The sequence below is a fragment of the Peromyscus eremicus genome, chromosome 17 (genome assembly GCF_949786415.1).
Source record: "Peromyscus eremicus chromosome 17, PerEre_H2_v1, whole genome shotgun sequence".
Lineage (NCBI taxonomy): Eukaryota > Metazoa > Chordata > Mammalia > Rodentia > Cricetidae > Peromyscus > Peromyscus eremicus.
The window spans coordinates 16,932,871-17,004,402 of NC_081433.1; the positions used below are offsets into that span (position 1 = coordinate 16,932,871).

General features: G+C 45.7%; 2 protein-coding genes and 1 non-coding gene across 5 annotated transcripts in view; all 3 read right to left on the reverse strand.

Moving 5' to 3' along the window:
- Nucleotides 1–5,644: 5,644 nt before the first annotated feature.
- Ido2 (indoleamine 2,3-dioxygenase 2) lies at nt 5,645–48,062 on the reverse strand. Of its 2 annotated transcripts, XM_059244831.1 has the most exons (11): nt 47,796–48,062; nt 34,325–34,420; nt 28,325–28,444; nt 25,363–25,481; nt 24,794–24,796; nt 24,499–24,510; nt 22,326–22,425; nt 21,107–21,224; nt 13,366–13,417; nt 7,478–7,626; nt 5,645–6,281 (listed from the first exon to the last, which is right to left on the reverse strand). In XM_059244831.1, exons 1-11 carry the CDS (start codon nt 47,892–47,894, stop codon nt 5,932–5,934), a joined length of 1,218 nt encoding a protein of 405 aa, XP_059100814.1. In that variant the 5' UTR covers nt 47,895–48,062; the 3' UTR covers nt 5,645–5,931. The 2 variants fall into 2 exon arrangements, with proteins under 2 accessions (XP_059100814.1, XP_059100813.1); XM_059244830.1 differs by lacking the exons at nt 24,499–24,510; nt 24,794–24,796 and adding an exon at nt 23,733–23,747.
- On the reverse strand, nt 39,232–39,352 carry LOC131894798 (U6atac minor spliceosomal RNA). The gene has a single exon (XR_009375027.1). It is a non-coding gene; the product is annotated as a U6atac minor spliceosomal RNA (small nuclear RNA).
- A 14,958-nt stretch (nt 48,063–63,020) lies between the features above and the next one.
- Nucleotides 63,021–71,532, reverse strand: part of Ido1 (indoleamine 2,3-dioxygenase 1) — a 14,059-nt gene continuing 5,547 nt past the window's right edge. For both annotated transcript variants that reach the window (XM_059245075.1, XM_059245076.1), the window contains exons 4-10: nt 71,143–71,261; nt 68,983–68,997; nt 67,539–67,638; nt 66,463–66,580; nt 65,328–65,379; nt 64,785–64,933; nt 63,021–63,613 (exon numbers count right to left, since the gene is read on the reverse strand). In XM_059245075.1, the coding sequence (XP_059101058.1) occupies nt 63,258–63,613; nt 64,785–64,933; nt 65,328–65,379; nt 66,463–66,580; nt 67,539–67,638; nt 68,983–68,997; nt 71,143–71,261 (909 nt within the window). In that variant the 3' untranslated portion in view covers nt 63,021–63,257. The remainder of the gene's footprint in view (nt 63,614–64,784; nt 64,934–65,327; nt 65,380–66,462; nt 66,581–67,538; nt 67,639–68,982; nt 68,998–71,142; nt 71,262–71,532) is intronic.

The window sequence follows — 71,532 nt, forward strand, 5'->3', positions numbered from 1 at the left end:
TTACAGGCCTCATCTCTCCACCCTGCCGTTCTGGGGAAGCACACACGCACGCATACACACACACACACACACACACACACACACACACACACACACAGAACCATGCCCAGCATTTTTATGAGTGCTTGAGACTTGAACCCTGCCATTCTGGGATTATACACACACACACACACACACACACACACACACACACACACACACAACCATGCCCAGCATTTTTATGAGTGCTTGAGACTTGAACCCAGGTCCTCATGCTTGCAGAGCAAGGTCTCTTAGCCACTGAGCCACCTCTTTCTGGTTTTGTGATCTTCATCAACACAAAACAACAGGAAAAGTGCCAGAGGGAATAAGATGGAAGACGTTCTCTGAGCAAGGCTGTGTGGTTCAGTGGCAGAACACTCCCCGGCACGTGCAAGTCCCCTGCTCTGAATTGCACTTCTCAGACTTCCTAGGACGTCATGTAGAGCAGGAGACACAGACACAGCCGGTCTCTGGCTCAGCATCCTTCTCCACACAGCTCTGCTCTGTGGCATGCATGCAGGGGCTGCCTCATGGCCCACATGGGCATCTTCCATCATTGGCTAAGCTCCATCTTTCCCCTTAAAAGGAGCATCTCCCGCCACACTCCCTGGATCAATACCAATTTCACAGTCGGGAACAAACCCAGGAGGTAGATGCTAAACTCCAGGAGCCGTCTCGAGACCATTCTTCTAAGAATTCCGATCTTCCACACTTTATAGCACAATCTAGAAGCTGGCGGATACGGGGTAACATGGGCTCTTCAGACGATTAGGGTGTCTACGCCAGTTTGTTGGGTCTGTCTTGGTTTGAGCAACGGAAGTTTCAGTTTGTCAGTATGCTAATGCGCTAAGTTTTTGCAGCAAAGGATTAAAGAAAGAGTCTAGGGTCCCAAACTGAGGGCTAAAAGTGACCAGTGGATCTGGCATACATTATCCACCTGCATGGTCCTTGTCACCCAGGCAGTGATGTTGGCACCAGTGGCCTGTGGTTCCGAGCAGTAGCCCATGCATCGTTCTCTGAGGGAGGTGACTAAAGCTTGCCACCTCTGCATGGTGGCCCGGTATGGCCAGCCTTTCACACTTAGCGTGGACTCACTGCTGGACTGTGTGGAGACACAATGAATTTTATCATTCACACTGTGAAGGCTGTAATTACATTTTTATACTCTTCCTTGTTTAGTTGCTTACATAACTAAAATGCCAGCAAGCATGTACATATGTATTTTATTTGTGTCTTTGATTAGTCACACTATGAATCACTACTGTCAATGTTAATTGACAGATGAAATTAAAATAAAAGTATTTGTGTATTAGAAATAATGTTAACAGATGATAAAACAACATGTATTGCATAGTAATTAATTTTAGAATAAATAGAATAGTAAATAGTTTTAGAATATTTTGGCTGGAAAGGTTGTGTGCCCCATTGGCTTGAAAATGTTGGTAGTTCTAAGGGAAAGTCTCTGGCCCAAGACTCCCAGCACAACCAAAAGCCATTCCCATCTCTAACGTTGGCTAGGCTTGGGGTCAGAGTGCAAAGGGATGTTGGCATGTAAATTCTACACACACGCCACAGTTACCAGGCAGTGTGGCCCAGTGAGAGGACTGCAGCCCAGGGGGCCATTGACGTACTCAGGCTCATGCAGGAGCTTTCCCACAGAGCACAGTAACATCGCCCACAGGTACCTATCCGAAAGAGAGAACAAAGCCATTTGAACAATTAAAGGAATGTATGCGATGGGGTTGGTGTGCTAGTTCTGCACAGAGGCACACGGCCCCAAAGATTTGTGAGTTTATAGAACAAATGACTTTGAAAAAAAAAATTCATTTATTTTTTGATGCTGATTACACTCAAGAAATCAGTTTTTAATGTTCGTAGGAAGCAGATGCTAAACTGCAGCCGCTAACTGGCGATTGTGTCTCTGAAAGCAGTAAAAGCCGACTTCTTTATTAAGTTTACTGTTAAATGAGCAAAGGAAGACAAGCATCTCCCCCATCAGCCAAGCAAAGACAACATCTGTGCGGGAGAAAGGCAGGATGGCAGTCGGGGTGGGTTCATGGTTCTGGAAGCAACGATTGGCTGGCAAGTACCGAACATTTTATCCAAGATCTAAAAATGAAATCAGATCTGGACTATAATCCCAAAATGTCCCTTTTCCCTTCCTTCTTCCTGTCTCCTTCCTTCCCTCTCCCCCTTCCTTCCTCCTCTGTGTTCTGAGGATGCTGTGAAGGATGAACCCTCATCTGTGGAGACAGGGCTAGGCCTCGAAGGTCAAAACTGTGAGCACAGGCCCTCTTAGCCCATCACCAATGCAGGGCACAGGAAGACACTGCTCTTTAGGAGGTCATGTCCATACACAGCTGGAGTTAGTCTTGGTTCTTGTCTCTCTTCCCTTCACCTTTTTCTTTCTGGAGGGGCTTCACTTTAACACTTATTTGGAAACAATAAAGGACAATTTTCTTTCCTTTTTTTTTTTTTTTTTAGTTTTCTGAAACAGGGTTTCCCTGTGTAGCCTTGACTGTCTTGGAACTCACTCTGTAGGCCAGGCTGGCCTTGAACTCACAGAGATCCACCCGCCTCTGCCTCCCGAGTGTTGGGATTAAAGGTGTGTGCCACCATCGCCCGGCATGAATGAATGACAGTTTTCAAATGAGCCAGAGAAGACTCGGTCCATGGGATTTGGACTTGTTGCCCTGGCTTAGCACTTTGAAAGCTGAGAGAACTGTGTCCCTCGTAAAGGCCAACCCAGAGCTAGCTCAGGAGTCAAGGCAGACTTTTTGCTTTAACGCTTTTGTTGTCTGGTTATTAAAATCTCATTGAGTCTTTGCAACTCTTCTTAAAAATAACCAAAGCTAACTCCAGCTGTGCATGGACACAACCTTGTAAGGAACCAGTGCCTTCCTGTCTCCTGCATTGGTCACAGGGTCAACTTGGGCTGAGAGGGCCTTGTGCACACAGTTTTGACCTTCGAGGCCTAGTCCTGTCTCCACAGATGAGGGTTCATCCTTCACAGCCTCCTCAGAACATGAAGTTTATGCATTGGTTAAGAGACTCTGTGCTCAGGGCTGGGAGGCAGCTCAACACTTGCCTAGCATGCTCAACGCCCTAGTGTTGACCTCACAACTGTAAGGATTTAAAAATAATAATAAATAAAAGCGGGGGTGGGTGTGGGGGTGGAGAGAGAACTCCACAATTAAGAGCACTTGCTGCTCTCGCAGAGGACCCAGTCTGGTGCCCAACACCCTCATCAGGTGGTTCACAACTACCTGGAACTCCAGTTCCAGGGGATCTAATGGCGTCTCCTGGCCTCTGTGGTCACCTGCACTAACATGGCTCACATACAGACAAGCAGGCACACAGACACACAGACACACAGACACACACACACACACACACACACACGATGTGTCTACCAGTATGAATGGCACAAGCTGGAGAGAATCCAAGCTTTTCAGCCATATCAAACCACACCCTTGCCATTTTCTACCTCCAACACACCCAAGTGAGGAACACACCTGAGAAACACATCTGAGCCCCCACTTCACAACACACCTTGTCCCAGACTCTATTCCTTCCTTTATATCCACCCTCAGGCTTGATATCTTCATTTCATAATAAGCAAGAAACCGTGGATCCATTTCTTTAAGGGACTGATTGAAAACCACATTGTTTCAAAAATGAGAACCACAGAATTGGAAGCCAGGTCTTATCTTGAAGGCCCCAGTGGGGGTATGGAGCTAACTATTCTCTACCCCAGATACTTCCTGGACCCACAGCACACACGGTTCACCCCAGAGAAAATTCAAGATGAATAAGTACATCTGCACCCTTATGGTGGGCGCTGCAAACGAGATTTCAGCAGGAGACAAGGATGTCGGGTGGAGAGGAACAACTCTTTTGAGACATCATAAGCTCAGCCTTTGGGACTGAGGCTCTGGATGGAACTAGAGACGAGGGCACTATTAAACCCTACGCCGGAAAGAGGAACAGCAACAGCAGTGACAGAGGAGCCTGACATTGAGTCTCTGAGAAGTCCTTAGCCTAGCCATGTCTACCTCCCGACACTGAGTCTCTGAGAAGTCCTTAGCCTAGCCGTGTCTACCTCCCAACACTGAGTCTCTGAGAAGTCCTTAGCCGGATGGATCCCAGAGGATATGAGACAGGAAGAGCCCCAATGCCTTGATGTAGGACCTGGCTTGAGCTCTCTTTTGGAGCTAGCCTTTTCTCTCCCCCAGGTACTGGAAAGTAGAGACTCTAAGCCAGTCTCATGTGTCCTGTGGTCACAGGAACTGTGGAACAGCAGGACTATGGGGGACTGAAAGGCTTTTTAGAGAGGATGAACTGGGTTGCTAAGTCCACCTGACCCAGATCCACACAGGGGACAAACATTTGGAAGAGGCTGGGCAATGATCAAATGGTCCTTACCAATGCTCTTCTCCTAGGCAGGACCACGGAACAAAAATCTGATGCAGGTGTGTGTGCACATACACATTGGAAAAGTGGGAAACCCTAATTAATGGAATTGACTTTAAACTGGTAAGATCTGAGTTTTCTGCAACCAGGTAGAACAAGACTTTGAGCTAGAAACTTCGAAAATAAACGCTACATTTATTTTTATCCGAAACATGTGGACTTACTATTTATTCCTATGGGGCTCACTTACTTTCAAAGGGTCAATTAAAACATTTTTCAAATACACATTCCAGTGTCACTAGGAAAAAGAAAAACATTGTCCTAAAAATAGAGCAGAGAGTTAAAATAGAATTGGCCATGAATACGCCAAGTAGGGAAGACACAGCGGTTCCAGATCAGTAGCTGAGGTCCCCAGGCTGGTGACTTCTGGTTTCTTTGCTCAGCACCACATATCTCCACTGGAGCGTTTAACCCCAGTGATGAATTCAGCATGGGCAGGGAGGAGGAGGCTGCCTCAGGTCCCAGAAGGTCCCTCCCAAGTCTCTGTACAGAAGTACCATAGGGACTTAGAGAATTAAGTAAATCTACAGCCAGCTGTGGTGGCTCCTGCTTCCCGGCGCTGGGGAAGCTGAGATGGGGGGATTGCCTTGAGTCAAAGGCAACCTGAGCTAAGACATAGTAAGACCCTGACTCAAACCAAAAACCAAAAATAAACCAAGAGGAAGAGGAGGAGGAGGCAACCATCATCATCACTATCGGCGGCGGCAGCAGCAGCAGGACTCAGTGGCTCGTTCCTGTACATCCCAGCTACTCAAACACTAAGGCTAGCCTGGGCTAAACAGTTCAGCATCAGCCCAAGCAACTCCTAAGACTTTCCTTCAAAATCAGAAACACAGAGCGCTGGGACCGCAGCTGCCTGGTATGTGTGCAACCTTAGATGTCATCTCCAGAGGGCAAAAGCAAAGAGATGAACGGAGCCCGTAACAGTTGGCACATATGTATACCCTCAGAAGGCTGAGGCAGGGGGATCACAGGTTCTAGTTGGATGCTGATCTGGGGTACATAGTTCGATCCTGTTTCGAGGGAGGAAAGAAAAGGGGAGCAAACAAGGGAGGACCAGAAAGGAGACAGTGGAGGGGGATGAGAGAGGGAGGGGACCAGGAGGGGAGGAGGAAAGAGGTCCAGGGGAGGAAAAGATGAAGTGATATGCTCAAAGGCAACTTGATTCTTTTTCAATTGAGCTTGGATATCTAGGACTTGCCCACCAAATGGAGACATGGTTTCAGCTCTCTGCTGTGAGTGAGGCAGGGGGATTGGGCAGCGCAGAAAGGTTTCTAGCAAACGAAGTGGCTGGGGCTGGGGTGTGAATGGGAGCCACAGTTTATGAACAAAGATCATGGTGTTCTCGGAGCAAAAATACGCTTGGGTTCAGGCAGAGCTCTGGTCCTGGCTCTGACTCCCACGGGGCCTAAGCATAAGGATGCAGGATGTGAACTGCTAAGCACAAGGATCCAGGATGGCCTCCACGGTCTTCTCCCTGACGCTCTTCAGGAAGCTCAGCACTGCGGTGCCCCCAGTGCCCCTGTCCTCCGAGGCATGAGGTGAGAGTTGGCTCGGCATCCTGCTCCTGGCCTTGGCAGCAGCGGAGATGATGTATCGTGCCACCACGTTGATGTGGTAACTGCGCAGCTCAGCCAGCGCCTCCACACACTGGTTATAGGCCATCAGGCAGCACCCAGCACCAGAGGTCAGTACGTAGTCCCTCAGTGAAGGAGCTGAATGGAGGTCCTCCAGGAAGGCCTTATGGGAAGGAGGCATGTAGTCTCTCATTCTGTGCAGAAAGCCTACTAAAAAGAAACAGCCCAGAGTAACACCTTTGCTCAAGGCCGACGTTCAGGACCCTTTGTCTGCTGCTCCAGACATGCCAGGACCAGAAATGTTGGATAGGGTTCTCACTCAGCCTAGTCGGGCTTTTGTTATAGTTGCCAAATGCTCAGATGTACATTTCTGGATGTTGACAGGAGATGCAGACGAGAAGAAGAAGCAAGCATCTCTCAGATAATAAAGTTGGACAGGAATCTTACTTGCCAGGGCATATGTATCCCAAGCCCAACATGAATAACATGACGTTTCCCCGCTAAGGGCTATAAGGCATGTCTACAAGCATATACACAGACCTTACACTGACTGGTGAAACACCCTGGTGAATTCTGTTTGCTAGATGCTTCTTACAGGGGGTGGAGGGTGGGGGGTGGAACCAGGGTAACTGAAGTTACCAAGTACATAGAGAAGATACTGGGAAACAGGTATTTTAGCAAAGACCCTCTCAGGGTCAAAGCCAAAATACCGAAAGCTCCAGTGTTTACCAGAAAAATCATTACACCTTTAACTAATGTGGGGGTTTTTATTTGTATGTTTTTGTTTTTTGTTGTTATTTTGTTTTTGTTTTGTTTATAGAGAGTCAATAACTAACATCAAATGCTGAAATCCAGGAACAGCCCTGCTGGTAACAGAGAACCAGCTTGTGCAGAATTTTAATCCTTTTTGGTTCTGATCCAAGTTAAAGTTTGGTAGCATGATATACCTTTTTTTTTTTTTTGTACCTGTTAAGGGCATAGCTCTATGCTGGCAGGCAAAGCAATAACTATTTTCAAAGGCTTCAAAGTGATGGGTTCCCTCTTCTGGTCCACATGGATTCAGCGGGAGGCTGGACCATTTCATGGGAAGGGCTCCATTACCGGCTGCTTCAGACTGGGCCACACAAGGTTAGGCCTTTGAATTTACAGATTAGGGACCCAAGCCCACAGGACAGTGAACAGCCCAGGTCACAGCTACGTTTTAAAACTTGGAAACAAACCCAAGATCCTGATGAGGTCTGATGCCCTGATATTGACTAACATGCACACAGTTGTCTGGGGGTTTAGGCAGGTATAAACTTCAGGACATTTTCATTTACACCTGGTTTTATAAGCCGGTACAAATGCCTCCCTATTCTGCCTAATTCTCCCCTTGAGAGGACAGATGAGATGGGAAGGTTGCTTACCACTTCCCTTGCAATGCCGAATGCCCAGGAACTCGTCGAAGGCCTGAAGCACAGAGCTCTGGGCTGCGCTTCCTCCCGAGTACCTCAGAGGCTCTGTGGCCACACCCTCATAGACCAGCCCCACGGGCATGGCTGGGTTGTCCTTCCACCTAGGCAGGAGTCAAAAAAAAAAAAAAAAAAAAAAGAGAGAGAGAGTGGAGAAGGCTGTTCCAGGGAACAGCGTCTTCTCTGCCGTGAGCCCCGAGCCAGCGGGGACATGGGCATGGCATGAACGGAGAGTGAATCTTGCCAGAGTATCCACGGAGGTGTTAGCTCGACTCCAGCTTCACACCGTGCCGTGGTATTGGAACCCTTCTCAGCCCCATTTAAAGGATTCTTCCGGAGAGGTGAGGACGGGAATCTTCCTCACGGGTCCTACTGCAGTGATTTAAACAGCTCCGTCATATTCGTGCATCTGTGACATCAGCGCCACCAACAGAACAATTAAGAGTCTCTGAACGAGTCCCCACTTCCTCTGCTAGTCTCAAACTCTTTAGCCACCCCACCAACACGCTTCCCAGTTACACACAAGCACACACAGACACCCAACTGTTATCCCCTGAAACACTGAAATGTTCCTAGCGTTACACTGGCGGATTGGCTTTTATTTCTCCGTGAGAACTGTTATCAAATGGTTTGGGTTTGTCACAGCAGGCATTGATAACAAGCATAGCTAACAAGAGCAGCAGTGAAACCAAGCTTGTGGGCACCAAAACCTACAGACGGCTGCAAGGACAAAGCCTGGGGCCCTGCCCACACGCCTCTCTTTTCCCCTCTCCTCTCCATGTCCGTCTCTTTGCACCTCTCTCTCTTATATTCACCCCCCATGACTTTTCCTAGTCTTGACTGTTACCTGAAGCACAGCAAAGCAGAGCATATCACGCTGGCACCTGTGGTACCTACCCTTTACAAACGCATGCACACTCACTTTCTCACCCTGGCCACGCGGCAGTAGATGAGGCTAGGCAAGTTTTACCTTCTTTCCTAAAGTGACAAAGACCTGAGCTCAGTTCCCAGACTGGACACACCGGGATAATAGGACCTGACACACTCAACTTGCATTCCGAAGTGACATGTCTGTAGTCCTTTTCCTAAGAACTTTATCACGTTCTACCTCCACCAAGAAGCGTGTTTTCCTCTTTTGCCAACGAACAAAAGCATCCCCTGGGTGACAGGGTAAGTAGCAGGTTTATACCGATGTCTCTGCTCCTTGTCATTCTAAGTCATTGTGTTCAAAGAAGGGACATGTGGACCCCAGATATTCAACAACCACAGGCTGACTCCCCTGCCTGCATGCTGAACCTCTTGAAACTCTGCTCTGGGGTTGCAAATGCAGCAAGGAACCAGGTCGACCCATTTGGTGGCTGTTTGGGGTCAACTGCCCCAGGAATTTCCATGGTTATCAACTGGAGCAGTCACATTCAGGAAGGAGGTACAGCACAGGAAGCGGAAGAGGGGATACACAAGAAGGTGGGGGCCCACAGGCTGTGGGACGAGGTCTCTATTCTGGGAAGACACAAAATTGAAGCTCAACTCTGCTGAGTTAGTTGTCTGGCCTGGCTTATCACATTTAACTTCTCAGAGCCTTGGTTTCCTCATCTGAGTAGTATGAGTATGAACTGAAGTCCCTGGGTAGGGGAGGCATGCCTGGGTTAAAGATTCTACAAGGCTAATCGACTGACTGGTCATGGAGAGTTGGAATGTTGATGATCCAGAGCCAAATGTCACTGGGCCATCTTTAACTCCCTCCTGTCTGACCCAATATCTCTGCGACTCTTTGGAATGTATTGACTTAACAGACAAGTTTCTACCACCCCACAGCTGAAAGCGCCATCACATGCCATCTACATGTGACCGTGCATAGAGCTGTCCTTGTTTACCATAACTTGCCTATCTGAGGTCCCCATCAGTGTACCCACAAAATCCCTCGGTTGGTAACTTTCTTTTGTCCTTGAACTCCAAAAACTCGTCCATTCATTCCCACACTGGACCATGTTATTTGGGGACAACTTGAATCTGTGTTTCTAGGCACTCATGTTTGGCCAAAGAATAAACTAACGCTTATTCCTTTGAAGCAAGAGCTGTGTTTTGCACTGACATTCATATTTATCTTATTGGTCACTGTAAGAACTAACTCAAGTACTATTTGCCTGGAACAGATTAAACATCCAGTAAGTACCAGCCATTTAGTGTTCTAGCAACCCGGAGAGTGAGAATGCCCGCCGCCGCTCTCATCTCTCAGCTACAGTGGACAAGCCTTTCTGAGCCTCCATGTCCCTAGTTTATAGGGAAACCTGCTTCCCGAACCTGTTCTGGGAGTTGAATGGGCTTCAGAGGGGTCCGTGAACAAACAGCCCAAAGAATATCAGAGTTCGGGGCTAGTGAAACGGGAGAGCAACACTTTATGAGGAAGTTAACCCCCAGTGCAGGAGTTTCCCTTCAAGTATGTCACAGCCAGAAGACGGGCCAAGCGCTTGAAAAAGCCCAGCTAGCCCGAGAGAACGATCAGACGTGGCGGAGGCAGGGAACACCCCAGGATGTGTCCGTTCAGCACACACTGGCGTGGCTGTGCCGAAGCCAGCCATGCTGACCGTGACAATCCCTGCGGGTGGATGACAGAGAACCCGGTCTCCCTTCTACGTACTCCACAGCTACGTGAGACTCGCCATCTCACCAAGTAGGTGAGCATCTCTCACAGGCACTCACAGGCTGGGCCGCTGTTTGTGAAGGGATGGGGCCGTTTTCATTTCCGGTCTCTACGGTAAGGTTATTTTTAGCCCTTCTGGTGTTATTTCTAGCAATCCCCAGGAAAGGGGAAGTTGGAGGAGACAAGAAAAATGAAGTGACATTCCCCCCCCCACACACACACACACACGGAGGAGTGCCTGGCCTTCCGGGGAACTGTGATGGGCTGGGAACTCATTTCCACATGAAATCCTCTCCTTAAAAAAGTGTGTTTGAAGAAGCAAATGAGAAACATGGACCAAAAGCAAGATGGATGCCGAGTGGGGAAACTGATGTTTTAAAGACAAGACTAACGGAAGTTCTCAAGAATGCAGATGTTTTGAAACTACAGCTACACTTAGGATTTGGTCCGGCCACTTAGCCACACAGGAAACAGCCTCAGGGACAGGAGCTGAGGACAGGCTCTATGTAGATACCAGATTAAAAAGTGTCACTACCCAGAACTTATTTTGACGAAAACCACGCTCCCTTCTGGTTCCTGTCATGCCTGTGACAAAAGAGGAAGTAGACTTTATTCCTTTGAAAGACCCTGGTGGGTAGAATTCTAAAATTAGCCCCCCAAGATTACCAACTGAATTCCTAGGACGCTTAATACGATGAGATGTTCCCGTCACTGTGATGTATTACATGGTGAGGCGGAAGGGCTGTTCAGATGTAATGAAGGTTGCTGATCAGTTTAGCCTTCGTGTGGGAATTTCCCTGACTCATCCAACTACACTGAACCCAACCACATGAGCCCTTTTAAGGGAAGCTGCCCCTGGCTGGTGGCCAAGGGAGAAGTCAGGACAACGTGTAGTTCTAGAAAAATTCCAAGTGCCGCCACTGTGTCAGAAGACAGAATTGGTAGGGTGAAGGGACAACATAGGAGGCCTCTAGCAGCCCAGATATCATCTCTACACACACACACACACACACACACACACACACACACACACACACACACCAAAGCAAAACCTTGATCTGCTCACACTAACTGAGTTGGGAAGCGAGGTTTCCTCACATTCTCAGCTAAAGCCACCTTGGCCTAGGCATGTGGGTGTACGTAGACCCATAACCCCAGAGCAAAGGAGGCTGAGCAAAGAAAACACAAGTTCAAGACCTGCTTGGGCTACATAGTGAGATTGTGTCTCAACAATCCCATAATGAGAGTCCAACCCTCCAACTCCCTTGACTTCGGCCCCTAGAGACCCTAACAGAAAGCCATCTGGGGGCCAGAGAGATGGCTCAGAGGTTAAGAACACTGACTGCTCTTCCAAAGGTCCTGAGTTCAATTCCCAGCAACCACATGGTGGCTCACAACCATCTGTAATGAGATCAGGTGCCCTCTTCTGGCCTGCAAGGATACATGCTGTATACATAATAAATAAATAAATCTTTAAAAAGAAAAAGAAAAAGAAAGCCGTCTGGGCTTGCCTGGGCTTTGGGCCCACAGAACTGAGGGAACAGACAGGTATTTAAAGCTGCTGAACACATGGTGGTCGTGTATACCACTACAGAGAGCTGACAGGGGCTTCAAAGCAGGAAAAAGCCCGGGGAGGCCTGACTCACTGACCGGATCTGGCATATGCTTGCTGTAGGGTCTCATTAAAAAAAAAGAGGCCTATGTTACTTCTTAGATCCAAACTGTCGGCATGGGGAAACACTTGAAAGACTCAGCCTATCAGAATGTGAAGCTGTTCTGGTGTGGTTAGAGGTTTGGTCCTCGGACCTTTGATCTTATCGCTTTGGATGTATCATGGTGGAGAGAACATGGAAGAGCAAGGCTGATGACCTGGGTGCTGGGGTCTCCCAAGCCCTTCAAGGGCATAATTTTCCTCCAGGAGTGTCTAACTCCTATGCTTCCCTAACTTCTCATTAGCACCATAGGCTGGCAGCCAAGCCTTCAATACACGGCCTTCGGGGCTGGTTAGAATCCACACTGTATGCCCCTGTAGCTCATTGGCCTCTGTATTTCTCTCAAATTACTCTCTGGAAATCTTCTTGTTTCTAATCTTTACAATTCACCACCCCCCCTCCCCCCCCCCGCCGCCACTGCCGCCTTAAAGTGTCCCACAGCTCTCTAAATTAAAGGAAGTGCATTATATATGCATCCATTTCGTTTGTCTCCCAAAGGGACATGGCAATAATAGATTCAGCATTTGGTCTGTCTCCTGCAGAGTCCAGGCACAGCTTAGAGTCTTCCTCTCAACAGCATCCCATGCCCCTCCAAATCAACAAGACACAAACATTCCAAAGTGACTCAACTCTGGTAGATGGTGAATTGGATGACAATCTGATTAAGGTATGTCAAAGGTAGGAATAACTGGGAGAAGAAATGTGCTCAATATGAGTGTGTGTGTGTGTGTGTGTGTGTGTGTGTGTGTGTGTGTGTGTGTGTAGGGAGAGAGAGAGAAAGAGAGAGGAGGAGAGAGAGAGAAGAGAGGAAGGGGAGGGAGATAGAAAGAGAGAGACAGACAGACAGAGAGGTAGGGCATCATATAGCCATGAGACAAAACAAAGGTACCCAGAATCAGTGAAGAGAGGCCTAGCAAGGGCCTTGGACTATTCCTACTACCACACAGCAAAACAACCAAACTGTATCCCCACAACTCTGAAGGCCAGGGACTCTAAGAGCAGGGCAGCTATGGTTCAGTCAGGTGAAGACCTGGACCCTGGCTTCCAGATGGGTCCCTGGATGCTATGCCCTCATAAGGTCAAAGGGCAAAGGGGAAAAATGTGACTATTACTTTTTGGCCTTCCTCTCCCCTACCCTTTCACTCTCCTCTCTCTTCTCCTCCTCCTCTTCTTCTTCCCCTCCACACTTCTTTCCCTACTCCTATCTTTTATTTTTTGTCCCTGACATTAAGTTGGGCTTCTAAGAGGATCCATGGCTCCAGTCCGGTGGCTAATGACAATCCCTTTGCACGTAAGGACCCAGGCTTGGAGTCCTTTTCCTTCCGATGGTGCCTGGGTTCCATCCTCCTAGAGTGGACCCAGGCGGTGACCGCCAGCTTCGGTCACTTGCTATATTCCTTACTTTAGGAAGCTTCTGTCTGTCTGTCCTCACATCAATTTGGGAAACTGTACAGAGCTCTCAGGCAGGAAACCAACTGGACTGTACTTACCCAGAGAGGAAGAGCCGGATGACTGTGTAAAATATGTCTGGGTCTACATAATCTGAAAAACAATCAAATGTGAACTTTACCACAGGCAAAATGCAATTGGCCACAGGTGCCTGGACCCTTCTGCTTTCCTGGGGCTCCCCCACCCCTATCTGATCTATGCAGAGTCCAGAATGGAAGCAACAAGCATAGATGGAATGTTCCCTTGCAGAGGGGCATGGGCCCTCCCAGGGCTGTTAACCCATTCCTAATGCCGGCCTCCTCTGTTTTCAGTAGTTCAGTTTTCTGCGCTTCACCACCACCGCTAAGAGATTAAGACTATCCTTTTAAAAAGTAATACTTTAAATAAGCATGATGTGTTAGAGAATATGGTAAGCTAAGAAAGGAAAAGCAGATGACCAATGTCCAGAAGTTCCTGTGTCAGCTGAGGGCTTCCCAGGGGTTGTCACCGCAGGTCAACAAGGCTATTAGCCCCAAGCGGCATTGGCCAGCACGGGCAGCCATGCTTGGGGAGGATGGATTCTGTTCTGTATGGCCTCCTACCTAAGAAAGCGTGCCATCATGGCTATATAAATTCCAAACATCTTTGATCAGCTTTGAAAGGTTGGTCTCACTACATTACTGAAGGTCCTCTGCCTTCTGGAAACTAGTCCACGTTTATCTTACATTTCTTTGTTTCGGAGAGAAACAAAGAAACATCTTTTGATAAAGTCTAACTAATGACACACTCTTCCGATCACTTTCCCTTTTCTCTTATCACACATGGAGTCTAGTTCTTTGTCCCTTCTCCCTGTCCGTTTTCTCTGTATCCTGCAAGACCTGGGATGGTACAGCCTCCACGTTTTGAGACACTCCTCTGTGTGACCATACTCTCTCGTCTCAAGTGTGACTATGTCCCATGTGCTAGATTGTTGTCTGGGGCCTCTCCTGGGTACTGGTGTTCTCTCTCATCCATATGGTTAAGTATATATACAGCTCCTTGCAGAAGAAGTAATAGTGTGTACTGAATTACTCTTTTATACAACTTAATGTATTAAAGGTAAAGCCAAGTGATCATTGTGATAGATACAACAGGATTTACATGAAAATGTAAAATATATTCAGTGGATATTTTAAAAGTGATTCATGAAAGGATCAATACTTCCCTTTGGTACTGTATTAGCACTCCTAGCCAGAAGAAAGAAAGAAAAGTTGTAAGAATTAATGATGAATAGATGGAAAGGAGAAGACATTCCATGATGAAACCAAATGTAAGCAATATCTGTCTTCACATCCAGCTCTACAAAAGGCACTAGACAGAAAACTCCAGCCTAAAGAGGTTAACCACACCAAGAAAACACACAGAGTAAGTAATCCCAGACCAGCAAATCAAAAGAGGGGAAACACGTGCACACACACACACACACACACACACACACACACACACACACACGCACATGCACACACGCGCACATGCACACACACCATCACCACCACAACCACCACAACAAAATAACAGGAATCAAACACCACTTATTGATTACTCTCAAGAACAAAGGTCTCGATTCCCCAATAAAAAGACACTGATTGATGGAATGGACTCAAAAGCAGGATCCATCCTTCTGCTGCATCCAAGAAACACACCTTAACATCAAGGATAGACATCACCTAAAGGTAAAGGGATAGAAAAAGATATTCTAACCAAATGACCTAAGGAGAAAGCTGCTGTGGCCATTTTAATATCTGACAAACTAAACTTTAAATCAAAACTAATCAGAAGAGATAGGGAATAACATTACTCAAAGGAAAGAAATCCACCATAAGGATATTGCAATTCTCAACATCTGTGTACCAAACACAAGGACACCCAAGTTCATAAAAGAAACACTACTCAGCATTAAATCACATATTGATTGACCTCAAGATCCACTCTTGGACATATACCCAAAACACACTTCATCCTACCACAAGGACACTTCCTTAACTATGCTTATTGTTGCTCTATTCATAATAGCCAGAAATTGAAAAGAACCCAGATGTCCTTCAACAGATGAATGAATAAAGAAAATGTGATGCATTTGTGCAATGGACTATTACTCAGTTGTTTAAGAAAAACTGAAATTATGAAATTCACAGGTAAATAGATGGAACTAGAAAACAATCATTCTGAGTGAGATAACCCAGACCCAGAAAGATAAATATAGTATGCATTCACTTATAGGTGGATATTAGATGATAAGTCAGTGGTAACCAAGCTACAGTCAGTAGAACTGCAGATTAGGTATAGAGCAGGGGACTAAATAGAATAGATAATTAAAGATGGGGAGGGGAGGAGACTAGAACAAGAAAATCAAGTGAGGATGGGGAGGGAAAAGGAGCGTGAGGGAGGGAATACAGGGAGAGATAGTTAAAATTAAGGGCCATTTGAGGAGTCATTTAGAAGCCTAATAGAATAGAAGCTTCCTAAAATATATACATACATGAAAGTGATCTCAATAAAATCACCGAACAATGGGGGACACAGAGCCCTGAGCGGACACCTCTTGTCATCAAATAAAGTCTCTGGTATAGTGATTGGGTTGAGCACCTGCTAAGAATCTAAGACGAAAAGGGCTTCAGTCTGACTGGGCTGTAAAACCTTCCTGGAGCCACTGTGTGGTCCATGAATCCGAGCCCGTGACACAGGTGAGGGAGGAGGTTTGGAAGGATGCTACGGAGGCCAGGCAAGAGACATGATGGCGTCAATCAAAGGAACCGATGTAAAGAGTATTCAAGAAAGCAACTCCAGTTAAGTGTGGTGGTGAAGTGTTGTTGCCTCTAGCCACTGAAAAGCAATGCAGGGGTTCTTGCTAAAGTTAAAGAGAGAGAGAGAGAGAGAGAGAGAGAGAGAGAGAGAGAGAGAGAGAGAGAACCAGAAAGTAGCCAAAGAGCCATGAAGGAATCCAGGAACCACCAGGAAAAAACAAAACCAAACAGGAAGGTAGTTCTGTGGGGAACACACTTGCCAATCCCAACAGGCTTTGACTCTGGGTGATGCAGCCAGAGGAAGGGCTTGGGCTTAGTTTAGGGGTAAATTTCACCCCCATGCCCTCTGGCATTAACTTGGCATCTGCCAGCACTGACGCCTCCACCTTCAGTGTGAAGCAGCCCCAGCTTGCTTGCCCAGCTTGCCCAGCTTGCCACACGCAACAAAACGAAAGTGAACTTGATATAGAACAAAGCAAAATTAAAATAATCTGTCCCTGGAAAGTTGGAGTTGTATGATACAGATGTTCAGTCCAAATGTAATTGCTTGATTGGTCCTTGGACCTCAGTTTCCAAGTTGACTTGATGTAGTTTAGCATCTCCAGGAACCAGGAAGAATGAAGTACACACATTCTCTTCCTCCTTCTTAAGGACTGGCTTACGGGTGATATTTTATGAATAATCAGCATGGCGTGGTTAAAAAAAAAATCAAACACACAAGATAACATGACAACCATTAAGAATGAGTGGAAAAATAGAAATAAGAATCAAGAAATAGTGATGAAGTCGATACAAGCAGCCAGGGGGAGAAGACAGAGCAACCATAGCTCAGGCCTCAAACACTGGAGCCAGAAGACCACGTATAGACATGCTCTGCCTGCAAAGATTTGGTTGCTATGAAAATATTATTCTAGTCCTGGAGAGGAAGGAGGCAGTTTTCAGGCAACAGAGCTTGGCATCTTCTAATCTATCAGCAGATACGTCTTAAAGAAATCCTAAAGGGAGCTCCTGGTTACCTTCAGCTGTCACCTTGACATAGCCCTGAGGTATCTGAAAGAGTCTGAGCTGGGATATTTCCCCCAACAGATTGGCCTGTGGGCCCATGGCAGGGGCACGGTGGGTTATTTCTTAATTGCTAATTAATGAGAGAGGGGCTTCATCCATGGGCAGGTAGAAGAAAGGTAGCGGACAGTAAACATAAGAACAAGGTAGTAAGGTGTGTTTTTTGTAGTTTCTGTTGACTTCCCTCAGTACTGGCCTGTGACCTGAAAGTGTAAGCCAAATAACCCCCTTCCTCCCCAAGCTGCTTTTGAACAAGGGTCTTCTGACAGCCAGAGAAAGAAAACCAGAATGGGGCAAATAAATACGTGCAGGAGAGAGCAGGATGAGGAAGGTTGGGAATACCTGGACAAATCAAAGTTAACCAAATCAGAGACAACTGTGGATGCTGGGGATGAGGGGCGCTGGGTGAGTACCTACTGAGCATGCTCAAGGGCCTGCACGCCATCCCCAGCAAGGCAGAAAACAAAACAAAAACCTAAGGCGGGCATATTTTTAGGTAGTTTGATACATTGTTCCCCTTAGAAGTCGAATGTTAAAATTAAAAAAATCTTCATTGCACTGAGAGCTGCCTTGGGTATGATGTGTATTGTTATTCTTGCTGTGACCCTGACCAAAAGCACCTTGGGGAGGAGAAAGATTTATTTCATCTTCTAGCTTATATTCCGTCACCAAGGAAAGTTGGGGCAGGAACCTGGCGGCAGGAACTGAAGCGGAAGCCATGGGAGAGTGCTGCTTACAGGCTGGTTCCTTACGCTTGCTCAGCCTGTTTTCTTATAGCAGGGAGGCCCCACCTACAGTGGACTGGGCTCTCGCACGTCAATCATTAATCAAGAAAATTCCCTATAGACTTGCTCCCAGGCAATTTGTTGAAGATGTTTTTCTCAACTGAGGGTCCTCATCTCAGATGAATCTAGTTTGAGTCAAGTTGACAAAAAAATAAATAAATAACCAGAACAGTGGGTATATGTTTTCACACCTGATGCTTAAACATGATTTTTTTTAAAAAATGGGTTTAAGGAGTAAATAAAACTGGATTTCAGGAAGCAGCTTACATAGTTTGGATACATGCAGATTGCTTAAGTAACTAATCCACCAGTGAAGGACAACTTTAGAAACAGAAACATGAGTTAAGTTAAGAGGGAATTTCCAGGTGATAATTTTCCATATGGGTTTAGAAAAAAAAGTTCACAAACCAAAACTGAAAAGTCCTTTGACAAAACTAGACGATCGAATCAGAAGGGCCAGGCAGCAAAGGCTCACAGTCCAGCCCCCCACCCCCACCTCCCTCCTCGGAGGGCATCATTAAACACGATCAGAGGGGAACATTTGATGTCTCACTCCTATCAAAAGAACAAACCTACCTCTGTGTGTGCATACCTGTGTTTTGTGCGTGCATAATGTGTGGAGGCCAGAGGTCAATGTCGGGTGTCTCTCCCACACACAGAGTCTCTCACTGAGAGTACAGCTCACTGATTCTACTACATTGGCTGCCACGAGCTCCAGGATCCTCCCATTCCTCCTCCCCAGCACTAGGATTACAGATGTGAACTGTACTCCCAGATGTTTGCTTGGGTACTGGGGATGGAGACTATTTTAGTTAGGGTTTCTATTGCTGTGAAGAGACACCATGACCACGGCAACTCTTATAAAAGAAAAACATTTAATTGGGGTGGCTTACAGTTTCAGAGGTTTAGTCCATTATCATCAATGTGGTAGACATGGTGCTGGAGAAGGAGCTGACTGGCAGGCAACAGGAAGTAGTCCGAGGCACTGGGTGTGGCTTGAGCATATATGAGACCTCAGAGCCTACCCCCTCAGTGACACACTTCCTCCAACAAAGCCACATAACTCCAACAAAGCCACACCTCCTACTTGTGACACTCCCCATGAGCTTATGGGGGCCAGTTACATTCAAACTACCACAGAGATTCAAATCCTTATGCTACACAGACATTGTTTTACATGGGAGCATCTCCCCAGCGCTTAAAAGAAAAAAAAAACTGTTAAGTGAGTCAGGCTGAAGCCAGACCTTCTGTTGACTCCGAAGGAAGAACAAGAAATAAATTACTTTCTGGAGAGAAATAGGTACCTTGAACTTCCTAAGGGGGAATTGACTCTTAGGGGCACGACCTGCTAACAAGCTACAGAATTATGCCTAGAAGCGGTTTAAATACTTGACACCCTGAAAATATTTTGGCTGTCCAACAGATCCCAAAATTCCCACCCAGGTGGTCCCTATAGGTAAGACATCCTCCAAAGACAGTCACACGGGTACACAATGCTAAAGTAAGGCAAGTGACAGCAGATGACCATGGCAGATATGTTTAGTACTGGGGTGGCCTCATGGGGAGTTGGATTATGAACACAGCGGTCTGGTTTTAGCTGTTGGTGAGCACTGTGTACAACAACTATGTTAAGTTGGGCAAAGGCCTGGGGACTTGGCTTGCAGTGCAGTGGGCCTCTGATGTCCGCAAAAGGCATGTTTATGGACCTGCCTGCTTGGGAAGGAAGGACGTGCCTAGGGAAAGGGTAAACCCAGGATGCTTGCTAAAGTTAGGAGCATTGGGTTTTCACATGGTGTCTCAGCACTCAAGATGGGAAGTCGCTGGCCATTTCTGGCTTTCCTGTTCTCCTTACTGCTCTTTTGGTTGGAGGAATGTCAGAGGCCGGGACACATCCTCCATCCTGAGATAAAAGGAGTGCCTGCCCGCACTGTGAGGGGCTCATGGGATGGGATGGAGGGTGCTGTTGCCATCTTTGAAAACGTGTGAAGGCATGTTCTCCTCCTTCCCCATGTATGTGGATACAGCTAGTCATAGAACCTTGAAAATCTCGTTGCATGGGGAAACTTGTCTTGGGATGAAATGGAGTGGAATGGGTACATCTGGGAGCTCCCCAGATCCTCGGGACTCTTTCAGGGGATCATGAAGGTCTTTCTGGGCTTGTAACATGGTCAAAAACTAGCATTGGGGAAACTTGTATTAGATACTACAGTGCACACAGTGTGACTCACTGAAAAGCCTCAGAACCTTCCCAACGACTCCAGTGTTCAACTTAGGATCTGGAGACACTTAAGAGCAACGATCCAGGGTGTCTTGGCAAAGCTGCTGTGCGTGTTACCAACTGAGGAGCATTTGGGGAAATGAAATGATACATCCGTGAGAGCTTTAAGGTTAAATCCAAGAAAACGGGAAGTGGACAGGAAATACATAATCCTGTGACCTCCGGGGGACATCACAGAGTCTGGGATGACCACGTTTACTCAGTGTAAGGTGGCAACATTGCACCTTCTCCTTCCCACCCTATGCCCTATGGACACTACTGCCCAGAATCTTCCTTATGTGAAGTCAAGACTCAGGGAAAAGAGTGTTTGAGCCTGTTTCTCATGTGAATGGACCACACTCTTTCCTCAAACCTGCCTTAAATGCCCAGAAATGATAGATTTCTGTGTTAATGAAAATTGTTTTGCCCCTCCAGAACCAGAGTTAGCCACCAGGGAAGGGGGCACCAGTTACTCCTTCCTTCAGCTCCTGCCAGCACTGGTCACAGAATTCTAAATCCAGGCTCGGGTCTCTCAGAACCCACAGACAGGAAAAGCAAATGAATCCAGAGGGACTTGTGGACACCTCCACCGACAGCCATGCTCCCGGCAGGCTAACCAGGGAAGCTGAAACACAACCAACATTCCCCTTGGGACCCACCCAATCTCCCAGGCTTCCACAAAAGCTCAGCCTGGACCCTGAAGAAGGCAAACTACCCCCACGCACAGGAAAATATACAAAACAATTTTGCAAAATGTTTTTATCACCTGAAAAAAAAAAAAATCCTTCTCTGGTTCCTTTGGTTTGTGCTAAACAAAGATAGAACACCAGCGCCATCTTGTGGAGAGCTTTACCATCATCCACTTAGGGCCCCGCCCAGGTCCCGGCCCCTGGAGGCTCTACCCAAGGCTTCTTACCATGCATCTGGGCCAAGGTTCTGGTGATGTCCTGGATGGAGAGCCTCACCTGCTGCAGGGCCTGGAGCAGGGTGTCCTGGCTGTGTTGCAGAACGGCCTCCACTCCCTGAACCAGGGCCTAGGATTGAGATGCACTTTCTCAGTTCCCTACTTTCTGTTAAAATCCGAAGGGCAGGCAGATCCCGGGGGGAGCAACCCACACCACTGGCATAGTGCTGGAGTATCATAAGCTATGACATCAGGGCCCTCAACACTAATATTTTCTCGTTCCTTTTGGGTTTCCCATATCATGGTCATTTCTACTCTGGCCTCCCCAGCTGGGACGTCCTCCCTGCAGAGCGCTTGTGTGGCATCGGAAAGGTTCTGAAGACTCCCCAGTTTCTCAGCTCCCTCAGCCCGGAAGCCCTTCTTGTCTTAGACTGATCTCCTCAGCTAGACTGATGAACTACCACCATCAGATGCTGAATCTTCCAGCGGACGAGGCAAATGGATGAGGACTGAAGTGACCACAGGATTTCACCACAGTGTGCGCATGTGCCTGGAACCCAGGGCTCGCACAGGCTGAGTTCCTGCTGGACCATGGAGCTACACCCCGGCTCCTACTTTCACTTTTGAGAGTGGAAGATTCTGCAGTAATTATGTCAGGACTGGACACTCTATTGGACAGCAGGCATTCAAGGAAGCCATAAATCCATCTTAATCTAGAGATAAGGGTGAGAGATGAAGGTTTCCGCTTCATTGTCTATTGTCTTATACCCTGCCCGGCTAGAAGCCGTGATTCCTGAAGGAAAAGAAATGAATTTTGCAGCCCCCAGGGCTGGGTCACCTGGGTGACCTCAATGATGCCTGGTATCTGGAAGAGACCATTTCTTCTGAAGGGAAGTTTGTCTGATCCTTTAAGCATAGATGTGCTTTTATCGGTCTTTTCATAGAAGAGCCTTTTTCTTTTTAACCGATGTGACTCTAGCTTCCGCAGGACCATGAGCCGTGACAGCTAGTACAGTGTGTTCCATTACACTCTGCACGTGGTGCCTGTGTGTAGACGGAGGAATGGTCCACTCCAGGCTAAACGGGTGCTGACACCGGAGACTGGAACTCAGATCTCTTCCTTCAGATTTCACCAAGTAGGAGAAGGCCTGTGTCTGTCCATGTGGAGAAACCCACCACAGGGAGGGGACAGAGTGACTGAAGACGGAGGGGCTGTGAAGCAAGAAGATACCTTAATGCCAGGCGCCGCTGCCTTCTCCACCAAAACCGTCACCAGTACGAAGGCCCACAGGCTCTCTCCCCCGGGGAAAGAGACGATGGTTTCCAGGTTACTGGGAGAAAGAGGCCACCAGGAAGAAAGGAGAGTGTGTCAGTTAGAGCCAAGTTGCCCTGACCTGAAGACCCTGGGTGTTTACTGTGGCCTAGAGGATCACTGACCTTTGGCCCAGTGGAAGAGTCATGGGAACCTACCCTGTGGGACAGTTCTTAGCAAGAGGTTTCTGGTCCTTCGGGATCCCATCATTCTGTGTAAAGCTAAGGGGTCTTAGAGCTAGAGTGGTCAAAGTGAATCCTGTGTTCCCTTTTACGGAACTGAAATTGTGGCTCAGGGAGGTGAAGCAGCTTATCTTCTTATCTAGGGGCATATAAATGACTGTTCATGGCCAGATCCAGCATAGTTTGAGAACTGAACCTAACCCTCCTCTGCTTCCCCCCCCCCTTTTTTTTTTCTTTGTGAGGCAGGGAGGGTCTCACCATGTATGGCATATTGTCCTCAAATTCACAACCATCCTGCCCCTGCCTGCCAGGTGTGAAGATTATGGGTGTGTGCCTCTGTGCCTGGCTGGAGTCCTAACCTAGAATGAAATGCTGCCACAGAGCTGGGGCTGGAAGACTGTCAAGAGGGGACATTTCTAATCAGCTTGACATCTCCCATCAGATTCAAAGCTGACCCGATCAACAAATCCGAAGAAGTAGCGCCACGCATCTGCTTTATCTCTAGCAAGCATAAGCAAAGCCAAGACTCCAACCTCACAACATCAAAGCAGATGGGAGTCACGCACTGCATGCTGTCTGTCCAGCAGAGGTGTGTTCGCTTGAGGAATGATGTAGGCACCTTCCACCTACACTCTCCACTGAGTTGAGGGGGATGTGTGCTCGGTGCCACAGTAGCTTCCCGGCCACCTTTGCTCCTCAGGGAAGGCGGAGCCTCTGACTGTAGACCAGACCTATCCGCAAGGGCCCCAGCCCACCAGCCGGCAAGGGTTTTCAAGGGGACCCTCCTGTCACCGTTGCCTGCCTGCATCTGGCCTTTGTAGATGTCAGACAGAGATGAGAAATCCCCATGAGACTGCTAGGCTCCATCACAGTGAACAACACGTTCATTGTTTTATGATACAGCGGCACTTTTTATTGTAGACAGACAGGGACATGTGGTTAAGAAAAATGAATCCCCTCACCCCTCCAAGGTTGCCTCCCTCAGAGCTAACGCTGGGACTATTGAGTTTGCAGCACATTCCTTGGCCCTTTTGTGAGTTCTTAGATAGCTGATGTCCTGCTGCTGTCCGCAGAGCTTGACATGTTCCCTTCTAGTTTTATCCTAAGCCTTTAAAGGGAACAGGGGTTCTGAAGGGACACTTACCTGATTTCCCATGGTCTGGTCACATTTCAGTTATTGGCAATGACAAAGAGAAAAAAGAACAATTCAGTTGGGAACCAGAAATCACTCTTGGGGTCCCCGGTACCCGGACTCACACCCTCATCGGCAACGCCCATGCATACACACACACACACACACACACACACACACACACACACACACACACACACATCAGCGCATGCCTACAACACCACGGGTTGTGATTGGACAGTGAGCCACTGAGTGACAGCGTGTCCTGGATCTCAGCTCACAGCGCCAGTGCCCTGTGTCTGCGCAGGCACACCTTCCTCCATGCTTCTGTTTAGCTGTCCCTCCCCACAATCCCCATGTCAGTGATTCTAACCTTACCCACCTGCTACTGGCTTGCCTTAGATCAGAGTCTGCCCCCTCACCGGGCTTCCCCTGCTGTTCTCCTGGAATTCTAAAGACACCTGATGTCTTTAGATGTCCTGATCTGTCTCAATACTGAATTGCTTTGGAAGCGCTTCCCTTCTATTTCTTTCATTTTTGCAAAGCACCAAGCTCCGTGTTGACGTCTTAAAAGATGTCAGGAATACGTTCGCCCAAAAGGATGGTGGGGGGGAGCCCCAGGCCTGCACCTGCGTCTCCCTAGCTGGTTGTTTTTGACTTTCTCACCCCAGAGCAAACACATTCTCCCTTTAAACATCCTGTCTCCTTTTGCCTTGGGTCACAAACCCAGCTTAGTCAACACAATAATCCATGCACATATATTTATTATCTCACCCACCCCAATTCTAAGCTAGATTCAATAGCTTTCCATGCATACCTCTGTGTGTGTGTATCTATCTATCTATCTATCTATCTATCTATCTATCTATCTTATATATTATTTATAATCTATTATCTGGCTGTAGAGCCCCTGAGCCTTTTTTGTGAGCCTTTTTTATTACTGTATAACTGATCAAAGATCAAGCCATGACTACCTACAACCACCGTGCCAAGAAAGGTCTCTTTATATCTAACCTCAATTTCTCCTTTGTGGTTTTAATTTTTCACAAAAGTAAATGTTGCCTTGTGTCTACAACCTGAAACAAATTTGAGTGTGAAAATGAAGTGTTCACGGATTTGTTGTTTGTGTGAAAGTCAGTAGACAAATGCTTCTATGCCCAGCTCAACTGTGAGATGGTGTAAACTAGGTGGGATGGAATGCACAAATCAGAACCCCACATACCTAGAATCATTCATTCATAATCATAGTGCTCACTCCTCCCTGACACCCAGTCCTAACCTGACTTGAGTGGAGGGCAGAAGGGGCCGTACACCAAGCGTGTGATGAGGAAAAAAACAGCACAGTGTGATTATGCAGGAGGCTGAAGTTGAGAAATCCAGATGTGAAGTGGAACCAACCCGGAAAAGCGTCTGGGGCCAATGGACTTAGAGCCCACAAAGAAGAAAGGCCTGCGGTTTAAATGTGTGTGTTCACTCTTTGATCGGAACTGTAAAGCAAATGATGAACGTGAATGTAGGGTGCGCTATAAATCAGCCCTAAGCCCCTGAGCCTTTTTTGTGAGGGTAGTTAAAGTTCCAGGTCTTCCCATGCCTGAATCTCAGTCCTCTTCTGGGATATCGGAAGAATCTTCTCCCTCCTTACCCTTCTGGGTTCCTTTTGGTCCAGTTTGTCAGCACCAGATCAGAGTGGACCAGGATTGGGGGGAGCCCCAAGTTCCTGGAGACTTCAACAAAAGGAATGGCAAGAGTTCTGGGCAGCACCTTGATGACAGGAATCCAGGCAGTTAGTATATTCTTTTATTTTTTTATTTTTTATTTATTTTATTTTATTTATTTATTTATTTAGGTTTTTCGAGACAGGGTTTCTCTGTGTAGCTTTGTGCCTTTCCTGGAACTCGCTTTGGAAACCAGGCTGGCCTCGAACTCACAGAGATCCGCCTGCCTCTGCCTCCCGAGTGCTGGGATTAAAGGCGTGCGCCACCACCACCTGGCCAGTTAGTATATTCTGTTAGCAGAGGAAATTACCATGGCTGGCTGTGATAAGTGATCCAGAGACCAAGCTTGAGTTCCCTGAGTGGTCCACACCTGTCCCCTATACACGCTTCCTGGGAGAAACCCAGTGGGAATACTGTTTATGAGAACCCATTGCAAGAGACGCAAAAATCAGAAATGGAGGATACTGTACACACAATGCACAGAACCTCTGAAAACTGTACACACAAAAGTGTCACCAAAATGTCTAGTGTACATTGAGGACTAAGAACGAGCAATGTAAATTGCTCTATAGTTAGATAATAGATTATAAATAATATATAAGATAGATAGATATATAGATATATAGATATATAGATATATAGATATATAGATATATACACACACACAGAGAGATACAGGCATTGATCATAGGATGCAGAAATGGAAATAGAGATGTAGATACACGTAGATAAAAATAGAGGTGTGTGTGTGAGAGAGTCAGAGAGAAAGAGAATAAGAGACAGACACAGACACAGACACAGACACACACACACACACACACACACACACACACACACACACACACGGACAGAGAGACAGAGAGGTGAATGTAGGCACATTCATGCCAAGTTGAGTGTGTAGAAGTCCGTGGACAATTTCAAGTATTTATCCTCATCTTCCACCTTCTTTGAGACATGCTCTCTTGTTCACTAATGCCTGTGCTACCTTTCCTGTCAGGTTCTGGGGACCCTAGCTCCAGTGTCAGGGCTGCTTTGGAAGCGATTGACCCACTGAGCGCCTCCCCAGCCCAGGACTGAAGACAGTTTAAAGAAGATCTGCGGCTGCCATTCTTTCTTCCTCAGGGCGGGGAAAGACATGTGTTGTAAATAGGGAACCATTGCAGAGTTTGCAGAGCGTGGAACTCTGTAGCAAGCTTCTGCAGACAGTGGGGGGTGGGGAGGATGGGAAGGTGTGAGGTTGTCACTCAGCTGGGGGGGCGGGGTCAAGGAAGACTTCCAAGATAAAGGAGTGAGGAGGCTGGGGTGGCCTTGGGGGCTGGACATTGCTTCCCTCCTCATAATTTAGGAGAGCATATGGCAAGGGAACACATTATATTGTCACTGGCCTAGGATTTAAACTTTCCAACATCAGACATTAGACACTTGAGTTCTGAAGATGAGACACAATGTGCTATCATGTTAGAATCTGAAGGAGCAGTCGGGCAGTGGTGGCGCACGCCTTTTAATCCCAGCACTCAGGAGGCAGAAGCAGGAGGATCTCTGTGAGTTCGAGGCCATCCTGGTCTACAGAGCGAGATCCAGGAAAGGGGCAAAACCACACAGAGAAACCCTGTCTCAAAAAACAAACAAACAAAAAAAATCTGAAGGAGCACCAGGCCATCCTTTCTCCCCAGTCTCAAGTGTTTACATGTGGGACGAGAAATGGGATGAGTCAGGCAAAGCATAGCTCGGGCCTCTCACGAAACTGGGTAGCTCTGGAATGAGAGCAACACCTTGCTTTCTGGGAAAGAGAAACGTAGGCAAAGGGAAGAGGAAGTAGTTGGAGCTCCTGTTGAATGGTGAAGTGCTAAGGGAGCACGCACAGGCCCTGGAATCCATCCCAGCGCTCTCAGCAAACACAATACAGAGGAGGAACTCATAACTGGACAGAGTGGCCCACGGCTCTAACTCCAGCACTGGGAAGGCTGAGGCAAAGGGGTCACAAATTTGAGAACAATGTGGACTAGAGAGCGAGTCCTAGTCTCTTTGGGGCTTCTTTGTAAGACCTTGACTCAGGAGAGAGAGAGAGAGAGAGAGAGAGAGAGAGAGAGAGAGAGAGAGAACGAGAATTAAATAAAATTAAAAGATTTTTTAAAAAGGATGAAAATGAAAGGTAATATTAGTTTCCTCCATGGGTAGAGAACATGGCTTGCATGCCCTAAGGAACAAATTGAAACTTGAAAGTCACACAGAGACTTAGATGAAGAATTGATCTAAATGAACAGCAGGCTGGGCAGAAAGCGGTGTTAAGGAAATAAGGGCGTGATCTCATCTCTATGTGTCCTGGGCAAAACCCATCTACTTCAGTGGAATCAGGTGCTCTGTCCTTCCCAGTGTCCTCAAGGAGCTGACCTTGAGCTTGGGACAACTCCCCAGAGGTCTGTGCAACAGAGTGATTATGAAAACCAAGATAACCGATGTCTTTAGAAATATAGAATTCTTCAGGGGGGTTTATGGGTTCCTGGACTCTAAGGAAGATTGTCACACACTTTTGGAATGGGGGTGTCAAGAACCTTTGAAACTGGCCATTGGTCTAAAAGAAAATCAGCTCTGTAGGGGGGGTGGTCCCTTTTCCCTGCCTTCTTCTGATTTTGGAGACTGAGAAGTGGAACCTGGGGCTGGTGGTCAAGAACCTTTGGAACTGGCCATTAGTCTAAAAGAAAATCAGCTCTGTAGCGGGGGTGGGGGGTGGGGAGGTGGGGGGTGGGTGGGGAGGTGGGGGGGGGGAGTCCTAATCTTTCCTTGCCTTCTTCTCATTTTTGGAGACTGAGCGGTGGAACCTGGGGCTGGTGGTTTGATTCTTGGTACAGGGACTCCGGGATCACCTGAGAGGCCTCCCTTGCCCCTCACCTTTTGGGGTTGGGTCTCTCCTTCTTGCCAGACGAATCCCATGGTGATCGCAGCCAGCACCAGGTGTGCCAGACGTTGCTCCCGGTGCCCCTTTAGGAACCTGCAGTCCAGGAGGGGCATCTGTTGAAGAGATGTTAAGATCAGCCGCTGCAAAACTAAAGGGTGGGGCACTAAGACAGGGGTCCCGTGACTTGAGGGTGACTTAGAACGCTCTTTGGCTTTCACCAGACATCTAAGTGGCTCAACAGACATCTAAGTGGCTTCGTGCATACCCACTTAACCCAGTTCTTAAAGCGATGCAGTGTGGGAGGTGCAATGTCTTGGGGTGGAGCATCCAGGCTGTGTTCAGTTTGTGCCCAGTCCCTGGTCTCCATCTGTTGCTTTGAGGGTCGCAGAGTAAGCATCGAGGCTGAGATAAGTGGTCCCCCGTACTGGCCGCATCATATCTACTGGCCCCTAGCTTTTCAAACCCTTTAACCTTGTAGCAACTTTACATAGAGCAAGATCCAAGCCAGGCGGCAGTGGCGCATCCGCCTTTAATCCCAGCACTCAGAGCCAGGCGGATCTCTGTGAGTTCAAGGCCAGCCTGATCTACAGAGCAAGATCCAGGACAGGCACCAAAACTACACAGAGAAACCCTGTCTCAAAAAACAAAAACAAAAAACAAAAAACAAAAAAGCAGGATCCAGTGGATTAGGGATGTAAACTCCCTACAAAACCATGGCTCAGCTGGATATAAGGCTTGCACGGGGCCCTTGTAAACCACCCACAACCCAGCAAGATGAGGTGACGGGGCTTTCCACCCAGCTCCGTCCCCACCTCGTCCCATGGGAAACCACAGCTTCTGGTGACACGGAAAGCGGAGCCAGTGCTCAGTCGGGCCACACCAGCTTCCCTGTCCTGCCCGGCTGCCATGGGCTCATCGCTCATCGCTTTGGCACTCCCCCACTTCGCTCCCTTTGCTCTACAGGCGCCTCGGAGGGCAGGCGGAGGGCAGGCGGAGGGCAGGCGGAGGGCAGGCGGAGGGCAGGCGGAGGGCAGGCGCCGCTTGAAGCTGCAGGGGACACTGGCTTCCTAGGGCTGGGCTGGACCGAGCGCAGTCGCGCAGTCGGAGGGGGCGCAGAGCCCTTCCTCCTCCCGCCGCTAGGGGGCAGGGTCTGCCTGCGGCTGCGGTGGCCGCAGAGGCTGGCAATGGTAGTTACCTGGTACTTGCTAGAAGAGGCTTTATTAAAAAAAAAAAAAAAAAAAAAAAAAAAAAAAAAAAAAAAAAGTGTTTGTACAAGAGGTTTCATTTAAAAAAAAAAAAAAAGAGTGTCTGAATTATGACGCTGAAGCTCCCATGCAAGGAACCAAACTGTCTCAAAGGCATTTGCTAGGGTCACAGAATCAGGAAGTGTGGAACCAAAATAAGACCAAAATGTTTTCACCCTAAAACTAAGGCCTAAGATTTCTCCTTTTTAGGTATAGGCCATGAGTTACTGGAATAGGCCATGACTTACTGAAACCAGCCAGCCCGGATTCCAGAAACCAGAAAGTGTAAAGTACAGAGTCACAAGGTATTCATGAGGTGATGGATGGCTGCTGGACCACGGAATGTCCTCTCCCTGGCTCCCTAGATAACTATTTGACCACAGAGTGTCCCAGCCCTAGTCTCCATAGTGACTGTTAAATCACCAGATGTCCCCACCTGGGGGCAGCCAATGTGAGATGGTGATGGGCAACCACTTCCTTAGAAGGAAGATTGGATCATGATTTCTATAAGTCCCTAGACATAAGCCAATGAGAAATGTACATGTATGGAAATCCTCACTGTTGTAATTTTGTGGTTTTTGCCTTTAAAAGCTGTGCAAGCTGGGCGGTGGTGGCACGCACACCTTTAATCCCAGCACTCAGGAGGCAGAGCCAGGTGGATCTCTGTGAGTTCGAGGCCAGCCTGGTCTACAGAGCAAGATCCAGGAAAGGCGCAAAGCTACACAGAGAAACCCTGCCTCAAAAAACCATAAATAAATAAATAATAAATAAGTAGATAGATAGATAGATAGATAGATAGATAGATAGATAAAAATAAAAGCTGTGCACAATTCAGGCTGGACACTTCCTCTAGCCTCCACTGCGCTGGGTGTGTTGGATGAAGTCCCTGCCTAGGCTTGTATTGATCATGGATATCCCGGATTAAAACCTTGCTTTTGCATTCTGGTAAGCTCGTCTTCAGTGGTCTCTCTGGGGGGTCACAATCTGGGCACAACAGAAGGAATGAGGAGGTTCTGTGGATTAACCACAGCTCACTTGAATCAGGAGCCACAGGTTTTGTTTAAAAGTTTCCAGTAGCCACAGCTCTTTAAAGCCAAAAAGAAGTAAAATTAGTCTTCATAATGTACTTTGTTGAGTCAATGTATTTTGTATTTTAATAGGTAATCAGTATAAAAGTCTTTCAAACTCTTGAAAATCTATTCTGTGCCTTCTCGCTTTGTCCTTGGCCACATCTCAGGTGTTGAAGAAGGACACCTATGGGACAGCCTAGGTATGAAGGATCAAGGTCCACCTGAAGAAGGTTTTCTCAACATTCCAGGGTTGCTGGCCCTGCCTTCTAAACATACAGATGATTAAAAAAGCAACTATAGGGATTGAAAAATAAAATAATTATCTTTGTAGTTAATCACTTGGCCTATACAAACAGCAGCAGATGGTTAGGGAGAACGCTATACACCCCTTATCTTCCCGAGTCGAAAGCAGTGGCCACACGTTCTGGAATTTTCCATAGTTCATTTTCTTTTTCAAGTTCAGCTCTGCTTTGGTTTAGAACACAAAGAATTGGGTTTCATTATCACATTTTAGTGGGGGGGGGACTAGAGGCTGCTTCACACACACACACACAGAGAGAGAGAGAGAGAGAGAGAGAGAGAGAGAGAGAGAGAGAGAGAGAGAGAGAGTTTATTTTCATTCCTTTCTTTCCTAGCATTTGCTTGTTGGAAAGGCTGCTTCTTCAGCTCCACATGAGTTTGCTGGCACAAACCTGACCCTGAAGAAAGGCTGCCATTCACTTGCCTTATTTACTGTCCAACCGGACTCTCTGTAAAAAAACAATGGTGTCCCTTTAAAGAGCACCTTTTTAAACTTACAAAGTAATTGAAATCGGCTGTAAAATGTCAGGCACATACAAATGTATACACATACTTTATAATCAGAAAATGGTCTCTTTGGAATCTGTACCACACCTGGGACAGAAACTGACATTAGAAATGTAGTGTGCCGGCCCAATGTCTGAGGCCGTGTGTTAATTACACTTTTGAGCTGCAAATTATTTCAGTTGAGTGAAAAATATAACACTGATGTTTGTGAGTACACTGACTCCCTAAGGACATTATTGGATTGTGTATTTAACCAAATACTATAGGACGTTGTTCGATTATGTATTTAACCTGGCAAATTTAATCTCAATGCTCTTTTCTCAGAACTCGGTAAATATTCAGGGGCTCTCTAAACCAGCTCTGCCACCCTGCTGACTCCCACACTGGGGCACTGAGTATTTCTGACACACTTCTTGTATTGAAAAGTATACTTTGATACATTTGATACAAAGTCTAGCAAGATGAATATGCACAAGCCAAGATATTTGTTTTTCTACAGAATGGAATATGAGTCTTTACGCTGACACACCTACACTTCCAGCATTCTGGAGGCTGAGGCAGGAAGATCTCAAATTTGAAGGCAGCCCAAGCGACATGTTAAGACCCTCTCCGAAGGTAAAAATGTATGTCTTTCTTTCTATCATTTACATATGTATGGATGTTAAGCACACATTCCCACGAAGTAGATTCTGCATACGTATACTACCATACACTCTCTGTTGCTCCATAAACTGTAGGGTGCTGTGGGATGGTCTGTATGTCAAGTGTGTTGCTGATTGGTCAGTAAATAAATCACTGATTAGCCATTGGCTAGGCAGGAAGTATAGGCGGGACAAGGAGAAGAATTCTGGGAAGTGGAAGGGTGAGAGAGACACTGCCAGCCACCACCATGACAAGCCACATGTAAAGATCCCGGTAAGCCATGAGCCATGTGGCAAGGTATAGATTAATAGAAATGGATTAATTTAAGCTGTAAGAACAGTTAGCAAGAAGCCTGCCACGGCCATACAGTTTGTAAGCAATATAAGTCTCTGTGTTTACTTGGTTGTGTCTGAGTGGCTGTGGGACTGGCGGGTGAGAGAGATTTGCCTTGACCATGGGCCAGGCAGGAAAACTCTAGCTACAGTAGGGCAAGATATATAGAGTGGCAGAGACACAGACACGTGCCTATGTGGCCACTTACTAGCTGTACATTTTCATTTATTTAACAAGTATGTTTATTAACGGAGGTTCGGGGGCTTCACCTTTTATTCTATTCATCTTTTCTCTTTTATTCACTATGACCATTCATGAAACGGCCTTGTGTATTCTTTTTTAATTTTTTTGGATGAGTATTTCTGCAAGATCAATTCACACAAATGGACTAGCTGTAGCAAAGCACATGCGTATTTGTTATCTTCACTGGTACCTTACTTGTCACACAGAACCGTCCTAACTGTTTATCCCACTGCATCCTGCCTAGTAACCAGCTAGTCAGTATAAAGGAGGGTGGGCGAAAACAGAAGCATTGGTGTGTGGGTTTCATCACAATGGGAGACCCTCTACCAACTGCCCCTTCACCTTTCCCACCGACGCACATCTAACATTTGTGGATTCCAGATTTCAGCTAGAGAGAGAAGCATGAGACTTTCCCTCTGAGGGTGAAATACCTTGTGAGGAGTTTTAGGGAACAGCATGTACGTTCTTCAAACCCACAGCTTGATTAGGGGTAATATGCTCACTGTAGGTTTTTTCCCAGGGGACATGGATCAACATTAGTTCTTTTCTTATCTTGTTCTCTACCTTATTTTCTTCCTTTGATGTTTTTATTAGTATTAGTGTTTCAACAGTGTGTACAAAGCACCTTTGTGCAAAAATAAACTAACTCTTTTTGGATTGCACTTTCTTACATGGGTCAGCCTGAATGGGGGTTTTGGGGAGAGGGGATTTATCTAGGGTGTTACTGAGGCCTGCTGCCTGTCCTGACTTCTGGATATCCTGTGAGGGCCTGTGAGTATTTTTAAATCAGTTCATAATTAGACATTAAACGTCAGCAAAGAAGATCCTGGAAGGCGAAGTGCCTTCTTGTGTTTCTGAAATCCTGCGGCTTGCTTCTGACAGATAGCCGAGAAAGGGAAGTAATATGCAGATATTGGGTGTTGTTATGTGGCAGGAACTGTGACAGGGTCCTGACAAAGGCCATTAACGCTCACAACAATGGGATGAGGGCTTCCTCCATTTCTCAAAGAAGGAAGTGAGATTATGAGGCTCTCAGAGTTTCAGTGCTTACTATGAAATTCCTGAATCAAAGCATGTTTTCCTAGTATGCCTTCTGGAGGGAGATGGCTTCAGGTTTCCCAGGACCAAGATGTCATACTCTTCTGTACTCCTTTTTGAGGGAAATTGCTTACTCTGCCACAGATGTACCTCATATACTTACATGCATGCAAATTTTAATGTGATGTCTATGGAGTTCATTACTTCGCCAGAGCCATGGCTGACCTTGTGTTTATAAATCAGAAAGACTTTTTATTCAGCTAATATATGACACAATAAGGTCAAGCTAACCCACTCAGAAGTAGCAGACCTTGTCCCACCATGTTTGGGACAAGCCCCCTGAGAATTTCCATGCCTGTCTTCCTCATTTTCCCTTAATTTATTCTCAATTCTCGTCTATAATCATTTTTACACCAACACACGATGAGGACTCGATACATTGTGGGTGTTGTTTTGTGCAAGCCTGGGAAGGCAGAGTTGATGACAATCTCATGGGCAGTGATCAGTCCCTATGGCCAAGTCAACTGTCTCACTCCCACAAAGCTGAGCAGAAAAGGTCTACGAAGGACGGAAGAAGGGTGGCGAGGGGCGTGAAGAGAAGAACAAAACAATGTACCTTGTAGACGTGGGCCTGGAGCTGGTGGCTTTCAATTAAGTGAGGGAGCTTGTTGGCGATTTCCATCCAAGGCCTGTAGTGATCAGGAAGTTCTTTCTGCATTTCAAATAGAAAACAGCTCAGTCGTTCAGATCTCCCTGGAAAGCAGCTTTGGAATACTCTTCCAAATTCAAGTCAGCCCAGGTGTGCAAACAGAGCTCACTACAAGCCTGGCCTTAGGCTAGACTAACCACACAGACATACAGGTGGCTAGCATACAGATCTTGGGCTTCTCATACCATATAGCAAGGGAGGGGAAAGGGCAGGCAGATGGGTCCTGATTTAATCACATGTTTCATGCTGTTGTGTGTCTGTGAGCTTGGCACTCTATTGAGAATGGAAATGGTTAATTCTCTCACCTACCTGCTCTGGGAATGAAAAGGGAATAGTCACAGAAACATCAAAATCGGGCCTGGTTTCGAAGTCCAAGCGTGGCTTTTCTTTTCTTCATTTTTATTTTTGTATTTGTAGTCTTTTGAGACAGAGGTTTGCTATGCAGCCCAGGCTGACCATGAACTCACAATCCTCTGCCTCAGCCTCCCAGGTACTGGGTTGTAGATATAAGCCCTCAAGTCTACAGTCTTATTTTTTTATTTTGAGACAGTCTCTGTGAGTTGCCCAGGCTGCCACTGACCTCATGATTCTCCTCTTGCGGCCTCAGGCGTAGCTGGGGTTACAGGCTTGAGCCACCCGGTTCGGCTACATCGATGTCTGTGAATCAATTTATACTGAAATCCATCCACTCCCATTTGTCTATGACAGCTTTTGCAAGCGAGCAGTAAACCTGAAAAACTGCAGCAGAAAGCTGCATGCTGTCCAAAGGAAGTTTATTTGGCATTTTAGAAAATGTTCGCCAAACCTGGGTGGGGCCCAGCGGCTTTTCAGTGAACAGATTGTCTAAATTCATGCATGGCCTCTTAAGTTACAGAGAAGTGGGATGAAGACCATGACCGTGTTTATGAACTGAGTGACTGTGTAACGGGTGAGAACACAAAAAGGAAATGCGAATAGAAAACAGTGTAGACAAAGAGCTGGTTCTCAATGGCTCGGGCTTACACAGCTGTAGAAATTAACGCAATGTACCAAGAAGCATGCGGTTCAGAAAGAAAGTCACTAAAAGGGAAACTAGAGAGTGTGGTCGGCGTTTCTGAGGCTGATGAGAACTGAAACAAGAAGCAGGTCTAGGTTAGCACACTGGGGAATATTTACACGGCAGACACAGTCATGGACTCCATCGGCACAGATACAAAGAAAGTTCTAGAAGTTCAATGAGCCATCGAGAAAGACCACAGGGAAGTCAAAACTTAAGAGGATTTTATGAAAGGCACTAATCAGAAGATCAAAGGCATCAATATAGAGTTAAATAAGGCTACCCCTTAGCCACAAAGCAAGGCAAGGAAGTACATGCTAGATTCTCTAGGTTTTGTTGTTGTTGTTGTTGTTGTTGTAGACATTGAGGTCAGGGTCTTGGAAACTGAGTTCAAATACTCCTGTGCTAGGGAAGTGCAGGAATATGTGGATGGACTTTTTAGGGGAGCTATTAGTAAAAGGGTGCCTGCTTTCACAGAAGTCTTCTAGAAATAAGTGCATCGAGCAGTTCATAGTCTGCTGCTGTAATAGGATCAAGGGGAAGGAGGAGAGGGGGTACTCAGGGCAGCAGGGCATGAAGAAGGGGAGAAGGAGCCTGGAGGGAGATGCATCCTGGAGGGATGAAGGAGGGAGATGCATCCTGGAGGGATGAAGGAGGGAGATGTATGCTACAGGGTTGAAGGAGGGAGATGCATCCTGGCAGAAGCAGGGGCTGGAGTCTTGGCTTCCTAAGGACCCAGTTTCTCAGCTACCTGGAGTGAAGTTGATCAAGAAGACAGACTAGAGAGGGGTAAGCATTATGCTAAGAACGGGGAGAGGAGGCGGAGCTGACCCTGAGCAATGCGACAACATGGAAGGGCACTGAGAAGCCAGGAAATTTGACAGTACATATGAAGAAGAGTGATGGAGACGTAGAGATCAACAAGAGACCCACATATCACTTGTGTGTGTTGGTGGGGGAGAAAGAGAGGCTTTTCTCATGAACATCTGCGTCTCCCAGGATTCTGGGCTCACAACTCCTGCTTAACCCACAACCCCAGTATTTCCAACATCTTGCCATAAACTCTGAAATGTTTGGACTTCAATTAGTCTTTTCTTTCCTTTCTTTGACTCTGAAGTAGTTCCAAACTGGACGCCTTGAATCAAGCTACATCAGGAAGGACGGCTGTAGCTCCTGACAGATGGCAGTGATGCTGGGGAAGATCTGCATCAGACTCAGCCATAGGTCTCACGGCCTGCCTACTTCTGGGAGGCAGAGTCTGTGTTGCTCCACTCACCCCCCACCCAACTCCACCCAGCCTTTGTCCTGGGCAGAAATCACGGATGGTGTCATCATCTGCAGAGACAGCTAGAGGTGCAGAACTGAAGAGAGCTGAGCTGAAACTGATAGACATTTGGCAGCAAGAGGACAGCAGAGCACTTGCCTAGTACTGTGAGCCTTGACTCTCATCCTTAGCACTGGAGAGAGAGAGAGAGAGAGAGAGAGAGAGAGAGAGAGAGAGAGAGAGAGAGAGAGATGGAAATAAATGGCAGAGAGATAGAAAATAGATGATAGAGATAAATAGATGATAGAGATGATGATGACAGATAGATGATAGATAGATGGTATTAGATAGATCAATGATAGATAGATAGATAGATAGATAGATAGATAGATAGATAGATAGATAGATAGATGATAGATGGTATTAGATAGATCAATGATAGATAGATAGATAGATAGATAGATAGATAGATAGATAGATAGATAGATAGATAGATAGATAGATAGATAGATGGTATTAGATAGATCAATGATAGATAGATAGATAGATAGATAGATAGATAGATAGATAGATAGATAGATAGTGATGAAAAGACTGAAAGATTTATGCTGATTTATCTGTGAACTGGCAACTTATTTCAGCTCACTGGTCTGATCTTAATGGGGACTACGGGACCCAGCCCCTCAATAGTCCCCTCCCAGGGTCCAGGAAGAATCTACAACCAGCTGATAATTAATCTTTGATGAAAAGAAATGAATCTATGTACACAAAACTCCTTAGTCCACACACTTTATTATTCTGTGTCAGTTCTCTCTCTACAGGCTTATACTCTGCTCTCATTTTTAACTCCTTTCTTGCCCAATTTCTCTTTACATTTAACTGTTGTCATCTTAGTTCTGCCCCTTCTAGGTTCTCATCCATCTAGTTATTTCCCCTATCAGCTCCTCTCCCGTCTCCTTCTCTCTCATCTGGCTCTTCCTCATCTTGTTCTTCCCCATCTGGCTCTTCCTCATCTTCCATCTCGTTCCTCTAGTCCTCTCTTCTAGCCCTTCAATCTAGTTCTTCCCCATCTGTTTTTTTCTCTCCAGTTCTTACCCATCTAGTTCTTCCATTCTCTTTTCTCTTCTCCATCTCCTTATTCTCTCAGTTCTCCCTAAGTCTCTCAGGAATCAGTTATAAACCCAGGCAATAGCAATCCTCTGGCTAAGCAAGGTAACCGGCTTGAATTCTACAGGGTCATAAAGGCAGGTAAGACATTTCCTCAGGCAGTGACCACCAGGCTTTCTTTTACAATCTAAAATGGGAGTGATAAAAGAGGAGGCCAGCTGAGTGCTAATGACTGGTTAGTATATGAAAGAGGGGATCTGTGTGCTCAGTCTACATTCTGAGAAGTGGTTAGGTAAGGAGTTAGGGCTTTATAAAGTTAGTAAGGCTGTAAGGAAGGAGGGTCGGAGCTAAATTGTGTAAAACTATTACTTAAGGTCCACCTGACCTAGGTGGTGTCTCCTTGTGGAGTTTACCTTAAATCAGGAGACTTGCATGTGGTGGTCTGGACTGTTATTTCTGGTAGTCCTTGAAAGTGGCTAAGGGAGATATCTGATTCCAGTGCTGAAAGGGGAGAAACAGATGGGCTGGGAGGAAGGAAGCCTTTCCTGAGGCTGTTCTCCATATACCTTGAATGTATATGTCCAAAGAGTGGTCAGTCCACACTGTTAGCACTTCTTAGGGAAAAATCAATTGAGAAAACTATGAAGGCACACATGATTTTCATGTAACAAGCCAAATAACACCAAAAACTCCTTGGAAGTTGGCTTCCTCTGAAGGAATTCCTTGATCCCTTCAGGTAGTGGCTTTGCCATAACCAGCTGAGTTCTTACAATAATTTTCCTGTGGCCCATAGCATGATCTGTACATTTCAGGACAGATTTGAACATAGTAACTGAAATGCCAGACTAGCATATCTCCTGTTTACTTTGAAACAGAAAACCACACATGTGAAGTCACGAGGACTCAGATGCCCCCGTGAGTGGGCAGGATGGAAGAAAAGCTGTCACTAACCATTACCTGTATCTTTCTTCTTTGGTACCTAAAGAAAGAATCCTCCACTTAGAGTTATATTAAGCCTGACCAGATTCTGCCTTCCTAGTTTATGACATCTTAAATAGTTTATTTCTTAATATTGAGACTCCAGACTACAGTCTAATTTTTCCCATTAGGTCCCAGAGGAATGTTGCCTCTCTTCATTTCTAACATCTTGTGTTTGGACTCCTGTAAAACTCAACAAACCAACACAACCACAGAGCTGTCCAAGTGTGGTCCGTGGCCACAGTACCTGTATCCCTTGGGAACTGTTCAACCCGCAGACGCTTGGCCCTCACCCCAGACGTACTGAAGCCAACACTCTGGTGGAGCCCTGCAGCCAATTACCCACCAGCTAATGCTGACTCAGCCTGAGTTTGACAACCAATGTCAGGGACCAAGCCTTGCAAGTAATCCTGATGGGGAAGAAGGGCTAGAAAGGTATTTTATAACCTGTTTAAATAGGGGACGATACCTCAGCCGTGGGTGTTGCTAGGCTCCCTGGCCTCTTCAGTTCTTGCCTAGGGGATTGCTAAACACCCCTCTCATACAGCACCACAACTCATTTAAAATGCATTCTGTCCGCCAGCCTTTCCACTAGAGACTGAAAAAAGCACAGAATTGTGTTAGTCACTCTCCGTTGCGAGATTTCATGTTGCGGCATTAGCGACAACAGCAGCAAGCAAGATTCTCATTAGCCAGCAGACATCTTTGACGTCCTTTCATACCCTACCTGTCGCATTCATTTAATTAATTGATTAATCCTTTTTTCCCCCCTGAGGGATGTCCCTTAGCCCTTTGTTGTCTGAGGTCTGAGGTCTCTAAGTTCTTAGACACCAGTCATTCCTCTCAAGTCTGGTTGTCTAGGGAATTTGTCTTACAAATTCAGACAGGTTGTTTCTTCACATCTCCACATAGCATCAGGAAACCTAGAATCAACTATGAGGGTTGTGGAGAGAGGAAGAGAGAGAGCTTTGGGGCCTCTGGGATTTGGCATTTTCTGAAGTCCAGAGGGGCCCTGGAAGCTTGCCAGACACCTACAAATTCCCCATGATGGAGCCTGCTATTACCTGGAAGATGACATAGAGTGTGGTGTGGTTAGCCCCTGACTCAATCCTAACAGCTATATGAAGCTGGGCATGATGGGAAGTGTTAGCTCATTGAAAATCACCTGCCTAGTATGTACAACAACAACAACAACAACAAATAATAATAATAATAATAATAATAATAATAATAATAAAAACCCAAATAAACAAAAAAGAAAAAGAATGCTTTGAGTACAGAGGGCAGGAGAGAAGCATCAGTACTATCTAGCCGACCCAGAGAACTTCTGCCCAGCTCTAATTTACTTTCCTTTTTATAACAAGATAGCTGTAAGCCCAGTGGCTGTTCAAGACTAGTTGGGTCTCAGATAAAGGATCATAGTAACTACTAAACATCTCTAACTTCATTATAATAAATCCTACATCGCATGCTCCATGACACCCTCAGTAACACCACAGTTAACAGTTACTAGGGGAGTGACCAGAAAGAGCCATAAAAAATAGGAAAAGAAAGCTAGACAGACGTCCCCACTGGTAGGACTGACGACCTGAGCTCATCCCAAATCCCACAAGGTGGCAGGAGAGAACCAATTCCTGAGACAGTTGTCCACTGACCTCCAGAAGCACGCCTGGCGTCGGCATTCTTTCTGAGTGTGTGTGTGTGTGTGTGTGTGTGTGTGTGTGTCTGTCTGTCTGTCTGTCTGTCTGTCTGTCTCTTTCTGTCTCCTCCCTTCCTCTCTCTGTCTCTATCTGTCTGTCTGTCTGTTTCTGTCTCTGATTGTCTCTGTCTCTCTCTGTCTCTCTGCCTCTCTCTCTCTCTCTCACACACACACATACACACACATACACACACACACACACACACACACACACACACATACACAGAGTAAGCGAACTTTTTAAAAAGAATTGAAAAGGGGATGTTGATGGAATTCCTGGGAAATCTCCATCTCATCTCAGAAAATACTTGACTGTGCCTCCCAGTAATATGCCTCCGGGCTATTAGCCTAACTCCCCTGCCCCAATCTCTTTGATCCTATGCCTGTAACCATAACAGAGCATGAAGTTAACTTGTGAGTTTACCTCCCACAGCTCCCATTCTTAGTCAAAGATAAGTCTTTGCTACTCAGTTGCTGTTCAGTCTTGTTAATGGCTTCCCAGTTCCTAGAGAAGTAAAGGATAAGGTCTTTGGGTCAAAATTGCTAACCAGGTTTTTAAAAAGCATAAACTCTGTAAGGTAGACAGTAAAAGTAATCCAGTTCTTACCCTCCCATTTAGAATAACAACACTTGGAAGGTTCCAGTGTGATTTGTGTTTTTCCTAGTATGTTGTATAACCAATGAAGCACACAGATGGTTATCACTTTGTTACTATTCTTATTCTTAAATTTTAGATTTCTGCAAGTTCAAAACTCTTTTTCAAAAATCTTTTCACAAGATTTAAGTAATTGTATTTTTTTCTTTTATTTTGAAACAAAATATCACTGTGTAGTCTGGGCTAGACTGAAACCCAATATGTATCCCACTTAGAGTGTCCTCAAATTCATGGGAATTCCCCTGCCTCAGCCTCCTAGCCTGTCATTACAAGTGTGCACTGCCACAGTCAGTCATTGGATTTTGTGTGTATTTTAAATAGCTATTCCTAATGGAATAGTCAAACAGACCAATATTTCATTCATTTTCCTGCTCTAAAATCATGCTTAGAAAATCCCTCTCTTCCCAAAGCCATCTCTTTACAGTATTTCGAATCTTCTTACTGATGCTTATCTTTAATCCATCTGTGTTTGTGTTATGGGACTCCTGTTCCATGATCCCCATGATCTACGAAACATAGAAAGTAAAGCAGTTAATATTGACTGTCAATTTGACGGGGTCTGGAATCGCTAGGGAGACAAGCCTCACAGCACGCTTGTGAGAGGTTATCTGGATTAGATGAACTGAGGTGAAGGCCTGCCTTAACTGTGGGTGGTACTACTCTACGGGCTGGGAGCCTAGACTATAAAAGGGAGAGAGCCAAGGAAGAGCTAGCATTCAGCTCTCTCTGCTTCTTGGCTGTGGCTGCACCATGGCCAGATGCCTCAAGCTCAGGCATCTGATTTCCCCTCCTGATAGACATATGTACCCTTGAACTGTGAAACAAAATGGACCTATTCTTCCTTCCGTTCCTTTTTCCAGAAGTGGGATGAGAAGAGATAATAAAGTCTTTGGCCTTTCTCTCTCTCCTCACACTTTCCTTCTCTTTCATTTTTGGCTTTTGGAGACACGGCCTCTTGCCTTACCCTCCAGAGTGCTGGGATTTCAGGTGTATACCATGACAGGCTTACATTTCTTTCCTTATAGCAATCAGTGTCCCATTTTATGTTTATTTATCTTTCAAAGTAAACTTTAAACAAGAAAAAGACCTTTACACAGTTCTATGTACAATATAACATGTGTGCCAAGAATACACTTAAATCGTTAGTACTGAATAACCAAGACAGTGGGCTTGATTCAAAGAGCTCATGATGGTGACATAATGTTTGCCAGGCTAACACACAACCAAATGTCTTATAAAGCATTATACCAACCAGCATGGTGTTATAATTTCCTAATTTCTTTATTATTATTATTATTATTATATTTTTTGAGGCAAGGTTTTACTATATAGCCCTGGCTGGCCTGGAACTCACGATGTAGACCAGGCTGGCCTTAAACTCACAAAGATCTACCTGCCTCTGTCTCCTGAGTGCTGGGATTAAATATATGTACTACCAGGCCCACCATCTGTGCTGGTTAGTTTTTGCCAATTTGACACATGTCAGGAGTCTTACTGAGGGATTGCCCCTATCAGAGTGGCCGGTAGGCAAGTCTGCGGGGTATTTTCTTGTTAGTGATTGACATGGGAAGGTCCAGCCACTGTGGGCGGTGCCAACCCCTAGGCAGGTGGTCCTGGAAGGTGTAACAGGATAGCTGAACACAAGAGTAAGCTGAGGAGTAGCACCCTTTCAGGTTCCACATCAGTTCCTGCATGCAGAGACCTCCTTGAGTTCCTGACCTGACATCCCTCAGTCACCTATTGTGATGGGGACTCAGAAGCTCCCAAAGCTGCTTTGGGTTGATGTTTTGTCACAGAAACCAAAAAACAAACTAGAGCACCCTCTCAGGGAGTCACTCCGCTAGTACCCAGAGCATCGTATAGCTAGGCAAGGGTAGGGAAAATGAAATGGGCCGGGAGGTAACAGTTCAGGGAAATGATGGTGGAGACAGAGTCAAGTTCGCTGCCAATGGTTCTCTCCGGAGAGCTAACAGTATTGTAGTGACATTAAGTTCAATTGGTCGAAGAAGAAAAGTTAGTTCGAGGCTTAGGACCATGTGATCTCGTTATCATACTATTTTATATGCTATAAGAAAGCATGATACTGTTAGGTTTCAAACTTGGGACAAATGGCCAAGGTGTCTATTTAATGTATCAAAGCAGACCTGGCTCCCAGCTTCCCCTAGCATCCCTCAGTCCCTACCTGTTAAAGGGCCCTCCTGGCTGGCATACCCGCCCCTACCCTAAATTCTCCAGCCCGGAGGCTGGGCTGCCTTTCCCTAAATGCCCTTCCCTATAGAATTCAGCCATTCTGCTTACCAGTTCTCTCTTTGGGGCCTCCTGGCTGCTGTGCCTGGTTCCTCCGCTCTCCCCATCCCTCCCTTCCCCCCGGTCCTCACAGGGCTCAGGATTGTGTCTACTCTGGACTCTCCTAGATGTCTCTGCCTCTACCTGTGTTCTCCCTTTTATCTACAGTAAACCTTCTCCTCCTCCACACCTAGGAGTAGTCATGTCTTTTTCCATTCATCCGGTGCTGAAACCTGGGACCAGTCATATCCTTTCCTTTTTTATTTCTTTCTTTCTTTCTTTCTTTCTTTCTTTCTTTCTTTCTTTCTTTCTTTCTTTTTCTTTCTTTTTTTTCCACTCAGGCCTGACTTTCTGTTTCCCCATTGTTTACAATCTTTTTGGTTTCTTAATACTGGCTCAAAACCCCCACACTTCAGTCATTATATTCTCCTTTATTTCCATATGCATTTTCCAATCTTGGTCAATGTTAACCATTACGCAATCTGGCCTCTTTGTCTCTCTATCTACTGTGGATTCACTGTGTTTCAAGTTCCCATTCCGCCTAGTCAGATGTGCCCCAGAGGCCATCCATGATGACCTCACGTTTCAGGGCAATGTTAGAATTCTTCCTTTCTGTCTTGTCTGAAAAGGATAGCCTTCTGTGGCAATTGATTCTCTACCCTTTATTCTAACCAGCCACGGCCCAATGCTTCAACCAAGAACTTAGCATTTCTTCTGAAGGAGAAGGTACAGGTCTGTTTTCCTGGAGGGCATCCTCATGACCATTCCTGCCTGTCATTAAGTCTACCCCAGTGGTACATGTACAGTGTCTCCTGACTCTCAAGTCCAAACAAACTCCAATTCCCCAGACTCCAAAGGACAGTCCAAATATCCAGAAATAGACTCAACCTGGACTACAGAAGGATTTCTGGTAGTTAGATAAAAGTGAGCATTCCTCAGGAACTTGTGGAACTGGTTCCCCTCTACCTGAAGGAGTCTTTTCCCTTATCTCTGGCAGAAGGGACCTATGACTACCTGTGGCTACAGGCTCCCTCAGTATCACAAGTACCTGTTATACATTTCAAAGTGTCTTAGCCCTTCCCACCCCTCCCCTCCCCTAAGCTCCCCCAGGCTCACAGCTTCCCTCCCCCCAGCTACTCATTCTCCCTATGACCCTGCTGTTCTTGCTACATTCCACCACCACTCCTCCACTCCAGCTCTGCTCTACTCCTGCTTCTCTATGCTTTCCCTATCCTCCAACCCCTGCTGGGCCCCCCTCTCCCAGATAGCCCTGGCCATGTCCAGTCTGCTGACCACGTTCACTTCTTTCTCTCTTTGCTCTGGACTCTTGCCAATGCCTCTCTCTGGCTGTTCTCTCTCTCCTATGTACAACAAAAAACTTCCCCTTAACCAAACCACACAGTGGCCATCTTATCTTATCAATGTATCTACTTTCCTTTATCTTTGCCCGTAAACTACTTTCCAGCCCTTCAAGGAGGTTTTGTTGGCCGTGGCACCTTCCTAGCTGGCTGGGCTAGCTCGTTGTTCTATTAGTCAGGCGTCCAGTGCTACAGCCCGTGAGCCTAGAGTCTGAATAAACAGGGTGGGGCTTGGCATTTGGGTTGTTTGTTAAATATCTCCTAATGGTTTCAACACACCACTCAGGAACCACTGCTCTAACCAGCCCTGCCCTTAGTGCTGTGTGAGGAAATGTCTCAAATAGCGGTCACATTGTGTTTATCATGAAGGGTGTTAAGTCAATTTCCAGAGCCTGGCATTGCTGGTCTCAGCTCTCCTCCAGCCCTGCCTCTTACTACCTCCTCCCGTGGCTCCTCTCAACCTCCTCCTCTCCTACAAACCGATTTCCTTGTGAGTCTGCAAAGGTATTTTGCTGTTCCCCCTGACACACACAGAGAACAGATATCTTATCAAAGAACTCTTACGGTATTTTCCTAGATGTGAGGAGCCATTTTCCACAGACACCCTGGAAATTGGAAGTCTTTGATTTATAGAAACATCCTGATAGGATATGTAAAACGTAGCCAGTCACCTGCCCCAAAGCCAGAATACCTTCTCATTCATTAGCCAACTGTGTTTTCTCCAGAGAGACTTTCTGGTAAGGATTTATTGTAAGGAACCTAAGGACCACCTGAAAGACCACCTCCTAACGTTAGCCCTTGGCCTGAGAAGCACGGGTCTTGGCTATGCCCTGGAGAGTGGCCTGGCTCACACCCACCAGTCTTTCCCAACCAGTGATCAATGCATTGCGACACAGTTTGTCCAGTGAGGCTGAACTGAGCGTCTTGCCCTTTGGGTCAGCCGGGGCCTGATTCGAATCGAAGTTCCTTCCTCCTCCTTTACCAGAAAAGATGTTTAAAACCCTCACACGAATGAGAGAAAATTAAAACGGAAACACAGAGTCATAGTGAAAGAGCTGGGATAGACGCGTGTGACTGGGTGGAACGGGGAACTTTTCTTTTCTGTGTGAGCAGGTCAGGGGATTTCTTTTAAGGGGTCTCCATCCTCCAAACCACAACGTAGATCCTTTCTAGCAAATGGAAGGAGAGGTTGATGTTGCTATTGGGTCTTATCTGGTCCCGATATTTATAAAGAGGAAAGCGATGGAAACCTCTGACCTGATGTTTCCCCAAATGCAGTGTTATCTGTCCAAACCCAGGCCACGTGATTAGTGACGCCAAAGGCGTGTCTCATTAGTCCTTCCTCTCCCGTGAACTTGGAAGGATGGGAATACTCCAGAATGAAGCCAGGCACACACAGTGGAGTATGTTATGTGGCCCTTTGGTTGGTTGAGCTTTTGGTTTTGTTTCTGTTTTGAGACAGGGTCACGGGATGTAGCTATGTAGTCCAGACTGGCGTGGAACTTGTGATCTTCCTGCTTTCCAAATGCAGAGAGAGAGAGAGAGAGAGAGAGAGAGAGAGAGAGAGAGAGAGACTATGAGAGGGATGGTGGCTGGCGGCGCACAGGAGCCTTTTCAGGAAAGGACCTTCAGAGCCTCTCCCTCAGGAAATCCCCTGAGGACTCTCAAATGAATTCCCAGAACAAAAAAGAAATCCAACTTTTAATAACCTGATGGGGCATCAGGAAGTCATGTCAGGTGCTTTAGTTTAGCATGGCCTGTGTGACAAGGAGCCTGGAGGAACTAAGAACCGGAAATTGAAAACTATCATGTCAGAGTACAGACGGCTTTTTAACTCTGTTCCAGGTAGAGCGACAGGAAGGCAAGGCTTGATTCAGCCTGTGAGATCTGGCCCAAAAGGTACAGGCCCCGGTTCGACTGAATACCCCTCCACCCGGCCAGCTTGCAGATGTGGGACAGATGTCACAGCTGACAGTTTTCTGTAGAGAACATTAAAAGATCAAGTGTGGAAGCTCATCCATGATCCCAGCCTGGAGGAAGCCGAGGCAAGTGGCCAGCCTGGGCTACATAGCGATACACTGTTTCAAATCAGAGCAAAGGCAAGTCTCACTGCAACAGGCATTTGAGCTCCTGGTAGTTTTAATCATAAGGAAGAGAGGAACTAGGTGGAGGCAGGATGTTGGTGCTGATTAGCAATTACAATGGTGGCCATATCGGATCCCTAGACTTTTAACTGAGCAGCCTTCCTGCGTATTTACGGTCAATTTTTAAAAGATGCCAAGAGCATTGGCTTTGCCCCTCGCTCTTCGCCTGGACACATCTTCCAAGCTCAGAACTACGTTTAATGCCAGCAGGCCTGATACAGACTGGCCGGTAAATAGGAGCGGGTGCAGTCGCATTGAGAGCTGGGACTCCTTGTTTTCCAGAGTTCCTTCCTCATCTCAGAAATTCCCGATACCATCTAATCTTTTGATCAGCTCTGAAAACACCGAGGTCCCCCATTGTCTCTGCCGCCACCAGCAAGTAAGATAAACTTATTTGTACCAACTCAGAGCACATTGTGTCTGCTTAAAAGTCTCTCTGCTGGGATGCATGGCAAACTGGTCTCCAAAGCAGAGTGTATCTGCGGTGGGGCAGTTCCGTTATTCTGTGTTATGCCTTATGGTAGAATGCATGTCCGCAGCACTTTGCTGCTGGCACAGGGCCCTACTTGTCATTATATCATGTCTCTGGAGCGCCCCTTCTCTCTGACAGCCATTCTGCTTCTGATTATTCAGGCCTCACTATCATATGTTTAAGCAATCATCAGAGAAACATTGCTGATGTTTGTGCTGTTCCCCACAGCAGCTGCCTCTGCTGTCCCTTGAGAATCACAGGGCTGCGTCTCCAGCCTCTTCCTCTGGCTGGTGACTGTGTGTTATACTGACCCTTACAAGAACCCCCATAAAGTAAGCAATTAAGATTCTTGTGCCGGCTGGGACAAGACGATCCTTACCAGAGGATTCTGAAGAAGAAAGCCATACTCCTCAGAAATGTGATACCGTCCCAAAGACAAGGATGTCACCGGCTTCAAACTCGGCCTTTGAGGCTCCATATTTTTGCTTGAGGTATCTGTACTGAAGAAAATGACTACGTAGGAAAAGTGCCCAGGTTCAGGGAGGTGCTTCCCAGCTGTCGCCTTTGAGGGAGTTCAGCTGTGTGGTGCTTCAGCAGCAGGGAAGAACCTTGCCCAGAGGTTGAATTCCAGGACGGCCAGTAATCCATTCTGAGACAAAGCCAGGTAAACAGCGAAGATTGGAATTAAAACACGTCAGAAAACAAACTGGCTCGGAAGAGCTTCCCCCTTTTCCCTTCTTATTCATAGAATATGAGGAAGTTTCTTTCAAACCCAGGGACAAAGAACTGAACTCTGGGAAGGGCCGAGATGAACTTGACTCTCAGTTGTGGTTGTGACCAGATCTACACCCAACACCCGAGAGTTTGGTTCCTGAGGAATTCTGACAACTTACCAAAACTGCTAAACAAGGAGTCAGTCTTTTTTTTTTTTTTTAAGATTTATTTATTTATTATGTATACAGTGTTCTGCCTGCATGTGCCCCTGCAGGCCAGAAGAGGGCGCCAGATCTCATTACAGATGGTTGTGAGCCACCATGTGGTTGCTGGGAATTGAACTTGGGACCTCTGGAAGAGCAGCCAGTGCTCTTAACCACTGAGCCATCTTGCCAGCCCAAGGAGTCAGTTTTATTGGCCTTTTATCATTATTTATATTTATTTGAAAGTACTACATTTTTTCTTTTTAAACATGTATGCATTTATTGAAGTTAAAATATAATCATATCATTTGCCCCTTCCTTTCCTCCCTCCAACACCTCCCACGCCCTTCCCTTGCTTCCTCTCGCATTCACGGCCTCTTTTTTTTTGTTGTCGTTACATATATATTCATAAATATACAAATCAAACCTTCTCAGTCTGTTTAGGGTTACTTGTATGTATTAAAGATTTCAGGGCTGACTACTTGGGTCGTATGCAAAGGAGTTAGAATAAAGAAATCACTAACATGACCAGTCCATTAGAGTTCGTTTGTTTTGTAGATATAAGAAAGAGAAAACATCTAGAGGCCTCTGCAAGAGTCCGGATCAGAGAGAGAAAGAAGTAGACTGACCGTGGTCAGCAGACTGGACATGGCCAGGGCCATCTGGGAGCGAGAGGAGACCAGCAGGGGACAGAGAATAGAGAAAGAGCACAGTGAGAGTGTCAGGAGCAGAGAACAGCCACATTATAGGAAGGATGAGCAGCTTGGGAAGCCGGTGAGCTGGAGGGAGTTTAGGGTAGAGGAGGAAGTGAGAGGGGCTAGGATGCCAGTGTGGACTCTGAGATGTGTAACCAGTCCTTGTGATGCTGAGGGAGCCTGGAGGCCAGCATGGGCTTTGATATGCAGTCACAGATATGTATCAGTGGAGCCATATGTCCCTTCTGCCAGAGGTAAGGGAAATGACTCCTTTCTGTAGAGGGGAACCTGTTTCACAACTTCCTGAGGAACGCTGGCCTTTATCTAACCTCCAGAAATCCTCCTATAGTCCAGGTTGAACTCATTTTGGGAATATCTGGACTGCCTATTGGGGTTTGGTGAACTGGAGTTTCCTTTGGACCTGAAAACATTGGATAACCAATTAGGAAGCTCTTCCCAGGGGAGACCATTTCTCCTGTTCCAGAGTAAACTTTTAAGAGTAGAAATTGCATTGGCGGAGGGCAGAGGCAGGAGGAAGGTCCCAACAGTGTACTGGAACCCAGGAAGGCATCGGTTCGGAAGAACAGCCCCAGGTCCTGCTTCAGTTTGTTTACAAAGGTGACAGTGAATACTCCTTGGCATCTTTGATCTCATTAAAGGACAACTCGTATGTTTTTTAAATGTTTGTTTTTAAATTCTGCTTCTTTTTTAAAAAAAAATTATAGAACTGTTTCTATAGTTTTTTTTTATATAGTATATTCTGATTATGGTTTCCTGTCCCCTAACTCCTCCCAAATCCTCCCCACTTTCCCATCTACCCAAATCACATCCTCTCTTTCTCTCTAATTAGAAAACAAGTAGGCATGTAAACTAATAACTAAAATAATAAAACAAACAAGTGTGGTAGGCTACTGCGTTATACTTCTGCCATCTCACGAAAGTACTCCTGGGAGTAGATTAAGTACTAGAAGTCTCTTGGGTAAAAACTGGTCTCTGTTTTCTTAGACCGGCCCTAACTTCCTTTGGTAAACTGGTCCCTGGACCAGCCACAGGTTCCAACAGAATGTGGCTCTGGGCAGAAGGTTAAGGGCCTGCCATGTCAATGTCATCTCCCCATGTCTGGAAACAATGCTTGCTTGCTGGGGACACTTTCTGTATGTGTCACTGACGGAAAATGAGAACACGCCCCCCCCCCTCCCCACCGGGATGGTTGAGGAGACAGTTTTATTGTAGATATGAGGGAGAACATAACCAGAGGCATCTGGAAGGGTCATGAACCCGGCCATGGGGGATGGGGGAGCGAGCAAGAGAGGAAGAGAAGAGAGAAGGCCACGACAGGAGCCTAGGACCACGAGGACCAAAATCACTTGGCCCAAATGGCAGGTTTTTATAGGAATCAGAAGCTGGGGGAAGGGAAGCCCCTGGGCTGGAGAGGTTCAGGGTGGGGGGGCGGAGTGGGGTGAGATGTGACCTGAGAGGAGCCAGGATACCCTGTAACAGGTACTTGAAAATTTGTATATACTAGTAGTCACCACAATTAGCTGTTTGTCCTGAGTTTCTTTGGGACCTGACTGTCACTTTTTTTTGGTCCTTAAAAGCTGGGATGAACTGGTGATCAGGGGCTGCTTCCTGCTAATCTGCTTCATTCAACTTACTTAACTTACTCAGGCCTCCTGGGATTTTTTCTCTTCAGGTACCCCTAACACAAGAATAGGACAAAACAAACTGGGATTCATATATTCTTAACTATACCAGAAAGTTTGAAATAGCCTGAACAAATAACTGGATTTAATGCCCTTTTTTCTCAGAGTTTCTATTGCTGTGGTGAAATACCATGACCAAAAAGCAAGTTGTGGAGGACAGGGTTTACTTGGCTTAGGCTTCCATATCATGTTCATCATCAAAGGAAGTCAGGACAGGAACTCAAACAGGGCCAGATCCATGGAGTCAGGAACTGATGCAGAGGTCATGGAGCGGAGCTGCTGACTGGCTTGAGTCCCATGGCTTGCTCAGCGTGCTTTCTTCTAGAACACAGGACCGCCAGCCCAGGGGTGGCACCACCCACCATGAGCTGGACCCGCCCCCATCCATCACTAATTCAGAAAATGCCCCACAGCCGGATCTTCTGGAGGCATTTTCTCAGTGGAGGTTCTTTCCTTTCAGATGACTCTAGCTTGTGTCAAGTTGACATAAGACTAGCCAGCACACCCTGTATTTTACCATATTTTCATTTTTAATTGGCACATAGTAATTGTACCTAACTTCGTATTACTTAACTTTCCAGAATGTACCATTGGGCTGAGTTGTAATTTGGTGTAGAACCCCTGCCTGAGAGGCCTACCATTAAGAGCAGTGATTTTACACCTCCTAATGAAACCTGCTGTCTTATATAACTAATATATCCTAATATAAATTAAATATTTAACGTGTGTGTGTGTGTGTATGTGTGTGTGTGTGTGTGTGTGTGTGTGTGTGTGTATGTGTGTGACATAGAACATTTGCCTCATGTTCACAAACTGTGGCCACCATCTCTGCCCTCAGGTCCAGCTACTCAAACTAAAGAGGCCAATTATACAACAAATTAACAGTAAGAGAACAAAAAGAAGGAGATGCATTCAACGTGGCCACACTGGGCAGAAGGACAATGAGCTCCAGTGACTCCCCTCAAGCCCATTATTAGGGTCCTGAAGGGAGATGGGAGTTGAAATGGAAAGCTAGGGATGTGCACATGTAAGCAGTCCTGGTCAAGGATTGGTCCTGTCCACCCTTGACCCATCATTGTCTGGGCTTCAGTTTGGCTTGTAAGGAGGTCTGACAAAGTGTCATCGCTGCTTAAAATCTACTCCCGGGAGAGAAGGTCCCCCTCCCATGGGCACCAGGCTTCAGCCTTTTCCTTCTCCCAGCATGAGATTCCTGGGGGTGGTGGGGGATTTCTAGTTTCTCAGGATCCCTAGTTTCAGCACTCCTATAGGCTGATGACAGACACAAACGTCTCTTCAGAAAATGTTTATTTCCAGCAGGTCGGTTACAGGTCACAGGAGGACAAATTACAAAAGTTGGCTAACTTCGACAACATGAGCGCTGGGAACTGAACTCAGGTCCTCAAGGTTGGTAAGCCAGCATTTCCACTCACGGAGCCGTCTTGACCGCTCCAGCTACTACAATTTTAAATGAAAAGTGTCGATGGGGCTGAGAGGATGGCTCAGTAGTCAGAGCCTTTGTTGCACAAACATGAGGCCCTGAGTTCAGATCCCCAGAAACCCACAAAAAAATGTGGGGTGTGCGCGGTGGCCTGCCTGGAATTCAAAGAGACAGAGGACCTCCAGAGCAAGCTGCCCCGGAAGACTAGCCACATTGGCAAGCTGTGGGTTTGACTGGGAGACTCTGCCTCAGGGACTAGAGTGGAAAAAGCCGTGGGGGATAATTCCTGTCATCACTTGGGCCTCCACATGCACGTGTGAGCATTCACACGCACGGGCTGACATGCATGAACACATACACGTGCATACCCTACGTACAGAGAGAAAAACAGAAAAAGATGGATGGATGCTTTTACTCCCGAAGTCAGTTCTGCCACTTCGATTTTGCAGATCAGTAAACCGAGGCATGTGTGACCTTTGACTCACCTGCTCAGCATCAGTGAGCCGAGATGGCTACACCTGTGGTGCCTCGACTTTCCAAACGGCTGCTCCGTTCACTGGATCAGGGAGCCAGGCTGGCTGTCGTAGGTGCTTTGGCACTGAATTCCCTTTGAAGTAGAGCCTAGGATAGTGATTTCCATATCCTAGATCGGCACTGGGAACGTCTGAGGCCTGGCCTTTGGCTCAGTGGACTCTGAACTGAAATTGGAAGGCTGTCAATGAATTCATCCAGAAGGTAATCTACCAACACATAGCTTTCTTCCTCCGTTCCTCTAAAAAATGGACAAAACAATAAGAGTGCTGGGTTAGCTCGTGTAGTTCCCGTGGAGGTTTCTCTCACGGAGGTGGTATGGCTCAAACAGCCTGACTGTACAAAAACAGACCTGGCTGCCAGGTTCTCCCGGCACCCCTCAGTCCCTATCTGTCCCAGGGTATGGCTGGCATACCCAACTCCCTACCCTAAACTTCTTCAGTCCAGAGTCTGGGCTGCCCTTCCTCCAACTGCCCCTCCCTGTCTAATCCAGCCACTTCGGTTACCTGTCTTTTTGGTCTACCCTTTACTCTCCTGGCTCTCCCCTCTCTCCTCACGTGGCCCACCCAGCTCAGGGTCATGTTCACCCTGGTCCATCCCAAATGTACCTGCCTCTGGCTGTGCTCTTCCTCATAACTACGATAAGCCTTCTCCACCATACCTAGGAGCAGCCATGTCCTTCTTCTTCTTCTTCTTTTTTTAATTTCTTTTCCATTCAGCATCATTTTACAATTCTAGTCATGTTGTTTTCGTCTGGTTCCCCTTGTGCCCTCTTAAGACCTGTCTTAAACGTTATAAAGCCATCTAATCCTTAAGAACTGTCTTAAACGTTATAAAGCCATCTAATCATAAAACACAAGAACTGAAAGGGACAGTATAGAATAGACGACCAAATTAAAAAGCGTCATACGAGTAACCCAAGATTTATGGAGCGAAATGATTCGTCACATGGTGCCTGGGGAGCTGGTATCAGCACTAACCCAGGTTCCTGGCTGGGGACCTGCCCACTGTAAACTCAGGCAGGGAGAGATCTGTCCTGCTGCCTGTGTGGCCTTTGGATGGGAGAATTAAAATTCCAAACTTCTGTTTTCACATCTCCAGGAATAGCAACGTTTATGCCAGAGACAGCGTATGGAGCACGTGAGAAATCGCGAGAGGAACAGTGGCCTGAGACATCCGGTACCACTATCCTCTCCGGCTGTGTTTCTGATTTCTTTCCCACCATGCCAGCTGCAACAACTTCCTGACGCCACGCACACCGTGTCCGGGCACCCAGTTGCTCCTGGCACTCTTTGGCCATCCCTTGGTATCATTAGGCATGGCCCTGTCATCATGACCACCAATTTTACCCTCTGTTTCTGATCTCCAGTCTTGACCTCGTCGCTCAGAGGTCCAAGACCCACGTCCTTTGGAGGTCTGTGAATATTTCACTCAGTGAAATAAAGCCCACACTTACTGGACACGGCTTCAAAGGTGTCCACTTCTAGCTGTGCTCAAGCCATCAAAAAACAATGCACTGCCCCAGTAACAACCAGAGACACTTCCCAGGTGTCACCGTACCCGAATTCTGCTTCTCTCCTAAGAAGCATCCCAATGCAGATGCTTCCATGGTTTTCTTTGCAGAATTGTTCTCTCCTATCAACATTCTGTAAACAGCGTACCTGTCTATCCCACTCGTCAGGCTCTGCCTGATTTGATTATTACTAATGTGCTCACGTGGCCTGTCCCTTCAGCCTTCAGGACTGAACCCACACCTACTCCAGCTTTGCTTTGGAAGTGAGCAGCACACCCTGTGTTTGGCACTGAAGAAATGCTGTCCAGCTGAGCAATTTCTCATCCTCATTGTGGAGTTCACGTTTTTATAACCAAGACCTAGAATGCAGAGCACTGTGCCCGTCTATGGACACACTATTTTGTTTATTCACATATTTACATTTAATTTTGATTTCCTTACTATGTAGAGCTGCGAATCAAATCCAGGACCTCACATGGGCTAGACAAATGATTATCACTGACTTGTACCCCTGCCTTGACAAAACACCTTAGATCCAGCCCAGAAACTTCTCCAGCAGGAGGGAACCCAGGGCCATACTATATAAAAGCATTGCCTGGTGTCTTTTTTTGTTTACCTCTCAGAAGTTGGTTGGTTATGTGTAGAAATATCCCTCCTTGGGTTACATAGTCTGCATTCTTATGGATCATAGCAGTACCATACACAACAAGGCTTTCATTCTGTGCAGAACACAAATTTGGATCTCTGGGAAATGGACTAAAGAGTATTTAGAAAATGAAGAAAACACATTCATAAACGAATATTGTAAGACATCATTCCCATGTTTAACCTTATAAAACCATCAGACACACTTACTTTCAGTTTCCAATTTGATGAACTCTGAATTGAAATGGCCCAGGACCAACGACCCAAACAGCACTGAATGTTCTGGTCCACCTTATTAATTGCTTCTTTGTTCTCATTTTCAATGGGTCCGTGGACCTTTCCTTGACTAGCTGTTCAAGCATCTGGCACTGTTGTGACTGTTTTTTTTTTAAACCTTTCTTCTAAATATCTATTCCTCCCAGTTTTCTATTAACCTCCTCTTTGACAGTAACTAATATCTAACAACCTCGGGTTTCTCTTTTGCTAAGTCCTACGGTCAGCGCCACCCACAGAGCACTTAATTCCCACTGCAGCTGAGTTCGTCACAGGTATCAGTCCTCTAATTCAGAGGACACTGTGGCTCAGATGTGTCACACTAAAGACAAATGCCATGTTATCTGTAAGGGATAAAAGCAGGACAGAACATCTGACCTAGACCACATCCCCAGCCACCCTCTGTGAGCTCCACAGCGCAACCTTGACTTTCCCCTCCCCGATCTCATCAGAGACTTCTGCAGTCCTCCTTAGCCTGGCAGCTAGCTGTGCTGGGCTTCAGTTATGCTGCCCTATCTCCAGGCCCACGTCCCTCCCATCTGCTGCATGGACATTTCCCCAGGAGTCTCTAGAGCAGTAGTTTTCAACCTGTCGGTTGTGGCCCTATTGGAGGTCACATATCAGATACCCTGCATATCAGATCTTTACATTATGATTCATAACAGTAGCAAAACTACAGTTATAAAGCAGCAATGAAATAATTTTATGGTTGGAAGTCACCACAACATGAGGAACTGTGTTAAAGGGACACAGCCTTAGGCAGGTTGAGAACCACTGCACTAGAGGTTTCACAGAAAAGATCTCAGCTCATGCACTATTTACTAGATGTCTTCTAGTAAGGAAGTAAGCAGGGGCAATACATAAAACTCACAGCCACTAGCTGAAGTCCTGGCTCAGAAGGCTTGGTATTTAGTGACACATGGAAGCCGAAGTGACCCCCTTCTTCTTTGTATCAAGGAGATCTCCCATATTTCAATCTCCCACATTTCAGATCTTGGCAGATGGCGTCTCCCAGAAACCAGGGTGTGACTGGTGGGGCTCAGTAATGAACCTACATTCTCTTGCTCTGAAGTATAATATAAAGAACAAACTAGTGGAAACACATGAACTGGGGACCAATAGCTGAGGACACCCCATGGAACTGGCCTAGGCCCTCTGGGTAATCAAGACAGTTGTTTAGCTTGAACTATTTAGGGAGGAGGGCAGGCAGTGGGAATGGGGCCCATCCCTAGTGCATGAGCTGGCTTTTTGGAGCCTAGGGCCTATGGTGAGACACTTTGCGCAGCCTTGGTACAGGGAGGAGGGGCTTGGACCTGCCTCAGCTGAATGTACCAGGCTCTGCTGACTCCCCAGAGGAGGTGGGAATGGGGGGTGGGTTGGATGGGAGAGCTGGGGGTGGGAGGAAGGGGGACAGGGGAATCTGTAGTTGGTAGGTAAAATGAATAGAAAATCTCTTAATAAAAAAAAAGAAAAAAGAATAATATAAAGACAAAAGAGCCTAAAGAGAAGTATGAGAGCCTGCACATGCCAGCACCTACTAATTACCTGGAGCTGACCAGGAAGCCACCTCTCCATCAGAGCTACATGCAGGAGAGTATCAGTCTTGGTATGAATACTAATCCTTCTGTGCTGTTGTCGTTTTTTGCTCTTTTGGGAGGCCCACCACCCAGCTCCCAAATAAATCACACATGGAAGCTTATTCTTAGTTATGCATGCCAATCCTTAGCTTGGATTATTTCTTGCCAGCTTTCCTTAAATTATCCTGCCTACCTTTTGCCTCTGGCTTTTCCCATTCTCTTACTTCTGTAAATATTACTCTTACTCCATGGCTTGATGTGTAGCTGGGTGGCTGGGTGGCTGGGTGGCTGGATGGCTGAGTAGCTGGCCCCTGAAGTCCTCCTCCTTCTTTGGCTATTCTTTGATCTCTCCTCCCAGATTTCTCCCTCTATATATTCTCTCAGCCTACCAGCCCCACTATCCTTTCTCCTGCCTCGCTATTGGCCATTCAGTTCTTTATTAGTCCATCAGGTGTTTTAGACAGGCACAGTAATAAAACTTCACAGAGTTAAACAAATGCAACATAAACAAAAGTAACACACCTTAAAATAATATTCAACAACACTTCTGCCTCGATGACTCTAGTATTTCTCTGGTTCCAATCTACTGCCATGCTTCAGGAAGGTTGCCATTTACACAGGGCATCACTTACATTGCAGTGGCCACCTAATAACTCTACCCACCCGGACTCTGCCTTGAATCAATTGTACCATCTTCCCATGTCTTTCTAAATGGATTCCTTGTACAGCATCTACTCTATCACCCTGTTGTATTATTAGGCTGTTGTTAATCATCCCTTGTAAGCTTTATTTCTAACTACTGGAGTCACTTATATCTAAATTACTTGTTGTTCACATTTTGAAGTTGATCATTTAGCTTTGATTCAAATACTTTACTGTAACGAAGACATTTTGCTGGTAAGATCACCCCCTTTGTTTTCAGGATAAATCAAAATGACTTCACAGCATGGCCCTTGAGCAGGTGTGATCAAGCCCTAGGCCCCACACCCTTGGAGAAAGATCCAGAGCATAATATTCTCCAAAGGGTATTTTCTTCAAAAGACATGTAATTCTGGCATCTGCCTTTCCTTAAATGGCACAGTCTACAATGTAAAGTCAAACAAAATGAGGTCTTCTTCTGCCTGAATGGAGGGGCTTGGAGGACTAACGAATGAAGTAAAAATACTTCATGCTTTTTAAACATGAAAACCCACAAGTACTTCTGACATTGAAGCCATTGTGCTGGTGACCATGATCTGGAAAGTAATTCTAAGTATTCACCTACCCTTGACCAGGTGCTAGCTTTGTCTTGATTAGGACTTCTAATATAATTAACTTAACCTATCTGTTTTTAATGAATAAAATTAAAAGATCTGCTATATGTTTGAATCACAGAGTTGGAAGGCATCTCATTGCTAATGATTTTAGCTGTACAAAACACATTATGTGTATTAAAGAAATTTAGATAATCGAAATTATTTTTATAATAGACTGTTTTGTTTTATAGGAGCCTCAGTTCCAGAACAAAATCAGGAGATGCAGTCTATGGAGCTCCAGGATTTGGTATTGGAATGTTTGCCATGTGCCATTATGTATACCTTGGTTTTTGATGTTACAGAGGCTCATAGGTAAGAGATTTCTTTGAATATCTGAAGAGAATTTGGACTCTCGAGCAATATTGCTACTGGTAAGACTATGGGGGTGTTTGCAGTTGAACTAAAAGGGTTTTGCATTACGAGACAGGTTGAGCCTATCTGGTCTGAGGCCGAGTATCACAATTTAGATACGAGATATCCCCCACAGGCCCGAGTGCTTGAACACTGGTCCCAGGTATTACTCTTATGGGAAGCTTTGGATGATGGGGCCTCAATGGAGGTGGTAGGACATTAGGAGAGCTGACGTGGAGGATCATGGGACACTAGGAGAGCTAACATGGAGGATCATAGTCTGTCCTTGATTCTGTGTCGATCTCTCTACTACCCGACTGCTCAGTGATAGAACCACATGCCGGGAACTCCTGCCGCCAAGCCCTCTTCATCATGAGGTAAAATAAGCCCCTCTGTTTAATTGTTTCTTTTGAGCTTTTTGGTCACAATGACAAGAAAAAATTACCCAATATTCAACGTGACTGAAACTTAGGAACAGGATTAAAAACACAAATATAGCCCATAATTATGTTTTCAACCTGTAAAACTTTTCATCGCAGCTGTGTGTAGTGAGGTTTTTGTAGTGAGCTTTTAAGAGCAAAGGTTTATTGCTCATTTCTTTTCCTTCTGAATATTACGGGGGCTGAGATTTCCTGTGCTTGGTTCCCTAATTAAAATGCAGATGTTAAAATTATCTTCTGGGAGCATTCCTGAGCTAGGAAGTTATGTTAGATAAAGTTTAAGGCAACAGAAAGCTACCTAGTGAGCCTACAGTCCTAAATACAGATATTAAATCGATGAATGCCAGGTATGACTTAGAAAATGCCAAAGGGACCAAAGAAAAATATTGCAGCTATTGTTTGGTGTGAAGTAGGAAGATCTGATTTTCTCTATATCTCATTATTTCACCCTTTTGTGGAATTTATACTTGATAGAAGAAAATGTTCCTTTCAGGATCAACACCATTTTTCAAAAAACATAAATGGTTCTTAGCAGTTGGGCTGATTGTGGATGACAATCATCTGGATTGTTTAAGGAGTGTGTGTCCCAAAGCTGCTGTGCAGCCAGGCTCTACAGAACAAAAGGTCAGGAATGGAGGTCCACTGAGGAGAAGCCGACCACTCATGATCATTTTACATGTCTCTCTTGCTCCATGATGGTGGAGATGGAGCAATCTTTTACACAATGACCAAGAAGACAAGTGTACTAACTTCTGTTTCCATCACCAAAATCATAGTCTGGTACTCAGCAACTGCACGACCACACATATTTTTCATCTCCTCACCCAAGCTGCTTGGGTGAAAGATTTCTCTCCTTTCGAGGTGAAAGATTTCTCTCTCTCTCTCTTTTTTTTTTTTTTTTGACAGAGTTTCTCTGTATGGCCCTGGCTGGTTGTCCTGGAACTCTGTAGACCAGGCTGGCCTCAGATTCAGAGATCCTCCTGCCTCTGCCTCCTGAGTGCTGGGATTAAAGTCCTGTGCTGCCACCACCTGGCTTCACTCTTTTTTTTTTAAATCACTGGAATTAAAATTTCTCTTTTGATTCTATCATAAAATCAAACCTCAAAATGAATACCAAGGTGATTTTTTCTATCAACTACATTTCCAGTACTCTGTGAAAGAGCTAAGTTGAGGGCTAGATCTTCTAAGCTGAACAGATCTGCACACATCCAGAGAATTTTCTGGTTAATTGTCACACCTGTGCCTACTGATGCTGCAGGTCAGTGGACGTTCCCTTAACAGGAGAATATTCTGTCCACCTTTTGGTTAGTACTGGGCAGCTGCCTTGCTGTTCCTTGACATGTGAAGAGCTCTCTTTAGAAGCTTCACAGACATCTCCCTCAATGAAGTAAACTCACCAATACTCTGAGTTTAAAGTTTAGTTTATTTTGACCTGTAAAGAGTAAATGCAGATACGGCATCTCATAATATGTGCTTCCGATAACCCAGTGGCTGCTTTCCATGTTGGGTTTTTTGCTGTATTCAGAAAAGAATATTAGGCGTGTCATAACCTGCCAATATCAACTTACTGATGTGCTCATCATCAAGCGGTGATGTCATAACTAGTAACAGCTATAGCATTACAGCCTCAGGACCAAATATTAAATACAATTCCTGGTGCACTTTGTATTTTCCAGGAAATGCAGTTAGGAGTTCCACATGGAGTTAAGTGCTTTGCATGACATTTCTCTTGGAAATGCGTTCACAAAGATTGCAATCCTGATGTTTACATTAAGGGTAGGAAAATGGGCCTGGGGAGATGTCTAAGTGGCTAAGAGTGCTTATTGTTATTGCACAGGACCCAGGTTAGCCTCCCAGCACTCACAGGCATCCGAACATCAGTCCCAGGGGATCCAATGCCCTCTTCTGCATCTATGGGCATTTGTGTACATGTGATTCACATAAACTCATGCAGGCACACACAACAACACAGAAAATAAATCAATCTGTAAGATATTATAAAATATTAGTCCTAGGACTCTGTTCTTCCCTAATACAAAAGACTATTATGATCACCTGGTAGAGGAAGTGCCAAGCTACATTTTAGAGAACGTTTCCTTCTCTAAATTCCAAGACAGAAGGATGCTCTAATTGGCGATGTATCTTCACCTTAGGTTGGACTCTCTATGGTGTTACAGTTTACCTATCTATCCCACTGACAGGATCACTTAAAATTCTGCAGACACCAGCAATGATTCTTTGCTTGGCAGGTTTCCAACTGTAAAATCCTTCACTTCTTGTGTGATGTTCTTCACCACCACGTTCCTAGGCTCCCATCTCCGCATTCTGTAGACTTAGCTCCCTGGGTGTGGTCCCCACAGCAGAGGTGCAGCAGCTGGAAGTACAGGGAGCCTTGCAAGGTCAGGAACTTGCCTCTGAGTCCCCATTTTGAAACTGCTGGGCCATAGTTCTGCACTTAAATAGGCCTTATTTCCTAACCTTTACTGTTCTGTTACTAGGTTATACTTTAAAAAGATCACGTATGAGTTGGGGACTTTGGAGAACTCTTACAATTAAGAATCCATACTTGATTACTATGCAGGGCATGTTGGAGACTATCCCAGTGCTTTGTATATGGTGGGCAGGCACAAAATCATGAAGCTACATAACCAGCCCTAGCATTGGCAAAAGCCAAAAGGATCAGAGTTTCTTTATGAAAATCTTTTAGCACAGTGAGCATTACAATGTAATGGTCTGAAAATTCTAGACTCAGACGTTGGCTTTGCCATAGCTTTTGGAAGTACTGGACTCTATTAAGTGTCATTTTCCCTAAGGAAAAGGCAACTGGAAATGTCCTTTTATTGTGAGGAGTGGGGGATTGATGCATGTGAAGCATTCAGCAGTGACAGGTATAGGGAAGGACTATGAACTGTCAGCATCTTTTGTTACATCCTTGATTTCTGCTTTCCCAATTGCCCCTCCTGTGATTTCAGATCATCGAAATTCCTTCGTTTCCCACTTCCCCAAGTTGCTTTCCTAACATATTCCAAGTAAAAAAGAAATGACAAGTGTAGCTGAGAAACTAAATGTCTTCCCACTGGTCATGGTGGCCCTGAGTAGCTTATTTCATCCTTCTGAGCATTGACTCTATCATCTGGAAAAGAAAAGCTTGACTCAGAATTCATAGGTTTTGCTCATTTTAGTTTTAGTTTTGTTTTTGAAACAAGGTCTCACTCTGTAGCCTAGACTGGCCTGGCACTCACCGGGTAGCTCGTCTGGCCTTGAACTTCCGTTATCTCCTATATGCTGGGATTGCAGGTGTGCACTATTACATCTGGCTCAGGTGGCTTTAATTTGTATTTATTTACTTACTTATTTTTGTGGGTTTTGATACAGGCTGGCCTGGAACTTAGTAGGTAGTTCAGTCTTCCCCTGAACTTCCATGGTCCTCCTGTGTCAGCCACCTGAATGCTGAGCACACAAGCCACTGCGCCCCCATTTCAATTCCTCTTAACTTGTCAAGGACCCCATTATTAAATTAACTCATGTCAGAGTATGAATGCCAGTAACCCAGTCTTTAAGGGGAAATTGTATTATGATGATTTATTAGTAACTTTTCTATTTCTGTGATGGTGAAATACCATGACCTGAAGCGATTTATGGAAAAACAAAACAAAACAAACAGTTCATTGTGGCTTGCGCTTCCAGAGACGGTGTCCATGAGAGTTGGGACGGCATTGCAGCAGGCAGGTGAAGCAGGAAGCTGCCCAGTCACATATTTAACCACATGACAACAGAGGATGTGAACTGTGAGCAGACAAGGCTGCAGGCCTTCAAAGTCCACTTCAGACAGCAAGGATGCACCCCCTAAAGGCCATAACCACCCCAAACCGTGCCATCAAAAGGAGCAAGTGTTCAGCTTGCTCAGTGTGAACTTATGGGGGAGCATGCCTCATTCAAACCATCACAAAAGCGATCTTGTCTTAGCCCTGATAAAGGTATTCCCACATCCGTTCATCCCAGAGATATTTGCTAAGACTGGTAAATGGCCATCTGGCACCCTAAGCTTACTGTGTAATGAGAATACAGACCAATGAAAAGGTAACAATGGAAAAGTGCAGTAGTAGTAACATCTTGCAAGCTTAAGACTCAGCCCTGGTAAGTAAAAGTCATTTGGAGGGATCTTTAAGTACAGCTACAAAGGATACAAGATTTATTCCACTTCACAATAATTTTTATTTAGTGGTTTCATTGTCATATTCTAATCATCAATATAACTTACAATATTTCTTATATCATTTTTAAATATTGTTAGTTAGTTCACTTTTGTTATTCTCCTACAGGGGATGCACAGATGATTTTGAAATCTATATAGTGCCTTCTTGGTAAATCATTCCATACTCTTACTCAGTGGGTCTAGTTTAATGAGCTGTGACAGGATGTATGCAGACCTCTGTGCACTGATCAAATGCAGTCTTGCTACACTAAGAACTACTCAGAAGGGCTCTCTCAGTTGCATCCCTTACACTCTGCAAGAAATTCATGACGTCCGTACCCCCAGTCCCTCTGTTTTCCTCGTTTGAGGATTCTTCCGACTTGGAAGCACCCCCGCGCTGCTTCCTTGCAGGATCCACAATGTATGTCCTTACTATGTTAAGGTGGAATTTTCTCAGAGAGACCAGGCCGTTCACACACTTATTATATGCTTTCTGCAGGTCTTCATCGCCTCTTGAAAGGACAAATTCACGGACTGAGGGACCTGACTCTAAGGAGCACAGGAAGTTGCGGTGGGCTGGAGGCATGTACTCTCTCATTTCCTGGAGGAATTCTGCCGGAGAGCCTACAGCAAGATAAAGACAGGTAAGGGGGTGGGGAGAGAGGAGAGAAAGGAGGGCAGAGCCAGTCATCTCTGCCTGATCGCTGTCTACAACCACTGAGGAGGATTCGAAGGAAGGCCACCCAGAACAGCTTGCTACTTGCTGCTAGCAACGGCTATGACTGAAGATTCCCGGTAGTCCTGAAGACAGAATAAGTAACACGTTCCTAATTAGATATTTTGCCAGCCAGGCGGTGGTGGCGCACGCCTTTAATCCCAGCACTCGAGAGGCAGAGGCAGGCAGATCTCTGTGAGTTCGAGGCCAGCTTGGGCTACAGAATGAGATCCAGGAGAGGCTACAAAGCTACACAGAGAAACTCTGTCTCAAAAAAAAAAAAAAAAAAAAAGATATTTTGCCCTCCTTCTTTGCCTCTTTTGCTCCCCTTCTCTACTCTCCCTCTCCATGACTTCCTCTCTCCTTGCTTTATTTGACTCTACTGGACAGGATCTCACTATGCACGTAGCTGAGGATGGCTTTGACTTTGCAACACTTCCGCTTCAGCATCCTGAGTGCTGGGATTATGGATGTGCAGCGTCACACCTGGCTCTTGCTTGCTTGCTTTTCTGTCAGATTTGGATCCTTCTGAGAGATTGTTGGTCTAGAAAGGGAATGTATCATCTGCCCTTGGCCAATCATGACGCCCAACTGAAGGGTTTAAGCGATCTTTTTAAACATGTATCTTAAGTCAGTTTCACCCAGCACAAACGTCTATGTTTGCTAAGCTTAAGAAAACACAAAAGTGGGAGGGTCTTTCTCTCTTTCCCTTGAAGCCCTTAGAAAGCATTTCATAAATGCAGTCCTCGGGTGCAAGCCTCGCTCTGGGCTGCCAGGCTGCAGGATGTTGCACACCAGGGCAGTGCCAGCCCTTTGCTGTCACTGAGGTCCCTGCACCCCAGCTTCTCACAGATGTTTCTCATTTTCAATGCATACGACACTGGCTGTGGCTGTATGTCAATACTCAGTGCATAGAATGATGAACCTGGGTGGGAGCTTTCACTCATCTGTGAAATGGGGTGAGAGTCCCTAATGCACCAGATTCGTTCAGGAGAGAGGCTGTTGGGGAGGATCCTTAACCTGAATTGAGATACAGTCCTGTTAGCAGAAAAGAAAATACACGTTGTCATTTCCTCCTACCTTCACCACTGCTGTGCTCTATTCCCAGAAGGACGTCGAGGCACTGAAAGATGCTGCTCTGGCCTGCACTGCCCCCTGAAAACTTTTTGGGGGTATCCCAGACCCCCTCATACAGCAGACCCTCTGCCAGCTTGGGGTTGCCTTTCCAACTAGGCCAAAAAGAGAGGAAATACAATTTGAATTAATTGTCAGATAGAAAATCATATGCTAGAGGTAGCTCTTCCACACACCCTCTGTCACACATTTTCGTGCATGAAAATAAGACATAACATAGTTCTGAGACAGTTTGTCATGCTTCCTGCGTGGACTTTGCTTCACTCTAGTTCAGATCATTCTCTCTGAGTCATTTTCCCACCCCTGTTCCAGGGATTCCCTGGCCAATAGTCACCAGAGAACACAGCCTCTGCTTTCTAGGCAACATGGATGTGGATGTGAGCATAGGAATTATTATTTCAAGCCAAAGAACAGTAGAGACCAGCAATTGCGATCTAGTCTGTTCTTTACATAAATTGAGAAAGCCAACTCAAGCCTCAGACTACCTACCCAGACAAATATATGCGCAGAACATTGAAAAACTGGTCTGGATCCACAAAGTCTGTGAAAAGATGGAAGTATTTACTAAGCAGCATCAGAGGTAGACAATGAATTCAACAAACTGTGAACGACTATCTGGATTTCAACTCAGACTACAATAAAGACGTCAGGCAGATCTACAGAGTCTCAGTGGTCAAGCACCTCTTTTCTCTGTCCTCTCCTGGAGAAGTCTACTCATCGCCTCCCCTGTACCCCATATTGGGTCTGCTAAGGGACTAACTATCCTCATCTACAAGACACTGTTGTCCAAATGGCACTGTCAGCATTGCCCAGAACCTCTCCATGTGCTTCCTGGCACAGTGAACGCAATGCTTGCAAAACCAACCAGGACTGGGCAGGTAACTCAGTGCTGGTGTGCTTTCTTAGCATCTGTGAGCTCTGGGCACCATCACCAGCAGTGCATACACACACACACACACACACACACACACACACACATTCCGCACGCACGCACACACGCACGAGGTAGCCCCATGGGATCCGTTCATGGGTCTTCCTAAAGCTTACTAACCTTTGATTCGAAGGGTTTTCTCCCTCAATAGGCAATCAGCAGCAGCTTCAAACTCACAAACAAAATTCCACTTGTTAAATGGAGCCAGGAAGGCTGATTTCCTTCCCAAAGTACTCTTTTACACTTCCTGAGTTTTGTAGAGTCTCTGCTTTTTCTACTTCGATTTTGAAACAGTTCTTTTCTCTGTTACCCCACAGTGAATTTGTGAAGAAGCAGAGTTAATTCAGACCAGAGTCTAGGTTTTTCAACACCTAAGTTGCCTTTGCATTCAAGAGGCTTCTTCATGGATTTTAGTGTCAGGCAAGGAAGTTCCTCTGTGGTTAAAAAGCCCCCGCTTGGAATTCTGGGTTCCCTGTTTACTACCAGGGGCATAAGCTTATCTCTTTGACTTTAGATTTCCTTTCCCGAAGGAGGAAATATTGAGATCTGTCACACAAAAGCGTGATGCTGCGGGGAGAGGGGCAGACACTCAGTAACAGGTACCTTGTGCTTCCTTTTTTAAGCACCTCTTTGCTTCAGACACCAGACACGGATGGCTGTGAGCCCAGAATATGTACCGCCAACAACACTTACCACGCATCCTCTTAAAATAGTCCTTGGCAGCCTCCAGACTGGTGGCTATGTCACCCAATGCCTTTCCCAGTGCTTGATGGTCTTGACGCTGCACCGCACTGCACACCGTGGGGACTGCCTTTGAAGTAAAGTTTAAACATGAGAGGTGTGGGAGATCTAGCGGCAAACATAGGCACAGGATAAATCGTATCTTACTCCGCAGATCAAGTTCACGCTTCCACTTCTAGTTCCTGTGTGCACGTGAATGTACATGAAGTTGTATACGCCTGTGGGTGCACACGCATGTGCTTGTTTGTGCTTATGTGGAGGCACGTGAGATTAACATCCAGAATCATTAAGGGCTGCTCCATTGTTTATGAGACAGGGCCTCTCCTTGGCCTGGGGCTCACTAATTAGGCTTGCTGGCTGGCTGGCCAGAGAGCCCTGGAGATCTGCCTGTCTCCACCTGGGCCTGACGAGTGCACCCCAACATGCCCAGCTTTTTCATACGGATTCGGGAGACCAGACTCAGGTCTCATGCTCGCACAGCGAGCATTTTATCCATCTCTCCAGCCGTCTGCATTTCTCTTTCCATTTCTCTTTCAGAAAAAAAAAAAATGGATTTACATCACTCTATATTAATGACAAATCCCTTTGAAGAGTTTGATTTCTTGCTGAGATTTCAAATTTGATTCTAAATGCATGGCCCCTGGATTTTATATTTCAGGAGATGTACAAAAGAAAAATATTGGGGGCTGGAGAGATGGCTCAGCGGTTAAGATCACTGGTTGCTTTTCCAGAGGACCCAGGTTCAATTCCCAGCACCCACATGACAGCCCACAACTGTCTGTAACTTCAGTTCCAGAGGATCTGACACCCTCACACAGACACACATGTAGGCAAAACACCAGTGCACATGAAATAAAAATGAATAAAATTTTAAAAAAAGAAGAAAAATATTTCTTTTTTAGTAAAGGATGTATTTCCTCCAATTTTATGAGCAGGGTAAAGTCAACCATGCTATTGTAATTTAGTTGCTATGGGGTTGCCCTGCTTACGTGAATGGGAAGGAAACAGCTAAGAAAGAGCAGACGTACTTGGATTGCAGGAGAAGCTGCGATTTCCACCAATAGAGAGACAAGGAAGAAGCCTTTACCGCAGTCTCCACCAGGAAATGAGAACAGAATGTCCATGTTCCTGAGAAAACCAGTAGCGGTTGGCAAACAATTCAGGAAAATTAATGACATATTTGTAGAGCAACATAACTTTCCCAGCATCTTTATTTATACTTTTTTTATTTCAAAAATAATTGTACCAGAGTGGTATGCTATGACCTACTCTCTCTACTACATATTTGAGAATACTGAAAGTCAGGTTTATTGGGTGCATTGTCTAAAGATCATATGTAATTAAGGCCATGCTCACCCTTGGAATTTAATTCCAGAATATGGACCTAGAAACCCCATGACAGGTCTGTTTCCATAAATTGTACAGGCATGCATATTGTCATAAATATATGCTCAAAGTCCTGAGTTCTATTCCCAGCAAACCTTGCCCACCCATCCCCCTAGTTCACCCCCATCACACACACACACACACACATACACACACACACACACACACACACACACACACACACACACACACAAGATAGGCTAGATTCCATTTTTCTTTTCTACTGAAGTTTTGGCATAGTTGAAACCTTGGCTTCAGAATCTGTGTATCTATGAGTTTTAAAGTATTTAGGATTCCTGGGTTCTAGAACTTGGCCATACCACTGCTTGTCTGCTGTGAGACCCTGTTTCAAAAAGCTCTTAATTTAAAGATACTGTTGAAACTCTTAGCCGTCATCAATAGAGGCCTATGGAACCATTCTTTCCCTCCCCTTTTCCACAGCATTATTTGTGTTTGTCACTATTTATGGTGGTGCAAGCTAGAAGCCTCCTGTCCTGATAATGCACCAAAATGTCTGTGCCTCAAGACCTTCACACTCACTATAAACACTAGCCCTCCCCCATCTTCTGGATGCCCCCTTTCAATCTTCTGTTTGGGTAGTGCTCGTAGCATTTTATTTTTTATAAATTTATTTCTATATATTTAGCCTAACTTCATCTAGGTGAGATTACACTGTGTCATATGTTTTAGTTCCCCAAACTTTTAATGAAGTTTAGTACATAGATCAAAAATGGTAATGACTGGGTTAAAAAGAGCAGACATAGACTATTTGGTGATATTATTAACTACTTCAAGTCACAAAGGTCATGGGGTCACATACACATAGAGGCATGCACTTTTTGTGTCTGTTCAATATTAATTTCATACACATAGATGCAAATAGCAGCTTTGCAAGAATCTGTAGCTAAAATACCAAATAGACACAGTCGTATCAATAGATACAATTAAGAGCTGGATTATTTGCCTTTTAAATAATTATTTTAATTACTTTCTTCTTAAATCCAATCATTTGGAATATTTCCATAAACCTATATTCACTTTAGATGGCAAGTAATTCTTAGAATAAAATAAAAACCAAATACTTACTCATATGTCATGGGCCTTAGGAGAACAGCCACGAAACAATGCACCAATTGGAAGAGAAAAAGGAAACAGTTATAAAACCAGGTGAATCTGAGTATTGGTTCATACACTATGATCCATTAGTGTTGACGCTCAGGTTTAATGAAGGAAACACATGGTTTTTATATTTTTCAAGATTGCTTACCAGTGGTTCTCAAACTTCTTAATGCTGAGACCCTTTAATACAGTTCCTCATGTTGTGGTGACCCCCCCCCCCCACTACCACAAAATTACTTTCATTCCTATTTCATAACTGTAATTTTGCTACCATTGTGAATCATAATGTAAATATCCGATATGGCAGGATATCTGACATGTGACCCCAGAGGGGAATCACAACCCACAGATTGAGAACCTCTGGCTTAAACATTAAGAAATCAAAGAGCGCACACTCAGAATTATTTGTTGTTATAAAGATACATCCTAGAACAAATTCTTCCATTTTGAGGCAGTCCCATGTGCCGACTCCATCTCATACATATAAGCTTGTAGCCACAGGGGCTGCTAGCCCTGTTTCTTCCTGCAGGTCCCATCACTAGCTGACTTCTGAGCAGGCTGGCCTGAAAGCTCACAGGTCACTGCTTTCTCTACTGAGGATGTGTTTACTCTTAAATGTAACTGTCTGTCTAGAAATTAAGTTTGGCCAGGTGGTGGTGGCGCACACCTTTAATCCTAGCACTTGGGAGGCAGAGCCAGGTGGATCTCTGTGAGTTCAAGGCCAGCCTGGTCTACAAAGTGAGTTCCAGGACAGGCTTCAAAGCTACACAGAGAAACCCTGTCTCAAAAAAATAAATAAATAAAATAAAAAATAAAAAACAACAACAAAAAAAAAAACCAGAAAGAAAGAAAGAAAGAAAAAAAGAAAGAAAGAAGGAAAGAAAGAAAGAAAGAAAGAAAGAAAGAAAGAAAGAAAGAAAGAAAGAAAGAAAGAAATTAAGTTTGTGGGATCTCAAAAATAGGTTAATGAAAGGAAACCACTCGTTAAGAAGTCCATATTTGATGTCTGTGCTCACTAGTGGTTTCAGAAGAGGGAACACTACTTGAGAAGATGCCACCACCAGATTGGCCTGTGGGCAAGCTTTTCTCGATTGGTGACTGATGGGGGAGGGCCCAGCTCAGTGTGGGCGGTGTCGCCTCTGGGCTGGTGGTCCTGGTGCTAGAAGGAAAGTTGGCTGGACAAGCCACGGGGAGCAAGATGGAAACAGTGTTCCTCCGTGGCTTCTGTGCCAGTTTCTGCCTCAAGATTCCTCCCCTGAGTTCCTGCTCTGACTTCCCTGGATGATGGACTTAGAAGATTAAATAAAATATTCCCTGCCCGAGTTGCTCTTAGTCGTGGAGTTTTATCACAGTAATAGAAATCCTAACTAAGACAAAGGTTTTATTGGTCTGAAATACAACTCTCCGGGTGCCGTGCTACACCCTTGAGATCCTAGAGTTCAGGAAACTGATGCAGGGGGACAACAAATTTAAGGCCACTTTGGGTTACGTGGCAAGACACTGTCAAAAATCCAAAACAAATGAAACAAAACCAACAACATGGATCAAAACATCTCAAATACCAACTAACTTTTTAATGCAAAACCAACTCAATTCAAAAGCGTATTTATCATTCTTCTCTGTGTGCATGATGTGGGGGCACCTGTGTTATTGTGCTCATGTAGAGGTCAGAGGAAAAGTTTGTGGAGTTGATTCCTTACTTCCTTTACTTGGTCCAGAGGTTAAACTTGGACTGACAAGGCTGTCCAAGTCCCTTTACCGTCTTGCTAGACCCCAAACCAATAAACACTATTTAGAATGTATTTTCTTGACGCAGAAGAAGGAATTGAAGAAGGAGAAACATGAAGGCATTTTCTGAGGCGACAGACATACTTCTATAGCTGTTGGGTGGTGGCTGTGTGAGGTGTGTACACAATAGTCAGACTGTACCTGAAGGCCCTCTGGATTGTTCCCATATGTTTCCAGATGCTTCTCTCATGTGCATATAATACATTTGTCATTGCAGACACAACAGTCTAAGAAACCATACCCAACCACAGAAGCCGTGCTGCCCCAAATTAAGGAATACATATCCTGAACGAATAGCATGCATTCCAAGCCCCGTTCTGCCTGCTCACAGTTACATACCCATTGGGATCCTTTTTCTTCCAGTTTGCCAGGACGCAGTCTGCATAAGACAGGATCGGAGGCAGGCCCAGCTTCTCGGAGAGTTTGCAGTAGGGAACAGCGATATTTCTGGGTAGCACCTGATTGAAACACACTGCTCATCTTGAGCCCCTGATACGCTTTACCTTTTCTTCTCATCTCACTGTCAAAACCTGTCCTGGATCACAGACAGCACTTGGAAGCCAGTGTGTAATTTTCCTCTCTCACATTTCCTAACGTAACCCTGGCGAGTGTTCGGTGTTCCTGTTTGGGATGCAGGTTGTTGTGGGTATAATTTGACCGCAGACAGGAAGAAAAGATAAAGAGCCTGAAGGTTTTCTTTTCTAATAACCCTGGGTTGTTTTCACTCTG

Coding starts and splice junctions, on each gene's coding strand:
- Ido2 (XM_059244830.1), bottom strand. CDS start 47,894: ATGGAGCCTCAAAGGCCGAGTTTGAAGCCGGTGACATCCTTGTCTTTG. Junction 28,445..34,324: donor TCCAGGCCCACGTCTACAAG/GTACATTGTTTT, acceptor TCTCTTCAACAG/ATGCCCCTCCTGGACTGCAG. Junction 13,418..21,106: donor AACCTTGGCCCAGATGCATG/GTAAGAAGCCTT, acceptor ATTGTTTTTCAG/ATTATGTAGACCCAGACATA.